Source organism: Rosa rugosa, chromosome 3 (genome assembly GCF_958449725.1).
Source record: "Rosa rugosa chromosome 3, drRosRugo1.1, whole genome shotgun sequence".
Taxonomy (NCBI): domain Eukaryota; kingdom Viridiplantae; phylum Streptophyta; class Magnoliopsida; order Rosales; family Rosaceae; genus Rosa; species Rosa rugosa.
This window is the reverse complement of record NC_084822.1, coordinates 14,524,250-14,595,962: the sequence shown is the minus strand read 5'-3', so window position 1 is coordinate 14,595,962 and position 71,713 is coordinate 14,524,250. Positions and strand designations below refer to the sequence as shown.

At 40.6% G+C, this 71,713-nt stretch overlaps 3 protein-coding genes and 5 long non-coding RNA genes across 12 annotated transcripts; 4 read left to right on the top strand and 4 right to left on the bottom strand.

Annotated features, from left to right (window-relative positions):
* Positions 1-2,035: 2,035 nt before the first annotated feature.
* On the top strand, positions 2,036-6,500 carry LOC133740685 (uncharacterized). Of its 2 annotated transcripts, none has more exons than XR_009861375.1 (5): positions 2,036-2,506; positions 2,737-2,812; positions 2,890-3,108; positions 3,219-4,000; positions 4,106-6,500. It is a non-coding gene; the product is annotated as an uncharacterized LOC133740685 (long non-coding RNA). The 2 variants fall into 2 exon arrangements; XR_009861374.1 differs by having other exon boundaries at positions 2,036-2,623.
* An 8,052-nt stretch (positions 6,501-14,552) lies between these two features.
* Positions 14,553-17,101, top strand: LOC133740684 (ammonium transporter 2 member 5-like). The gene is made up of 3 exons (XM_062168631.1): positions 14,553-15,206; positions 15,313-15,598; positions 16,233-17,101. Exons 1-3 carry the CDS (start codon positions 14,619-14,621, stop codon positions 16,763-16,765), a joined length of 1,407 nt encoding a protein of 468 aa, XP_062024615.1. The 5' UTR covers positions 14,553-14,618; the 3' UTR covers positions 16,766-17,101.
* Positions 17,102-22,166: 5,065 nt separating this feature from the next.
* Positions 22,167-23,045, bottom strand: LOC133737289 (UPF0496 protein At4g34330-like). The gene is made up of 3 exons (XM_062164883.1): positions 22,684-23,045; positions 22,281-22,583; positions 22,167-22,197 (listed from the first exon to the last, which is right to left on the bottom strand). The coding sequence occupies exons 1-3, from the start codon at positions 23,043-23,045 to the stop codon at positions 22,167-22,169; spliced, it is 696 nt and encodes a 231-aa protein (XP_062020867.1).
* A 5,190-nt stretch (positions 23,046-28,235) lies between these two features.
* On the top strand, positions 28,236-29,045 carry LOC133736742 (uncharacterized). Its single transcript, XR_009859692.1, has 3 exons — positions 28,236-28,446; positions 28,536-28,720; positions 28,821-29,045. It is a non-coding gene; the product is annotated as an uncharacterized LOC133736742 (long non-coding RNA).
* Positions 29,046-30,439: 1,394 nt separating this feature from the next.
* Positions 30,440-32,017, bottom strand: LOC133741419 (uncharacterized). The gene is made up of 2 exons (XR_009861907.1): positions 31,773-32,017; positions 30,440-30,769 (listed from the first exon to the last, which is right to left on the bottom strand). It is a non-coding gene; the product is annotated as an uncharacterized LOC133741419 (long non-coding RNA).
* A 3,216-nt stretch (positions 32,018-35,233) lies between these two features.
* On the bottom strand, positions 35,234-36,490 carry LOC133737288 (UPF0496 protein At4g34320-like). Its single transcript, XM_062164882.1, has one exon. The coding sequence runs from the start codon at positions 36,488-36,490 to the stop codon at positions 35,234-35,236; it is 1,257 nt and encodes a 418-aa protein (XP_062020866.1).
* An 11,150-nt stretch (positions 36,491-47,640) lies between these two features.
* On the top strand, positions 47,641-49,776 carry LOC133739042 (uncharacterized). The gene is made up of 2 exons (XR_009860420.1): positions 47,641-48,251; positions 49,450-49,776. It is a non-coding gene; the product is annotated as an uncharacterized LOC133739042 (long non-coding RNA).
* Positions 49,777-50,775: 999 nt separating this feature from the next.
* LOC133739260 (uncharacterized) lies at positions 50,776-53,161 on the bottom strand. 4 transcript variants are annotated; one of them, XR_009860506.1, is made up of 6 exons: positions 52,895-53,161; positions 52,678-52,767; positions 52,278-52,423; positions 52,024-52,191; positions 51,772-51,857; positions 50,776-51,308 (listed from the first exon to the last, which is right to left on the bottom strand). It is a non-coding gene; the product is annotated as an uncharacterized LOC133739260 (long non-coding RNA). The 4 variants fall into 4 exon arrangements; XR_009860504.1 differs by lacking the exon at positions 52,024-52,191 and having other exon boundaries at positions 50,776-51,303; positions 52,895-53,155; XR_009860503.1 differs by lacking the exon at positions 52,024-52,191 and having other exon boundaries at positions 52,895-53,154.
* Positions 53,162-71,713: the final 18,552 nt, after the last annotated feature.

Here is a 71,713-nt window from a genome sequence, read left to right as displayed (position 1 = left end):
TCTCTTAATGGTGCTCATTATTTTTTGACTATAGTGGATGATTTTTCTAGTTTTACATGGGTTTTTCTCATGCGTCACAAAAGTGAGACGCAGCATTTACTTCAACATTGTTTTGCCTATGTTAAAACTCAATTTAATACTCATGTTCAGCAATTTCGTTCTGATAATGGCATTGAATTTCTTTCTTTACGCAACTTCTTTCAAGATCAAGGAGTCATTTTTCAGCATTCTTGCGTTTACACACCTCAACAAAATGGTGTTGTTGAGCGCAAGCATCGACACCTCCTAGAAGTTGCTTGAGCTCTTCGTTTTCAATCTCATTTGCCTCTTGAATTTTGGGGTGAATGTCTTCTCACCGCTGCCTACACCATTAATAGGCTGCCCACTCTTTTATTCCACAAGAAAACTCCTTTTGAGGTACTTTATAATAAACCTCCTGATTATTCTCGAATGCGTGTTTTTGGATGTGTAGCTTTTGCCACTTCAGTCAATCCTTCATCAAAATTTTCTCCACGTGCTCATAAATGCATTTTCCTTGGATATCCGATTGGTCAGAAAGCATATAAGTTATATAATCTTAAAACCAAAAAGATTTTTACAAATCGTGATGTTATTTTTTTTGGAGGATACTTTCCATTTTCAGTCATCTTTTCAAGGGATTTCGTCATCTTCTCCTCCTTCCTTGCCGCTTCATGTTCCTATCCTTAATAGCAACATCTCACATCACCTAACTCCACCATCCCCCAGCTCCTCCCTCTTCATATCTAGAACCTGCGTCGCCCAGGATTGATACCTCGTTACAATCCTTTGACGAACCAACATCAGCGTCACCTCCTTCCTCTCCTCTTTTGTTCGAACAGGATACTGCTACCCTTAACCCTATCGACCAACCTGTTGCTCCCATCGAACAACTTGCCATTGAGCCTCCTCCTTTGGCCGACCAAGATCCCATCCTTGCTTCGCGACGCTCACAACGTACACATGTTCCTAATGTCCGTCTCAAGGACTACGTCTGCTCGCAAGTGATTTTGCTTCCACACACTTTGTCATCTCCTCCGCCGAATCCTCTTAAAGGTACACACTATCCCCTCTGCAATTTCATCTCCTATCAGCGTTATTCACCTCTGCACCTATCCTATGTTGCTGCTATTAGCAGGGATGTGGAGCCTACCTCTTATGCTCAAGCTGCCTGTGATCCTAAATGGCAAACCGTCGTGGATGCCGAGCTTGCCGCTCTTGTTGCCAATAATACTTGGACTCTTGTTCCTCTTCCTCCTGGCAAACGCCCAATTGCTTGTAAGTGGGTATACCGGATTAAACGTAAGGTAGATGGTTCTATTGAGCATTATAAAGCTCGTTTGGTTACCAAGGGTTTTACACAAGCTGCAAGCATCGATTACCATGATACTTTTTCCCCTATTGCAAAGATGATTACTGTCCGTTGTGTTCTTGCTCTTGTAGCCTGTCAAGCCTGGTCCCTTCACCAACTTGACATTAATAATGCCTTTCTTAATGGGGATCTCCATGAAGAGTTGTACATGTCCCCTCCTCCTGGTCTTCAGCGACAGGGGGAGAATTATGTTTGTCGCCTCAACAAGTCCTTGTATGATTTGAAACAGGCATCACGACAATGGTTTGCTAAATTTATTGAGGCTATACTTTCTGCTGGATTCACTCAATCAAACGCCGACTATTCTCTCTTCATTCAGAAGGTTGGTAATTCCCTTACAATATTGTTGATTTATGTTGATGATATTCTCATCACTGGGAATAATTTGGACTCTCACTACTAGAATTATGCTCATAGACATCATGACAATTAAATCGGTGAGAAATACACCCGATGTAAAACAATGTCGTTAACATCGATTCTTCAAAAACCGATTTCTATGCATATAACTGACATCGGTTTTGAAATTAGCCGGTGACAAAACTTTCATTTGAATTTTCAGAAAAACGCTGAGCGGCTAAGTTAAAATTTTTTAAAGAAGCGCGGGGGATGAAAAGCTCATTCCCACACTTAGACATATTTGGATTGACTTCAGATAGCCCTAACACTACTATTCGACCAAACCTCCCTTTCCTCTTCTTCGTTCTCCGCCTCCGACCAAAACCATCCTCTTCTTCGTTCTCCACCTCCGACCAATACCCTCCTCCTCTTCGTTTTCCGCCTCCGACCAATACCCTCCTCTTCGTTCTCTCTCTAAAACCCGCTCTGTCTCTCTCTGGAATTGACGAAGATGAAGTCTATGCAACCACACGACAATTTCTTACGGGAGACAATGAAGCCTCCCCAGTCGCCAAACCCTAGCTCCGGCAAGCCTCCAAGGAGAAAAGCGCCTCCGCCTTCAGATCTAACTATACGGCTATGGATTTGAAGCCTTTGCCGGGGGCCAAGTTAAAGAGTACATTGCCACCACGGCCGCCGCCGTGAAATCCTCTCAAACGGAAGCTTGGGATGATTCCTAAGAACTCCGTCCATGGAGCCTTTGATTCCAATGTCCAGGTACTACTCTATTTCTTGACCGACCTAAATCTCTTTGTTAGAAATCTTCCCTTCACTGTTGATAGTGCTCAGGTAGTTGAGCTCTTCGAAGGTGCTGGGAATGTTGAGATGGTCGAGGTATGGTTTTGCTTTTCGTTCAAAATTTCGCATCTTTTTGTGAATTGACTGAAGATAAATTGTGGGTTCATTGTTTCTTGGGATTAATGGAAACATTTTAATGGAATTTACAGGTTATGCATGACAAGACTACTGGGAGAAGCAGAGGATTTGGGTTTGTGTCTCACCATTTGGGATCACAAAATTTCGGTAACTAACTTTTTTGTGCAAGCTCAAGTAATGTTAGTCCTAACTGACTCAACAAAATTGCATTATGAAATTTGTAGAGGATTGCCGAATTGCTTAGTCTAAATGTTTGAACTGCATTGAACCTAGCGTTTGGTGGATTAAAAGATTTCAGTGGTGGTTTTGAAAGCGCGGAGCTTTCGGTGATTCTGTGCAATGATGAGTTAATGAGAAAACGTAACAAAGAATGGAGAGATGAGGACCGTGCTACTGGTGTTGTTTCCAAGTCTAAGCATGTGCCTGGTCTTAAGATTCCAATTGTAGGAAGTTGTATTTTTGTCTTTACTTTTTAAGATGGTTAGTAAGTAAAGGTGTAAAGATGTATTTTTTTGGAGATGAATGTGTGACGGGTATTGGTATTAATATGCAGGTTGTGTTCGGTGACATTGTGATTTCTGTTGAGATGGCGGCAAGGCAAGCAGAGCAAAGAGGCCACACACTTCTTGATGAGATGCGCCTTCTCATGGTAGGACTACTAGTGCTTATATTTCTCTTGCTATATGTGACATTTTGTTGAATGAATGTGATGCTTTCTGAGTCCCATTATAGTACATTTATCCATGATAATTGCTGATATGAAAGTCGCATGTTGATTCCATTATGGCAAAAATTGCTACTGGAAAGCTTAATGTATTGTACTTTTAATGTCATTGGGAGAAACACATGTCTTGGACTGCCCGATTCTAATGTGCAAGCCAGCTGTTGGGTTAAGGTTTTCAGTGAAGAGATAATTTCTCATGGAGGAATAGTTGTTGGCTATTATATATATATATATATATATATATGTGAACTCACAGCCATAACAAGTACAGAACTTTATGACTAAAAAGAGGCAGAAAAACTCTGGGTTTTAATGGGACATAAGTTTCCTAATGTTTTTTTCCGTGCTCCACCATGTAGAACCTCCGATTATCCTGGTGATGTTTGGTGAGTCTGTGAGTTGTTTTTGAGTTAATTGAATTGAAATGTATGCTTGGAGGTGATGGTTGTTTGTTAGTTAATTATTTGGACTATGAAAGGTCAGGAGAAGATTATTCTCTCTCAGGTCATATTAGCTGAAGCTTTGATTTGTGTTCTTCTACATGAGATAACATTCTTCATTGAGCTTTTTGGGCCTGCAACAAAGTTCGAAGCCTTATTGGTTAATAGCAGGTATTCCTCTGCCCTCTTTTTGTTGTTAATTCATAGTTTTAGTTTGTGTTTTTCCCTTCTCCATTGCTACAAAGCTTTTAACTTGTTTCTTATGTTTCATTTTAGTTGGAAATTGGAATTGAAAGGTGCAGTTCTCCTTGTTTTTTCCAATAAGTAGGTAAATGCTATCCTAAAACCCATTTGTTTGATTACCAACACTTCTATTGTTTCATTGCAGCAACTCTCTTCTCATCCAATTTCACGACCAATAACATTCAAGATTATTGTTACACTATAAATCAAACCGAGTTTTTCCCTTCTTCAATCTTTTCTTTCTCCTCGGTCTCTTTATGCTTGATCTTATCGTTTTTCTGGAATTCTCACCCTTTCGATCTACTCTGATCTGCTTGTTAAAAAGGGTATGCCTTATGACTTTCAATCTCAATTCTTTGATTACTTTCTATTGATTTGCAGCTCTTCATATTCAAATACACGTCTGGATATCTTTTAGCCTCTCTTTGATTAAACTCTGTTCTTATAGAAACCAATTGGAATATTTCGGTTCTCACTTTTCTTCAAAACTATATATGAGTTTGGATGTACTTATCAAATTGGACTTCACGTGTATAAATTATTTCAGAAACTACATACAGTTTCCAGACCCAGCGACCTGTTTCTGTAAAACTGTAATTTTCTGTTAAGAAATTGAAGTTATTTTCTTCTGAGAATTTGTAGTGGACTTGTTAAAGAGTATTTGAGACTTGGAATCTCCTAAAAAAGATTTTTCTATCATTAGTTATGATTTTTCAAAGTTACAGGTCTGTTGCAGGAATTTCTAAAAACAGTATCACTGTCATGTTCTTTCTGTTTCTTTTAGTATCTTTTTATGTACAATCTTGATTGAAGAAACCAGTACTTTAAAATTAGGCATTCCCACCTTTCATATGAAACCAGCCTGGCTCCATTTGGAGTTCGTATGAAAGATTTATACCACGACAAATTTGGCTTTGTGCATTAGCATTTCTGGTGCACAGTTTTACTTTACAAATCAGATCTCAAATAACCATTTCTAGATCGATGTTCAATCTGTGCTATAATCCATATATGAAGTTTCTTCTTCACCTGTAGCAGTTGTACTTTTCATTCTACAAGATCAACTTATGTCCTTGATAATTCCAGTATGAAAGAATGAGTAGCACAAACACTACTAGAATTTTGCTCAACAGATCCATGGTCCATTTCTCATTGTTGTACCATTATCTACTTTGTCAAATTGGGCAAAAGAATTTAGGAAATGGCTTCCTGATCTGAATGTTAGTGTATGTTGGTACCCGTGCAAGCCGAGAGGTAAACTGAGCTTTCTTGTAGATGTCACAAAGTTCATATATGGTTAGCGTTTGATAATATGATTTTACTTGCATTGTTAGTTCAAAAATAGTTAAAGCTCCCAAATTGTACTCATCATAGCTAGTTTCTTGTGCCTATTGAATAAATACTTCTATAGCTAGTATGCTGGTCAGCTCTCCGCTTTCAATGTGGAACTTTAATTACTGTACAAAGTTGAGTGATCTTAAAATGAACTCTCTGTCCTTCAGCCCTCCTTTTATTGAGTGCACTTTTTTGAGTTCCTTTTTTACCATATGGTAGGCTAAAGTGCCTCCTAAGGTACAAGTTTTTGCTTCGGGCTGTTGCTCACAGGAGAGTTATACTTGTGAGGTCAACAGCAAAGCCCTTCTGTTTGACTTTGGCCACTTGAAAGAAAGAGGCAGTTGAGGGTATTGGTAACATTTTCCTTCATTTTCTAGTGGTGTTGAGATTGGATAGAAGTGTCTGCTGCTATGGTGAATGTGATTCCCTCAGCTGGGGTATTTGGTGTGGAGTGATTGCATCATGTGTTTTAATGTTGCCATTGTGTATGGAGTAACTGTATTTTTATCTTCTGGTGTAGTGACCATGGTCAAATGAGTACTTGCTTTTAATTTTGTTAGGGTCAATACAGTTGCCCTGCATCTCACCATGAATATTCATCTTTGATCGCAAATTTATGTCTTTGGATTCAATGGTGCCAGTCTCTGTCTGTATTACAGCAAATATATTCATGCAATCTGTCTGTGCCTAGTTTTTTTTATAGTAACTTGTTCAGCATTGTTGACCTTTGACTCAATTAATCATAATTAAGGACTTAAATATCCCAGAAAGGTATAGTTAAGTTAACCAACAGATTGTGTTATGGATGCTAGGATAGGAATGTCTTGTAAGCTCAATGTCTTTTTGTCTTTCCCTTTTCCTTTCATTTCTTTCCTTCGGGATGGTTTTTCTTGTTATAGCTAATTGTTCATTTCATTTTATTTGCAGGTGAAAACAGAAGAACAAATGGGATATAAGTATGACGAGGCTTGCCTTCGTTTATGTTTCTAGTATTATGTACCATTTAGACTTAAATTTTTGTTTTATTTCTACATGTTATGCATAGAAATACTTGGGATGTTGTTATGTACTTTGAGCATCAATATTAATCAAAATTTATTTACTTACGATATGTATTCTCATTAGATTTCCTAGCAATAGTTACAAATCAGTTTATAACTATAAAAATGAAGTCATATAAGAACTAATACATCAGTTCTAAAAGAAAAAATTGATGTCCCATTAGCCAGTGGATGACAAAATATTAAGTAAGAAACGATGTAACACAACCCAATGAACATCGACTTATTAAGTAAGAAACGATGTAAAACAACCCAATGGACATTGAGTTATTAAGTAAAAAACGATGTAAAACAACGCAATGGACATCGACATTGTGTAAGAAACGATGTAAAACAAATCAATGGACATCGATTTATTAAATGAAAATCGATGTCTATTATAAGTATGAACATCGGTGCCAACCTCAAAAACTGATGTTTAATAGAAAAATGGACATCACTTCATAAAAGGAAACGATGTTTAATAGAATAATGAACATCGGTCGTGTAATACAAAAGAATGTAAATTCAATCTTAAATAGTGTGATATATGGCAAGTACCCATAAAGCTTATAAACAGCAGGCAAACTTAAAAAACACCGATGTATAAGAGAATATAACACATCGTTTCTAGAATGAGTAACGATGTTAAAATTAATACTAGTGCTGTTGGACCTATATTTTGTTAAGCATTAAATGCATAAATATGAAGGTTTAACAATATCTAAAAACACCAATTTGTGATCATAATAGCAGTTTAACATCGATTCTGGAACATAATCCGATGTTTATTATGATATGGGACATCGGTTTTTAACCGATGTCTATTTTTTTCCGATCTTTTACATCACCCACTAACACATGTGTACAAATTTTTTTTTACATCGGTTTCTGGCCGATGTATATGAGGAAAATTCTAGTAGTGTCTGTTAAGGCTCTTAAACAGTTTCTGCATACCCGCTTTAGAATTAAAGACTTGGGTGATCTTAAGTATTTCCATGGGATTGAAATTGCTCGTTCAGGAAAAGGTATATATTTGTCCCAAAGGAAGTATGCGTTGGAAATTATCAAGGATACCGATTTTTTGGGTGCCAAACATGTTGAGTTTCCAATGGAAAAACAAAATTGTCAAATAAGGGAGAATTGCTTAAGGATCCGGCAGCATATAGGCATTTGGTTGGCCGCCTCATATATCTCACCATCACCAGGCCTGACATTACCTATTCAGTTCATGTTTTAAGCAGATTTATGCATGAGCCATGTCTACATCATATGGCCGCAGCACTTTGGGTTGTCAAGTATTTAAAGTCATGTCCTGGTCAAGGTCTTCTTTTGCATACTGAAAACGATTTAAGTTTGAGAGCTTTTTGTGATTCTGATTGGGCGGGTTGTCCTATCACTCACCATTCTACCACTGGCTATTGCGTGTTCTTAGGAAAATCTCTTATTTCGTGACTCACCAAAAGGCATAAAACAGTCTCTTTATCAAGTGCTGAAGCTGAATACAGAGTTATGTCAGGTATATGTTGTGAACTTACTTGGTTGCAAAACTTGTTTGCTAATTTGCACATACCTATTGCCAAACCTGCCACGTTATATTGTGATAATCAACTAGCTTTACACATCGCTGCAAATCCAGTTTTTCATGAAAGAACTCGTCATATTGAGATGGACTGTCACTTCATTCGTGACAAGATAATTGATGGGTCCGTTCGCACTAGATTCGTTGGAACCTTGCAGCAATTGGCAGACATTTTTACAAAAGCGTTGGGCAATGAAAGGTTTAAGAATTTGTTGCACAAGTTGGGAGTTCTTGACATCCACTCTTCAACTTGAGGGGGAGTGTTGAGAATATTATGTAATTAGTTGAGAATATTATGTAATTAATAATAGATTTCTTGTATCTTTAGGAAAGAATAGATTATGGCATTATCTGTATCCCTAGATTATAGAGTTTCCTTGTTGATCAAGGTTGTATATCTGTATATATCGGTGATTATCAATAGAAAGAAAATTAATTCAGTCACAATTACAATTCTTTATAGTGTACCACAAAAATCATTCATTATTCATCAAATCCAATCTCATAATCTTACTAAACTAACTAATTAACTGAATTAACAAACTTACTAAACTAACTAAAGTTTCAAAGTTACCTAGCTACTAGTTATCACATACCCAAACTTTTAATTCAAAGTTCAAACAACAAACTTTCAATTCAAAGTTCAAACTAGCAAATTCAGAGTTCAAAGCATTGTTTTTTTTTTCTTTCTTAAAAATATATATTACATACCTAAATTACTAAAATAAGTTAAATAACAAACAAGTACAGAAGTGAGAGACCATATTCAGTTCTTCCATCTTCAATCTTAAACAAATTTGCTTCAATGCTTGCCTGCTTCAAACACATCTTCATTCCTCAGAGTCGGGCATTTGTGTAACCCTAGATTCTAATCCATCAAAGTCCAAAAACAGTAAACACAAAAAGTCAGAATCTGAAACAACCACAAGTACACAACAGTAACAAGATCAACAGATTCCATTAATTTAAAGTATCAATTTACTGGTGCCATAATATATAGGAAATCTAGCTCCTTCATTCCTTTCATCACATGACGTTTAGAATATGACAACAACATCAACTGGGAAGTTGATAATTTAAATTGATTTACAAATTGCATTTAAAGTATCAATTTACAAACTAAGGGGGGTGTATTGTATATGGAATTAGTGGAACTTTTAAAGAAATCTATGGAATTTAAAAGTCTGGGTGTATTCAATATAGACTTTTAACAGTCCATGAAAGTCTTGAGGTATTCAATTAGGATTTTTAAAGACTTCATGAATTCCACCAAAATCTAGGGGTATTCAATTAGGACTTTTAAAAATGAATAAAAGTACAGAGGTATTCAAAATATCATTCATACTTATGGAATTAGAAAATCATGGATAATCATGGACTTTGTAGTGTTAACTATACATATCAAACTCCAATAATTTTCCAGCCTCCAGACCAAAGATTTCAAAAAGTCTATCAAAGTTTCCTCTTCAAAAAAAAAAAAAAAAGTCTATCAAAGTTCTTCTCTCTACGCACGAAGAAGTTTGTCCTTCATCATCTCTCTTTCTTAATTTTTTTTCTTTTCTCTAATCTTTTATGATATCAACCTTTTTTGATACCCAACATGTTCATTGTAGTTGTTGAATGTGATTTTTTTTTTTTTTTGTTTCAATTGTGATACTTCAAACCCTAATAGCAATAAAAATGATTTATGAAACCCTAAAACTCAAATATTGTGGTCTAACCCTAAGACCTTGAACCATACTAAATTTTATCTTATTAATTAATTATTCTCATTAATTTGAATTTATATTATGGTTCAAAAAAAGGTTGAACAATTGAATTTAATTGATTGATTATAGATCAAGACATTGACCAATATTGCTACAATATATGTTAATCGGCGAAAACAAAATTGATGAGAATAATTAACCATAAACATCAAGTGATCTATATTGTATATTTATGTTGTTGAGAGATTAGGAATGAGAACAAACTCGCTAGACAGACTAACAATTATTTATTTGAGTCAATTTCTATTAGAAGATACTGGAGCATTGAAGAGACAACAAGTTATTATTTTGTTTTGTGTTTGGGCTGCATTTGTTTTATTTTATTTATTTTTATTTTTTTTTATATTTTGTACATTCTAGGAAATCTGTAGAAGTCATTCATAATAAAGTATATAGATTTTCATGAATCAATAAAAGTTTGTTGCTAAAATCAATGGTTTTAAGAAATCCATAACAGTCTATCAACTTTTTAAAGAGTCTGTGGACTTTTCAAAGAGTCTGTGGACTTTTCAAAAAGTCTGTCATTTAAAAAAAGTCTGCACAAATCCAAATACAATACACCCCCCTAAAAACCCAGTTTAAATTTCAAAACCCAAATTTGAATGATAGCCCCAAATTAATTTTAGAGCTAATTTCATTTTACCTCTCTAACCTTTACATGTTAAATCATATATCACCTTGCACTTTTAGTTTCATCACACGTACCCATCTGCTCTCCAATTTAATCAACCATGTTCAATCATTAGTTTTTTGTCAAGTATTTTGTAAATTTAAAATGTAGATCTAATGGGCTCTCACGTATATATAATGGTGATCCACTAATGTAGCATGCAAAATTATATCTAATGTGACTACAATTTCAAACTACATCACATAATAGTTGAGAAGAAAGCTACGGGTTAGACAACATTTATTAAAATTGATAAGTACAGGGACACTATGATGAAATTAAAAGTGCAGGGAACAAATGATTTAGGGAGTACAGATCAGAGAGGTACAATAAAATTTTTCCTTAATTTTAAAAACCTTAGTTTTGAATAAAAATTAAAAATCCCTGTTCAAACTTTCAAGTTACCAACCCAAAAACCCCAAAAACCTCAATGTTAATAAAAACCCAAAATTAATTCTCAAAACCCTAATTCAAGTTTGGAAGTGGAAAGCCTGAAACCATAATTTGAGAACAAAAGAAAGAAGATGCAAAGAGAGTTTGACATTTTAATAGATTGAGAATGAAAACTGAAAAACATAAACTCATCGATATGGTTTTGACAAAGTAGAAAAATGAAAATCTTATAGATCGAAAAGAGAAAACTTACACTCATAGGCTCACGTAGAGCTATCAATTTCGACATGACCCAATAGCACAACTCGAAACCTGCATGAAATAAAATAGGTTGAACTCGCACGACTAAAAAGTGGGTCATTTGCATGTCAACTCGCTAACTCGAATTAACCTATGTAACCCGTTTATCAAAAGGATCAAGTTCGGTTGGATGAAAGTCATATACAATACTAGTTAGAAGTATGTAATTATTTAAGTATTTAGGGGTTTAATGTCTTAAATGAGTTAAGTGGTGAAGTTATGTACTATTATTTTAAGATTTTTTGCATTTTTCTAATAAAATATTATTAAGACTGTTATGTGGAGTTGATAGTTGTGATGCTTTCAAGGGCATTCGTAAGTTGCTCGCAGCAGTGATTGTAAAAATCATGAATAGAGATTAACTGGATATATGTTGCAACAAGAAAGAAGCTAGCTGCTAGAGTCATGGCCTAGTGAAGTCGCCAAAATGTCGGGACACTTTTGATCGAAATTGTATAGCAGCGAAGTCATCATAGATGAGCCCAAAATATTATTCCCTTTGTCTGAGTTAGCAAAGACTAAGTCCAGCAAACATCGAAAGACAATAAGTCTTAGGAAATGTTCTATTGTATCTCTCCCAGCAACTCCTTCCATGTTCATGGTAGTAAAATCAAGTTCACAACTTATTAAAAGCTTGACAAGATGCATGTGGCGTGGGACCTAGAAAAGCATGAGTTTTAGAATAAGATATTTCAATAGTGATAATATGTTGGTTGAGAATGGAATAAGAGATTTGGACGAAAGGTGAGTAGGGAAGGATGTAAAACTATAGATGGTTTTGAGAGAGAGGAAGCTTGGCAGAAGAAAAGTGTTAGCTAGAGAGATTGCTAGCACACTCCATCATGCTCTCCTCGCCCCTCTCCTTGGTTAATAGTAGTAGCTATTTATATATAATTCTAGCAGCTAAAAGAATCTTGGTTGGATGTTTCTATTGCTGGGTAAAGAGTGGCTTGATTAAAAGCATGTACTACATTTTGTCAGGTTTTGTCTAAATCTGTGAGATTGTGGAACAGATGGGCTGAGTTGCTGTTATGACTCAGGCCTTGTTGTTACACATGTGAGAGGAAATTTACTACTGTGTAAAGAATGTTACATGTGAAATGGAAATCACACTTTTGTAAAGAGTTGCCAAGTTATCCGATTTGAGCTTATAGGATAGTTATTGGTACAGAGATTTGTTGTTATGATAGATAAATATGGTTTGACAATTTGGGTTATCTCTTCTTCACTTACCCATATTTAGAATTAGACTGTTGGACTTGAATTTTTGTCCCAGATCCAAAATTATCAACAAGCTAACATTAATAATGGGCCTCATGCATTTCCGTTACCTTCCACCCCACACTCGTTCTTGCAAGCCTCAAATGCTTGAATGTGGCTAAAGTCCATGTGTGTGATATAATGGTTGCGGGTATAATTCTCCTTGAAGTATGAATTGGACTTGTTGGTTGGATTTTTGGGTGTCAACAAATTTAAAAACATTTAAAAATGAGTCTGTTAGGATTTTTCCCTTGTTGTCTCTCTATTTCTTTCCCAAGAGATGATGACGATCTTAACCTACTTCTATTTGGTGGATTACACATCCTAATTTCATTGCTGGGCTTTATGGTCGTGATTGTCCTCAGGCATTACATATCGCTTTAGATAGAGAGTTTGTATTAGTTATTGCCTTTATTTTTTCTTTCTTTTTTGTATTTGCTTCTTTTAGTAGCAATTTTGATTGTCATGTACTTTTTTTGTTGACTTGTATCTTGTAGAAGTGGTTTTGGCCTAATTCCTCCTTCCTCTTGTATTTTTTTTTTTATCAATAAAATTTTGAATAAGAGTGATGAGTTAGCCCTTGTTCCGCTTCTTTAAAAAAGAAAACCTGCTTCCATCTCCACCATTTTGTCACCATTTCTTTGGTGTACCAATCCTCGTGTTGAGGTTTTCTCGGCGAGGTGTAGTCTTCCATGGTCTTTTGGCAGTGGTAGCAGTCTTCCATATTCTCATAATTTTAGCGGGTGATCGTACCTCGCTGAGAACATATATATCGACATGGTCATCAAGCAACATGGTCAACATAATCAGCTTGCCCCAACAATAAGAAACCCTATACAAGTCCCCAACCAAAATTTCTTGACTGGAGAATTGGGGCATTTCTAATGATAGGGTAATGTTACCCAAGGACCGAGCTGACCCTAAATACTAAAAAGCCCCACAAGTGCACAAGTGCTCCATAAGCGGAGGAGTGCTCCAATGCTCCAAGAGACTCAAATGTGACCCAGTGCTCCATGAGAGGTTATTAAATCCTATGTTCCAAAATGATTGATTTACAAGTATTAATGTGAGCTCCAAGAGTGGTCAAGTTGTCTATGGAGAGCACCTGACGAGTGCTCTGTGGAGAGCACAATTGCCTCATTTAAGGCCACGGGTCCTAATAATATTGGAATGTAGATGGACCATAACTGACTGATGTTCCATTTGTTTGATATTCTTTCTTGCAAGCTTTGATAGCCGATTAGGGAGGTCACATTGACCTAATTTGGAGGATTTGTAGGCCTCAGTCTCAACGAGGTCATCTTAATTGTTCGAACCAATTTTAGGCATCAACAGCGAGCTTACAAACAAATAACATCTATGTGTTTTTTAGGGAATAAATCATAGGCTTGTAATAAAAATTTACTTAGGCTTGTAATAAAAATTTATTAACTGACATCTTTCACTCAAAATAAAATACGAATACAAAGAATAAAATAAAACAAAAAAGAAATCGTCAACTCCCCATTATCACTATGTGATAAAATAAATAACATCTCCTCACCAACCCTCTTTTGTTTCCTTCCAGAAAAAACCCTCTTTTGTTTTCCAATAAGAACTTTTTGTTGCATGCTTGGCATGATTAAGTTAATACAGCTTGGATTGTGATTCTATATACTAACAAGCTAATTAATCATCTCTCCCTTATAGCAATGACTTGAAGATTCAAGAATATACTAATGCTCATTAATCAATTAGTTTTCTACACACACACACATATACATATATATAAACACACACTCACTGTTCCTTCGAATCCATCAATCATTGGCCAGGTACTATGAGAAATATGCTATTTCGGTGGGAATTTCTATGCCATAACCCATAGCCCTTTGGATTCTCCATCGATGAGAGTCAGCCACCAAATCTTTTGGACTTTCTCACAGTTCCTCTTACTGAAATTACAAACTTAACCATCAATTCCTAAGAAATAATCACACACACCATGATCATATCGGTCACTCGCCAGCTTATGATCTTCTTGTCATATTCATCAGTTACATCAAAAACACAAATAATCAAGATGATCCAAACGTTTACAGCTACAGAGGCATCTCCAAGGTCGCTAGCATCCATGAAGTATATAAAGCAACTATTGTTTGACATCCTATTGCATTTCTAACCCTCGCTTCACTTCAATCACTTAATCCAACCAACAATGGAGCTACCCCCGGGCCTTGCATCCGACGAAGCTAGCCCCGAATGGTTTAGCAAGGCTGACAATGCGTGGCAGCTCACTGCTGCTACACTTGTAGGCATGCAGAGTGTGCCCGGCCTTATCATCTTGTATGGAAGCATAGTCAAGAAGAAGTGGGCAGTCAACTCGGCCTTCATGGCCATGTACGCCTTTGCAACCGTGTTGGTTTGTTGGGTGGGTTGGGGCTACCAAATGTCATTCGGTACCGAATTGTTCACCTTCCTGGGACGCCCCAACGTGGCCTTGGATGAGAAGTACCTATTTACAAAAGCATTCTCCGGGAAATTGCCGAACGCGACCATGATTTATTTTCAGTTTGTGTTTGCAGCAATCACGTTAATTTTGATTGCTGGGGCGTTGTTGGGGAGGATGAATTTCCATGCGTGGATGTTGTTCGTACCGCTTTGGGTGACATTTTCGTATCCAATAACCGCTTATAGTATTTGGAATCCAAATGGATGGTTGGCAAAGATGGGTCTTATTGATTATTCTGGAGGGTATGTCATTCACCTTTCTTCAGGAGTTGCTGGTTTCACTGCTGCTTATTGGGTACGCAACAAAATTTACAATTTAAATTCATAATTTGATAACATAATATAATTGCAACATGAGCGTGTTGTTATCATTAATTTTAATTTTATTTATGAGTTTTTAGGTCGGACCTAGAGCAACTAGTGACAGGGAGAGATTCCCTCCAAACAACATCCTGCTTATGTTGGCAGGAGCTGGATTACTTTGGATGGGATGGACTGGATTCAATGGTGGAGATCCCTACAGTGTGAGCATGGACGCATCTCTGGCTGTCCTCAACACCCATGTATGTACTGCCTCTAGCTTGCTGACGTGGCTCGTCCTTGACATTATTTTCTTTGGGAAGCCTTCTGTGATTGGAGCCACACAGGGCATGATCACTGGTTTGGTTTGCATAACTCCTGCTGCGGGTAAGATAATAAATTGATAATCTTATTGTTAAATTTGAAATAGGATTTTGCCAGCTAAATTAAAAATGACCAAATTATGATATTGGTACTGGTAAGGTACACCTATAGTTTATTATTATTATTATTTTTTTTTATCTAAAAGTTGAATTTTCTTGATTTGTTCGACCTAATAAAAAGCGCCAACTTACCCTACAAATGCGATTTGTTTAAACGAAATTAAGTTATGAAAGCAAATAATAGATAAATTGGGCTTTTTAGATCAAACTGTTGGTCGTTAGATCTCTAAAGCTGACTTTCATCCTAACTCAATGAATGGGCCTTGCATTTTAGTTCCCTTTTACCGTTGCACTCGAGGCCAATCTTCATTTTTCCTCAAGAAAGCCTGATTTTACCTCTTACATGCCTCTATCTCATGTGCTCTTTCCAAAAAAAAAAAAAAAGATAAAAAAAAAAGCGAAAAATAAAATTAGAAACTTGAAACAATTGGGGTTTACCGAAAGAGAAAATTGATAGTACCGTACAAGACCTTAGTGAAACTTAGTCCAAATTAGTACATGTTACCAAAATTGTTTTGTGTCCGTTTATATAAATTGACACATGATAACTAATTGATCGAGTGCATAATGTTGAACAGGTGTGGTGCAAGGCTGGGCAGCAATCGTAATGGGAATCATGTCCGGAAGTATCCCATGGTACACAATGATGGTCCTCCACAAGCAAAGCAAGCTCCTGAAGCATGTAGACGACACCATGGCAGTGTTCCACACCCACGCTGTGGCAGGAAGCTTAGGTGGTCTCCTTACCGGCTTCTTTTCCAATCCCAAGCTATGTCGTCTTTTCTATCTAGTTGACAACTGGCAACACTACATCGGTCTTGCCTATGGCATCCACGACGGCCGATTTATGGATGGGATGAAACAAATGGGAATTCAACTTCTCGGAATTGTGTTTGTGGTTGTTGTGAACGTTATCATAACCAGCTTAATCTGTCTGTTGTTGAGGCTCATCGTTCCACTTAGGATGACAGAAGATGACTTGAAAATAGGGGATGATGCAATTCATGGGGAGGAGGCTTATGCATTGTGGGGAGATGGAGAGAAGTTTGATGGATCTAAGCACAACTCAGTTTATGGCATGGATGACTTTGGTGTGGCAAGTAAAGCTTAATGTTGTGGGATAAAACTCGTTAACAGATTTTGGTTATGCATTTTTATATGGAAATCTAATGCATTTAAATAAAATAACCGAACCATATAAGAACATCTTCAATAGAAGTTGATGACCTATGTGGCAATTTGCTATCTTGTAAAATTTTCATGAACATCTTCAATAGAAGTTGATGACCTATGTGGCAATTTGCTATCTTATAAAATTTTCATGAACATCTTCAATAGAAGTTGATGACCTATGTGGCAATTTGCTATCTTATAAAATTTTCATCCTCACGGACATGTAAAATAAAATTACTTATTATAGTTGTTGGTGCGGAATAATTTAGTAGAAGATCTCATTGCTTACTTTTTTAATTAGAGTGAGAGTGAAAGGTTCGCAGTCAATGTCTTCACACCCGTCTTCACTCCTTCCGAATTCCGATCGATGTAGGCAAGTCAAGTCAGAAGAAGAAATGGGGTATATGCAAAAGATATTATGATGTCTAAGCTAAGGAGTGTTTAAATTGTAGTAGGTGTAGATGAAATTCATTGCCCCCACAAATATTCTCTTTACTAAATGTTTATAGGTGAGCTTAAGTGAATATCTCGACTAGTACGCATAGTGGTGTGCTAGGTCCACAAGTTATGCATTAGAGAATCCACTACGCTAATCTCAGTACAATTTAGGGGAATGCTTCCCAATTCCTACAAATCGGCTGAGCTAATTTATTTCACTGACTAGTTCCGCCTTATCTAGATTCACCTCGAGAGAATTTCCTCGAGGGGATATGAACTTCTCAGTGATCCTTAAATAGATTGAATTGTCTCTTAACTAGAACATGATTTGACCTCACTTTGGTCAGGATCGAGGGGATTTCACTTGACTTTGGTCGGCTTCGAGAGGATTCTTCCTTATTTGGATTGGCTTCAAGGTGGATCCACCTTGAGGGGATTTACCTCATTTGTTTCTGTCCCGAGGGCATTTCACCTCACCTACATTCGCTTTGAGAAAATCTTACCTCAGTTGGATCTGCCCAAGGGAATTGCACCTCAGTTGGATCTGCCCTGAGTGAATTACACCTCACTTGAATTTACCTCGAGGTGATTTCACCTCAAGAGTTTTTCTCAAACAAATTGGGTTGCCTCTCTATCAGTCTATTCCATGACTAAAATTGTTATCAAAATTTTTTCACCCTTATAATGTCCCATTTTCCTTTCTGCACCAGCTTCATTAGAAAGTGCTCAATCTGATTGGTTGAAATTTTTGGATTTTTCTAAATAGCAATGGGTATTTACTCTTCTGCTTTTGACTTGTTGATGTGTCATTCCTTCTTTATACAAACCAGGAATTGATCTCAAAAGTAGAGGTATATAAATAAAGTGTTTCTATTCATACCTCCAAATTTTATATTTGGACTTTCGGCACTTAGTAGACTTCTAATTTACTTTTTCAATATTCTATATGCTAACTAGACCTCTTTAACATCTCCAAGATATCCTTATCTCATAAACTTAACCAGACCAAGGGTTTCACTTAGGGAACTCAACAGGAGCAGTGACCACAAAGAGACTGCTGCATCGCTAATCATTTTTTGTGTTGGACATAAGCCTCTTCGTATCAGACCCAGTGTTCCTTCCCTTCTCATTATCAAATCTCACTAAACCATCATTTTTGTAGGCTATGCTTTATGTAATTTGATGGTACCTTTTGATCTTCATAAGTGGAGAATTCAATATGAAGGTTAATAAGTTTAAATCTCTCAAGGTTGAATGACAACATGAAGTTCCTGACCAAAAAGAAAACGACAACATTTTATGTATACTTTGAGTAGTCATAGATACATCATAGATGGAGTATACAATTTGCTGCTGATACTCCAAAACCAGAAGAAGAAAATAGAAAATTTAAATAGAGTCGTCGTCTTCCATTGATCAAAACCCTTAGTCTTCTTCTCCTTTTCTACATTTTTTTTTGGGCTAATTACTGTTTAGTACCCTGTGGTTTTGGTCTAACATCAATTCAGTCCCTCGACTTCCAATTTCATCAAAAACACCCCCACACTATTATTTCTCCATCCAATAGCTCCATTCGCTCAGATTCAGTCAATTTCAGCCGTTTAGGTGCTTACGTGGCGATCCAACTCAGCCCAGGTGGGGCCCACATGGAGGCGAATTTCCCAAACTGACCCTCGCTCTTTAATATCATATTTTGACTCCCTCGGGATCTTCTCTTCTTCTTCGTTTCTGCTCAAGCCTGCTCAGGCTCGGAGACGGCCTCAAATCCTATGCTCGTGAAGGTCGCCTTCCGAATCTCGGCTCCGATCTCAGACAATTGGATTGCAAGAAACTCGAAGCTCTCCTTTTTTTTTTGGTGGTTCTTGGCGGCGAGTGGTGGAGAGAAATGAGCATTTGGGGCGATGACGACGATGTCAACCAACCCCAACACCGGTCCCAGTTCCAATCCCAAAGAACAAACCAATTCCCGATCACCCAAAAGCCGGCGATGGCGGCAGAGCCAGGTGGCAACGACCGTGATAGCCATCGCGGCGCTCTTGATCTCCACCGCCGCGTGGCTCTCTCTGTTGTTCTCCATCGCTCATCGTCGCCCAAAGTCCGGTGGTTCGTGCTCCGAATCTCCCGGATAATTTCCGAGTGCTTTCGCCTCCGCCTGCCCAAAGTCCGGTGGTTCGTGCTCGCGGACGACAACACCATCATCAACGCCGATAACCTCGTCCTTCAAGAGAGAGGTTGAGAGGTGGAGGAGGAGGGAAAAGATCAAGGCGCAAATGTTGTAATGGGGACGGTGGGGCCGCTGCGACAGGATGATTCTCAGCATTTAGGGTCGGGTTTTCGGTTGCGGGAATCAGATTTCATCAGTTGCGGTGGTAGTGTTGTCTGTCATCATATCTTCTTTTGGTTTTGCTCTCATGTTGGGTTCTTGCCATTTGCTCAGAGGAACACAATCTGGGCTCACTCTCTAGTACCTGTAAATGCAATTCAACAGCTACCGAATTAACAAAATCGAAATTGGTTAGAGAGAGCTCAGAATTGATATTGGATTGAATGTTGGGTGGGTCAACTAGACCATTTTGAAATTTCAACGCCATTTCTGCTGCTACCAATAAACAACTGAATCTGGCGAATTCATACCCCATTTTCATCAAAATAGTGAGAGCTCTGCTTCCATGGCAGCTGAGGCGCTTGTACTCCCCCAAACAAATCCCATTGGAAACAGAAGTTGATTTTAGAAACCCAAGTTGAAAAATCGAACAAAGAAGAAGATCTCATCCAACAACTAATTGAGTATTGAAAACAAAACACAGATTAAACTTACGAAAACCATATGGAAATTTGATCCCAAGAATCAAACAATCACTGGATCAAGGTCGAGAATCAAAACAAAACAAAGAGTGAAGAGAGTGAGCCAGGGTTAATATGGGAATTTTCCCTGTCAAGTGGGCCCCACAGGAGCTGAGTTGCATGCCACATCAGCAATTTAATGTCTCCATTTCACGGAGGAATGACGGAAGGAGCTATTGGATGGAGAAATAATAGTGTGGGGGTGTTTTTGATGAAATTGGAAGTCGAGGGACTGAATTGATGTTGGACCAAAACCACAGGGTACTAAACAGTAATTAGCCCTTTTTTTTTCTTCCAGAAACTATCAAATGGATTTGGATCTCCCAGGTTGAGCGATAGAACGTTGATGCTTACTTTGTTTGTTTGTCTTTTTTTTTTCCTTCTATGCCCTTGTCGGTCATTTTATATAAGTAGACAAAGTCAATATTAACAGTCAGCGAGCTGTGACATGTTGGTAAGTTATAATTCCAACATTGTAAAGGTCATGAGTTTGATACTCATCACTAACATATGTAAAAGGCTGGTTTTTTTTTTCTTTTAAAAAAACAAAGTCAATATTAACTTCAAAAAAGAATGAGGTACAAATATTAAATTTAGAGATATTAATATAATCATCCATATAATATAGTAAATTATTTTCACAATAAAAATTAAAGGGAAAAATTCTGTTTAATCCCTATACTAAAATTGGACAAACTTCGGAAACCTAACCCACCTTCTTCCTTAGGATTACATAACGCGTTCCAAGTTTTCCAATGAATCTTTCTCTTATCAAGAGAGCTTCCCCACCAAAACCAAACACACATCTTTTCTAAGTCATCACAAAAATTCTTAGTTAATTGAAAAACACTCATTGCATGAGTAGGCAGCGCTAGCTTGAGCCACAACCTTGATGAGTATATCCTTTCCAGCTCCACTCAACAATTTACCTTGCCAATTACCTTATACTTTTATTCCTCTTCTCTTAGCTATATCTTTTTCTTTCTTCTCGAGGTTGTCAAGCGCTCATTCAATTTCACTTACTTTTTTTCTTTTTCTTTTTATTTTTATTACTTCTTACTTATTATACTCAGTAATATAGTTTTTGTTTTGGCTATGCATCAAATTTTGGAATTAATTTAGTTTTCAAATTTATTTACTACCATGTAATTTTAGTGTTTTTCTTTATTAAGTTTTGATCATTCTAGATGAAATTTTTGGCTACGCCACTAGTAACTAACTCAATTGTCTATATAAAGAAGACCTTGGTCCCTGTTCTAGCTATCGAGAAGCATAAATTATTCTTTACCCATTGAACTATGCATAAAGGATAGCTCAGAGGAGAAACACCAAGAACGAATATCAAGATCAACCATGTTTGCACCAGGTTACTTTGTGTTCTTAACTTGAGTACAATATACATATACATGTTAGATTTAAATTTATATAAATGACATCTTGAATTATAGTCAAATTCTTGATCTAATTATAGTTTATTATTTTAGTGTCAAATCCATTTGTAACGCCCTAATTTTCACCTTATCAAATTGGTTGTGTTACAGTACCACAAACCTTTAGAATCACAAGTTAAGAAGGCTCAACTCATGTTCTAAAAAAAATATAAGGCAATTTATTTAAACAGTAAGGATTTAAAATGATAAAATTTGGCGGAAAGCATAGGAGTTCAACGTGAAGTGATATTGACCATGTTTATCACGGTTGATTAAAATGACAACTAAAAAAAATACTAAGAGCGCTGGAGTTGGTTCAAGCAAAACAACTTCAGATTTAAAAGACATGAGCTAACAACAATCTCATTGATCATGCAGAAGTTCAAAACTAGATGAATAAAGCTAGAATACAAAGTATGTGAAACAAAATCAAAATCGAAAGCAATTAAAGTACAATAGAACTTGTCCAATTGTTTGTACTAACACGTAATTTATATTTAACATTGCTATTACAAGTAGCTTCCATTTCAGAATTATTCGTTAAAAGCTACAAAAGAAAAAAAAAAAAAAACATAAGACTGGCCCAACGCCAACCTGGACAACAAGCGAAAACGAACAGCGCCTTTTTCAAATGTCAGATCGAGCTAAGCCTTCAAGACTGCAGATCAACAAGCAGATGGCCATGGGAGCTAATGACAAGTTCATGCTAGTTTTGAAAACAAAATGCTCTTTTTTTTTTACCTGCGTGACCTGGGTGCATGCAGGTCCATGATATGAACATCATCCCGTGCCTTCCTTATCTCCTTTTTGGTCTTTTCTACGTCCTTCTCCAAATCCTCAACCTTATTCAGAAACGCTCCCAGCTTGCTCTTGATTTCCTTCATTCTGAAATCTAATTGTTCCCGATCCATTTCAGAGCTTGGATTGTACATGACTGAATTAATCTGTTTAATAACACCATCAATCGAAGACTTAATGTTACCCAATTCTTTAATGGCAACTCTAGTTTCCTTACGCCTCGCCTCATTTACTTCCCGTTGGACTCTTCAAACCAAGAGATAGTCCAGTGTCCAGCCATTGCTATCGGGACAATGCCAGCAGCAATTGCTTCTGCAACAGGTGGAGCACCTATAACTGCAGTCACAATTCCGCAATAGCCAAACCAACCACAGCGCCTACAAATATCATAAACGCGACGTTCTTCCATGACTTCGCGCGTTTCTCCTTCTTACTAAGTTTATTGATTTCGACTTGCAAATTATGAATCATTTCTTCATGCTGGCTCTTCAAACTCACTGCCTTTTTGAGCAAGTTTTCAGCAGAATGGTCAAAGGTATTATCAGAGTCCTTGAGCTTTTTTAATTTATCCGTAATCATCCCGTAGAACTCAGCTCCACTCATGCCATTGTGGATCTCAAAGTACTTTTGAATCACTGTTGCAATATATGAATGGCTATTACGAGCAAGCATGAGGAAGTTTTCCATTTCAGAAAGAAAATCCAGCATGTTTGAGCTATTCTTAATACTCGTCAGCCAGGATGTTCACTCTTTCTTCATTTGTCTTCTTCTTAATATTCCCCTTCCCTTTAGTTATATCTTCCTTGAATTCCAAGATTGCTTGCACAATCTTCTTGTTTGAATACCATGCATAGAGTGTGAATGGTTTCCAAGAATCAATCGAGAGACCTCCTTCACCCTTCTCTTCTGCATGGATTTTGAGGTCTGTGTCCCATCACCCATGATTGCAAGTCTGCATTTTCCTCGCAAACTTCCTGAAATGAATTCCATTCAGCTGTGGGAACGGTGTCAGGAGTCAAACATATAGGCTTTTTGGGGCTTTCAAGGTCCAAACTGCCCAAATATGTCAAACTCTTGGGCCCCCAAGCCCAAATACAAGTCAACCTAGCAGAAGCCCAGTTTCCCTCCTGCCAAAATTTCTCCACTGCCGGCAAGGTTTTCGGCGGACGTCCTTGCCACAACATGACCGCTAAACCCTCAGCGACTACTAACTTCTAAAAGCTAGGTCAAACCAGACCACCACGCCGAATGCCGATATGCCTCATTTGACCTTGAAGCCGATTAACACCTTGCTCCCTGCCAATGCCAAATCGAATCAACACCTAGCAATAAACAATCTTAGCCCAGCCACCAAACAACCAAGCAAGCTCACTCCCCGACAAACATCATTGCTGTGCTCTACACTAGCCGACAAAACAACTGAATTCAAATCAAAGAACAGAGTCTTCAACAGTTCAACTTCCTCAACCTTTCTCTACGCCCCGATGAGGGTGCCCAGAGAATAGCCTTGCTCGGCCTACACTGGTGTCACCCCCCAAATTTTAAATAAAGAAAATAAAATCCGAAATGCGATGCTCGACAAAATCCCCCAAAAATACTTAGATTTTTTTTTTTCAATTTAATCTAAGCAATAACAACTTCGAGCCGACAAATGTAAGTATCGACTCGTCCCTTAGAGTCACATATTACACTTAACGAGAGTTTACAAATTAATTTAAAACATCAAAGTAATAATGTAAACGCTCACAAGGAGCATGCTATATACACAAGTAAGTATGCAAAAATAGGTTCCACAATCTAACACTGCCACAGAAAACAACACCTCTGCCTCGACCGTGATTGCCCTGACCTGCAATGCTAACCCTACACCATCGAATAATGTACCGAGTTGCAACAACAACAAATCTGGTAAGCTTTTTTAAGTTTGTATGAGTAAATTCAATTAACATCAATCAAACATCACAAGTAAAGTAATTCACACTTTGGTTCTTTTTCAAAAAGGACAAGTCACGTCACCGCAGTGACAAAATTATATTTTTGTTAACTTAACAATATAAATATGAAACCACGTCCTTCAAGGACTTAATAGAAACAATACACTCGAGACACTCTTTTAAAACATGTAATTACCCCCACGAGATACATTGACAGACAGACTAGAGCTCTAACTGATCGTAACCATAAACTTGGCCAAAAGCATGGTTCCCGATAAACTTGCCATCGGTCACAACTATGATCCCCGATCTCCACAGACCAAAACATTTAAATAGATCACGCAAGACCTAAGAAAATGTTACACAAATCTCAATAAAGGATTTCACACTCTTGATCACCATAGTGACCCTCGACCTCCACAAACCAAAACATTTAAATAGATCATGCAAGACCTAAGAAAATGTTGCACAAATTTCAATCGGTCACAACCTGCAGCCCTCGGCCTCCACAAGCCAAAACATTTAAATAGATCACACAAGACTCAAAAATGTTTTTACACAACTCAAAGCACTTTTAGAAACAATATAAACCACATTTTCACAATATATTGCCCTTCTGAAAAATCAAGTCACAAAACAATAAAATGAACACAGTCACTAATATTGTTTTCCATCACACAATAAATCCATCGATATATATATATATATATTTCACTTAAATTCAAACACACACACACACACACATACATACACATGTGGTCATCTATTCACTTATCTAGGATTGCCATTAATACCAACTATAGTTCACGACTTCAATAAATAAATCCGACAATCAAGAAATTCCGTTCATAAATGTACCTCGTGAGATTTACTCACCTCAGTATCCCATTGCATCTTCACACAACACGAGATAATGTATAGAACACACTCTATCAAGCACCTAAGGAAAATATAGTCTCAACTTAATTAGTAGACGAAATACAAAGCGATTAAAGTTCGAATCTCGCATTTGAACTAAAACCCGAAGTTAAGCCAATCGAGACGAAACTTCATCCGAGAACATCCAAGGTCTCCGGAACCCTTCTAGAATTAATATGTCAAAACGACAAGTCGATCCAACGGTTAGATCCTCACGGATCGAAAATCAAACTAATCAAAACTACGAAAAACCTAACAAGTTTCAAACGATCGAAATAGGATTCAACCCATATATCAAAACGCTCGTATCGACGAGTAGATGATAACAGAGAGAACAGAAAATAAAAAAGTGGCCGAACGCTCTGTCACGCGCTGCCACTTCAACATTAAAACCAACAAGATCCAACCGTCCAGAATGAAGATCTTCGTGAGAGGAACAACTTTCATACCTGGGCTAGGGCCAATTCGGCTTGAATCAGCTTAAATCACTACCGAAAGCCAAAAAATTTAAATCAAAAATCGGAACTCCATGGGTTGAATCGAGTTGAAAGGCTGGTATTGATTTGACAAGCAAGTGGAAAACTTCAAAATCGGTAAGTTTCGAGCTTAGCTGCTGCCAGAATCAGAAGTTACGAACAGGGTAGTGTTGCCATGGAGATCAGCCTTCGATCAGTAGCGTGTGGCCTGATTCGGTGAGAAAAAGTTTGATGGGGAGGAAGGCGAGGTGGTGGCAAAGTGTTCTAGGTTGGTGGCGTCATCGGTGGATGACGGACGACGGCTAAAAATTCAAGTCGGGTCAGGTGTTTCTAGGTCCAGTCAGCCAGATTTAGAGAGAGAATTAGGGTTTGATATTTTTGGAAAGTTTTCCAAAACAGAAATTATGAAAAAAAAATCTGTAAAATTTTCTATTTATAAGAAAATTTCCGAAAATAGAAATCTTCCGCTGAACATAACTTCTTCATACAATCTCCGATTTTCGCTTGGTGCATGTTCACAAACTCGTATCGATGCGCTGTACGATTCTATTAAAAAAGTTTTCTTAAAATCGTAACGTATAAAAAGTTGACTCTTAAGCTCTCGAAAACAAAGTATTTTCAGGTATTTATTCTTCCGAAATAATTATATTTCCCAAATAACACTAAAATAAAGCACAAGAAAAAGAAATTGTACAAACCGGTCCCTTATTAATTTTGGAAAATTAATAACGAAAATCCAGGTTATCACAACAAGCGTGAAATCACGGTCTGTCGTTGCCGACTTGTAAAAAACCCTAAGCTAAGGTTTCAACTCTTCATGCATAAAAATTATAGTAATCCATTTTTAAGTAATAGATATTTAGATCGGAGATAAATTCTATTGAATAATATGTAATGATCAATAAATTCAGTTTAATTCATTCTATCTACAAGTATAAAAATTCTAGTAATCCATTTTATAAATAATAGATATTTAGATTGGAGATGACAAATAACTCCTACCAATATTAGTGTTTCTTAATGTCGAATAGAAACAAAAGGAGCGTGGCCAAGTGGTAAGGCAACGGGTTTTAGTTTCTTTGTTTTTAAGTAAGTATGTAACTCAACAAGAAATTTTCTTAACTGTCCAATTTCTGATGAAACAATAAGAGCTAAAAGAGATGAGATGTTAACGGTCTCATACCAAATAACGAGAGATATGTAAAAAGCAAGTCTGATTATGCATATTCCTAATTCTAAATGAAATGTAACGTCGTAGGGGTCCATAAGTAAACATGGTGCCTATTTAGATTAGCTCGAATGACCCTTTCTCATAATTAGACCTAGAAATGATACAACGGAAGAATCTTTTGCGTCTTCCAATATCAATAGGTTGATTGTTTCACTTCTGTATCTTCCAAAATGAAAAATAGATCTCTGGGAGCTGTTTCCTATATCCAAAAGAGAGTACTTGGGTCCTCCTAATGCTTGAATTTAACTGGGGTTCACAGTTGTAGAGAAACTGGCTCAGAAAAAAGAGCGATTCTAGTTGTTCGAGAGTGCAGATTAGCTTTTAATGGAAGAAAAAGATCGTGCAGTAGATACTAGATAGGAGGGAGACACAGGAAGAGAAAGACCACTTGACAGAAAGGTACTGGGCGAAAGAAGTTAATTATATTACTATTCCCTAAAAGGAGAGATAAATTATATATTTTGTTTTAGTTAAATAACTTTCATTTCATACTTAGTTTACGCCATAAAAATTTTGAAATAGTGTTTAGATTTTTTTTTTTTTTTTCCAGGAGCTATAAATGGGTCTTTGTCAAACCATTAAGGGCACGTTTACTTACTTGGAAGGAAAGGGAATGATTACGGGGTAAAAACATTCATGCGTTTACTAATACATAAAGGAATCGGAATGATTCCGGGTAAAAGAAATCCTGCGTTTACTAATACATGAAGGAATCAGAATGGATGTAGGTCCCACCTCCTTATCAGGAATCGATTCCTGAATACTCAGGAATCGATTCCTGAATACTCAGGAATTCGATTACGAAGGGGGGAGATGGGTTTAGGAATCATTCCTCCGGAATCAATACCGATTCCTTTCTTCTCCCATTCCACTTGTCTCCGATTCATGATTATTTTCCATTCCAAGTAAGTAAACGTGCCATAAATGTGAGACCCCGTAAAATTTAAAGGAGTTAAGACGGAATTATTTGTGATTACTTTTGTTATTTCAGCAACTACTAAGATGTTCCAACTTCCAAGCAACATTTTTCAGAAATTTATTGAAAGGGAATCTCCAATTTGAGATCTCAATGATAAATATGTGTCACGAAGAGTCCATCTTAATTTTTGTGGAATTTTTCAGACTTTGGAACTATTTATTACTAATTTTGGAAGTTTGGAGAATTAAAAAAATTTGTCTTTAAATAAAAAAGGAAAAGAAAATTGGCCGTACGATCTGGACCGTAGATTCTAATTATCGTCTAATGGTGACCGTTGTATTTGTATATATATATAACCCGCGAAGAGTCCATCTTAATTTTTGTGGAATTTTTCAGACTCTGGACCCATTTCTTCGACCCGATAACCCGCGAAGGCGATCCGGCAATATCTCCACCTTCCGGTCGATTCACGGCGACGAGCAGGCGGAATTCTCTTTACCTCAACGGCGCAAAGCTGAAAATGGACTCGGATTGCTCAACCAAACCTCCAAGATAGCAAAACGAGGTCCGAAAGCTACGGAGGTTTCGATGAATTTTCCGGCGACTCCAGTCACCGACGAAAGCAACTGGGGTACGAAACTTTATCTTCTTGTCGAGCTCTACAAGAATATGTAATTTCATTTCGATTTCGGTTAAAATTTGGAAGAATTGGTGTTTTAGGTGTACACGGCCACCGCCGGAGTTACTGTGCTCAACTGTTGTTTTGGGATGTCTTGGTTCGATTTCGATACTGATTTTAGTTCTACAACGAGAATATAGACTTGGTTGTGTTGAATTTCAGAACTTGTGAAGTGGAACGCCATCGGGGAAAATGTAACTCTATTTGCTGAAATTGGGAAACAGAGGTAAATTCGTTCTTCCCTGTTGAGTTGAGTTTCTGCTGTTAATACGAATTCCATAATCCATAGCGCAAAACTTGAACATTTAAATTTGCTTGTTGTGAAGATTGGAAAGCTCAGAACTTGGTGCTTGAGATCAGTTTCAATACAACAGCAAAATTTGATAAGGATTTGTCCTCGTGATTCTTAAAAGGAGAGGTAGTGTTCTGGAATTTCATTTGGATTTGCGCAAGTAGTAGGATTGTATGGGACTGTGACCATGGAATTATGTCCTAGGATTATAATTGATAATCATTCAGAGTGGCATGTTACCTTGAACTTTGACTTAAAATGTGTATGGAATTGTGGAGTTGTTTAAGAAATACTGATTTAGATGTTAAGAATCTGATTATGGTTTCAGTGAATGATGGAAATTGTTAAGGTTTACTCTAAATTACATCAGTCAATTAGTCAATTGTCGTAAGCTTTGTTTTGTAAAGAAGGGTATTGATGTTGGAAATCCTTAATTATGCCAACATATGAATATCATGCATCTTATAATGGTGTTAAGGCCATTGCTCTCTTGTGGAGCCAAAGTATCCTTACTGGACATGTATAAAGTTCCTTCAAGTTGAATGACATATGAATGGGTGTCCATAGTGAATTGGGAAAGACTACACCAAAGAAGCAAAATAAAGTACTTATCAATTGTTCATTCGGCAATATTTGTTCCTAGTGGATTAGTGCATTACATACATTTGAGTCATCCTTGATATCGATATTGGAATCACCGTGAAAAGCTAAGGCTTTGATAACTTTAGTCGACTTGAGAATCCGTTACCAATTAAATTTCAAATGATATTAATAATTGGATTACTTGTTGGACTAGGACTACACGTACTTGTAAAGTAAGTAGTGGTAGTGTTAGTCTAAGGGGGGTGTATTCAATCCTGATTTTAAATGATTCTGTCAGATTTTTTATAATCCGTGGATTCTCATGGATTCCACAGAATCCACGGATTGTTTTAATTCCATATGGATTTAAAGAGATTCTAATGTATTGTATTAGCAAGATTTGTTTGGATTTTAATAAGTGTATGAATTGTCCTAATAACAATAATAGTAAAGACCAAAATAAAATAATACAAGGTTGTGGAGGAAGGGATGAGAAAATCACAAGACTGTTACAAGGTTGCATTGCAGGAGTTGGATGGGATATTGAACAAGCTTTGCATTAACGAAGATTGTGCCTTCGTAGTTATAAAATTATGTAGAAAATGAATAGTGTGTCATATAAAACTGTGTCTATCTGTGTAGGTGAAAATATGTGTGCCATACAAAGCTTTTTTCTCCACTGTCATTTGGTGTTGTATTGGTTTTTGTTAGATAAGGGCCTTGAACTTTGTACAGCATACAAAACAGACCTGAGAAAACTAACAGCCACAAGACATGACGGTGCATTGATCCACCTCCCAGAAAAGATTTTTGTAAATAGTTAGAATCCTTTTGCTCCCACAGTTCTCATGGGTGTAAATTGTGAAAGAAACTTCAAGCACGGTAAAACACCATATATCAAAATGGTATTGCATATAGCTCTGTAAGAGATCACTGTCTCCAACTTCAGTTTGAACACATGGTTAGGAAAACATACATCCACTCTTTATGTATTCATGTTAATTAACAACTAGTCACTTTCTTGTTGCTACCAGGTACCACTAGCAGAAAGATGAGCGAACAAGGACAAAAGGATAAAGCCAACTCCACTTTTATGAATCACAATGTACCATCATAAGAGAGCTTATGAACATTATATATGGTCTACAACATGATTGGTAATTACAGGAAGTTTGCACTGCATACTGATTGACTTATCAAGTTGATGGGTACCAGGAATGATAAGTGTGATTAGTGTACTTGATCTATGACCAAAAGCTTCTGAAATTCATCACCCAGTGTGATCAGTGTAGTTGAAATCTGAATGTGTAAATCCCCATACTTGCTTATGGAAATATTAAGCAGATCACCAACATGCCTCATCCGATCCACAAAGTTTTGCAACTGATTCAAATCTGGAACCTGAACCAGAGTTTGGGGAAAATCTTGAGCCATATCAAGGGCAATTTGAAGTTCAAGAAAACACGGTCTCTGTTGAGGAAGAGATGGCATATCTTTCCCATCTTGTCTAGTGCTGGTAAGAACCTCTTTTCTAAAAGATTCACACCATTCTCTGGGCCTTGAACTTCATATATATCTCTATCTGTGTTTGTTTCTGTCTCACTTGTCGGCAAAATAATTGGAGGCAAAACAAGGAGGGGTTGGTGTATGTGTTTGTAGTGAAATGAGACTGTTTTGAAATCTTAAAATGGTTCCTTTTAGCATCATTTTGGGACATACTGCTAACATGTCTTATTGACTACAGAAATCATTATATGTTCAATTATCCTCAAAGATGGTATACCTTTTCAACTTAGTTGGGAATCTTTGAATATGAGAACCATTCACTGTCAATGCCGCTATTTCCTCAGTAATCAACATGACTATAATAATAGGATAAACATTTATGCAGATTCCATTAAGCATAGTCCTCTTGAACTTCAATGAATTTATGTATCCGGTATTATTCATATCCGTCATTATGTCCAAGAAGACCCCTACCGTTTCTCTCCAACAAATTTCCTCTTTCTATGTTGTTTTCCTGAGTTTTAGGTTTTCTGTAGGCAAGCATACTTCTTTACTTTCTATATTCAACCATTTATATAATGTACTAGGATTTATCTTCTTAAAAAAAAGGATCAGTGTATTGATGCGAGCCAAAACCAGATTCATACGCTAAAACCATACTTAAACCAAATCCATAAATCTAATGGTGCATTGTATTAAACTATTTGTAATTTGATGAATAATCTATCAACAATATAGCATATGCTTCCATAACCATGACCAGGAAAATTTAAAGGTCACTTGAATCGAACAATTCAGCTAAATAAACAAGGTACTACAGCTTTTAAATTGGGGAAATCCATAGCTTCAAATTTCGACAAAAGTAAAAAGGGGGCGATTTAGGGTTTCTGAATCTAACCTTTGATGAGTTGTGCTCCTTGGAGATTTGAAACTGAGAAACCACCTCTGCCATTGGACTCCGAGACTGGCCTCGAGTGGCACCAATCCTTAGCTTATTTTTGTTTCTTTGTATTCCAAACCCTAAGAGAACGGCAGCAAAGACCTTGGTAGAGAATAAAGAAAGGAAAGTTTGAGGTCAGTTCGACCTTCGATGTGAGAGGCAGTCTTCTTTTCATCTTCAGAATGAGAGAAAACAAAGGTCGTCAAAATCTCATATCCAGAGAGCGGATTTCTAATAGAGTTTGATATTTATACCAAGCACTCTAGAATCCTACACAATCAACTATCTAATAGAATCCTTGAAAATCGATGGACTTTTGAATACCACCAGATTTGAAATGACTTTTTAAAATCTTAATTGAATACCACAAGATTTTAAAGGATTTTTTAAAATCTTAATTGAATACCACAAGATTTTAATGGACTTTTAAAATACAAAACAATTCAATAGACTCCTAATTGAATACACCCCCCTAAGAAATCGAACGGAGCCAAAGTTGCGATTTACCAGGTAGGGTGACTCGGGATTGTCTCGGTTAAGATTTTTCTTCTATATAAATAATATGGCATGACTATGTTAATTTCTTTATGAATTTAAAGGATTTGATATTTTATTCGCCATGCTTGTTTTCAAATGTTTTCGATATTGTGTGATAACCTGAGAGTGAGCGGAGCATAGCGACTACCTTGAGTTTTGATCCCCTAAACCTCCGGAGGGTTTGTATGGACGGGATAATGGTTTACATCCTGTGAGGTGTGACACTACTTCTAGGTGATACGGTGTAAATAGACACTCTCACTACTCATTGCCGGTTATGATATTAATCTTGGTGAAGGGGTAGTTAGCATAGTGACCGGTCATCAAGTTTGTGTTTTTTGGGCCCACATAAATGTTTTCAAAATAAAATCTATAGTTTATTATTTGATCTTTCTTTTTACCTATATATGTAGTTTTCAAATGCTGGCCAAAAATGTATATACCCGTTTACGTGTTTTTAAACCTAGCCGGGGTGAATGTCCTACTGAGTAGCGAGGACGAAAACTCACCCCTACAATAGTCTTAGATGCGGGTACTGTGCACGTGAACGAGACAACACTATAGTGAGCTGCGTGTGCTGATGAAATAATTTATAATGATTTTCGGATCTTGGTTTCTTATTTCCTTCAAAAGTAATTCAAATCTAGTTTACTTTAATTTTGTTTGATTTAAGGTAGTGCCTAATCTAATCTTTCTTAAAACTTAAACTTGTTTTCGTTGAAAGATTTTTGACTTATTTAGAGTAATGGTCTTAAAAATCACCTCATAATTTTATTTAACGCTTCCGTTTCTACCCAAATTTCATAAGTTTAGAAAAGGTACTATTCATTTATTTTACCTGTTATTTTAAATGCCTTGCATATCTCTAGGAGCATACCTAGCTTATGATCCTAAGGTCCGAGGCACTGTAACGTGGTCGATTTGGTGAGGTGAAAATCGGGGCGTTATATTAAAGTATCAAAGAAAAATGTTATCTACATACCTCTCTCTATATATCTCTAATGGAGTAGTTAAATTCGACGTTTAACTATCTACAACTATTTTGTGAAGTGTAGCTAGTTAAATTTAACTTTTGGTAAAATGACTAGTTAGTTTAGCTAGAGAATCATGAATAGTCAAAGCAAATGTAATATTTCTTTCTCCTTTTTTTGTCCATATGTCGTTTATGATTCAATAAAACATATCATATCACTTACAGATAACTACTATTGTTAGAGTAAAATTATTAAATTAATATTTATATTTCACAATTTTAATTAATTTAACTAAAAAGGTTACTTCTACGATTAAAGATGTCCTTTTCATTTTCAACCTTTCCTATTCCTGTGTGCCATGTGAATGATGTGACCAAGATTCCATGTGTCAATATATCATTACTCGAACCCAATCTTATTGATAAATGTGTCGAAACATTCAAACTCAAATCTAACCCGAGTATCAATCAAAAAATTATTTTGGTGAGTTGGGATTGTTTGGTCTATTTGGGCTTAAGAGGCTTAATTGATTTACAGCTGGATTTGCGCTAGGATACATTGGCGGCTTCTGTACTTTTTACGTTGTAGCATCTCAAAATTTTGATATGTTTAAATTTGAAATTCTATAAATTTTTAAGTTTTTTTTATCATGTCTATTGAATAGGTCACTATCTTGATTTAACTCTTGTTATGAAACTAATAATTAACTTATTTTATTCAGAGTTAAAGTCGTAATTCAAAAAAAGAACTCCAATAGATATGTATTTACTTGCATTTGTAATATTCACTGAAAAAAGTAAAGCATGAAATTACAAAGTTTGCACCCAAGAAAAGAAAAGAAGTCACACCAAGGACTGAAAAATCGAAACTTTCGGCGAAATTTCGTCGAAAATTTCGGTTTTTTAAGGGGTCGATATATCCGTAACATACCAAGCATATTTCGACCGAAATTTTGGAAATTTCCCGATATATTCGATATATCGCCGAAATTATGGATATTTCCGAAACATACCCAGTTTCTCAGAGAAACTTTCTCACGCCAACCCTCATTCTTGCAAGGTCAACTTTGACCTACCATTCTGCCATGCACGTCCACCACTCTGTCCACCACTCTTCCTTCAAAGTTCAATCAAGTGACAACTCATGGACACAATCTGAAGGACAATCTTCAAATGATTATGGTTATGGCCAAAGTCGAGCAATGCATGATCCCTACTATAACTACCAGCACCAAAACCCACAGCCAATCCCCCCGGACCCATATGGTTGACATGTAAGTCAATACATGCAAAACTACAGAGGGGAGGTATCATTTAATGACTATTCTTCACAATACACTCAAGACTCTACATATAGAGATGATGAAGATAGTGAAGATTTTGTACCTCATAGGTCTTCTACGTGGTTCTAAGTTACTCATGTAATTCAAGATGTAATGTATGATATGTATAAAGAATGTATATAAGGCGTGATGGCCTAGCCTCCCATTGGGTTTCCAGCTATCAAAAAAAAATTAGACGTTTATTTCAAAAAATTTCAGAGTTGTCGGCGATTCAGCATTTACCATTTTATGTTAAATTATAACAAATTACTATATAACAATGTTTATTCAAGGTTTTATTTTCATATATAGTAGACAACTGATAAAACAAACATATCCAAAAGTTTCACTTAAAATTTCCATATTTTTCTTCAAATTTCCATCATTTTTCTTGATTTTATATCGAAATCGTAATATCGAGGATATTTTCGTCGAAATTTCCGTTTCCGGGACCATCGAAATTTTCTCGAAACTCGATATTTTGGTCCTTGAGTCACACCATAAATGAAACAATCTACATGACAAAAAATAATAATGAAACAATTTAAATGGACAGAAAATAATATTGAATTAATCAATCTCTAATACTACTTCTTGATCTTCGTGTTCAACACTGGGCTGATCTTCAATTCGTGATATTCCCTTTGAACCTTATCCCTTGCCATCTCTGTAACCTCGAGGCACTGCTTTATTTTCTTGTCCAATTCCTCTATTGCTTTGTGAAACTCTGTCCGCCATTTTTCAATAATCTCTTTCTCATCAATTTCCACATCTACTCTTCCCTCATCATTTGCAGAGCTTAAATTGGACAACACTGGATTCCCCTTTGCAATGACCTTTTTAACATGACACATGATATCATCCAACACTTTAATGGCGTCTCCGGTTCCGGCTTCCATCGACTGAATTACACCCTTATGTGCCTCCAGAGTTGATTCACAATCTTGAATCAAAGTGAGAATCCAGTGTCGTCCCTCTTTTAATACTGACGAACAAGCATAACCAACGGCACCACCAGCAATAACTCCGGCAATACATGGATGAGAGGTCAAGGCTGACGCAACTGGCGGAGCAGCCATAGCCGCCGCCATGATGGTGCAAACAAACAGACCAGACAACATACCTATGAACACCACATTTACGACCTTCTTTAAAGTACGAGTAAGCTCCAGCTTCTTATCAAATTCCTGAATTCGATCTTTCAACTTGTCAAGCATGTTTTCATGTTGGTCGCGCAGAGATTTCACCTTTGCAACAACTGCTTCCACAGAACGGTGATACTTCTTCTCAGTCTCGTTGAGCTTCTTCGACACTTCCCTCTCAAGTACCACACCTGCAATGCATGAATGGACATCACGAGCCGAGTCGATGAAGTGTTGCAATTCCAATTTGCAGAGTTCAAGCGTCAGCAAGCTATTGTCGAAGTACTCCTTGATCAAGAATTGATCTAAGAGATTCTCATTCGCCGTCATCACCATCCTCGCCTGCAGTCCCTGCACACCCTCTGGCGCCTTAAGTATCTGTTCTTTGCGTGACAAGATTACCCTCACCATCTTCTCGTTGGAATGCGTCAGATACTTTAGGCATTGCTTAAACCGATCAAGACCGGTACTGCAGATGACTTCTTTGGCGCTGGAGCTGAGTTCGGCGTCGAAGTCTTGCAAGTCTTTGTCATCTTTGCAATCCGCCTGATACGATCTCATCATGTCTTCAAAATGCTTGCAGAGGTCGTCAGTTGGCCTTGGTTCGGCATTGAAGGGAGCAACCCTACGATTCTTAGCAAAGGATGTCTTTCGCTCCAAAACAGGTCGTCGTCTCTCTGGCTTTGCTTGAACACCCCCCATTTCTGAAATACACCGCCTGCGAAAACCCGAATTCTAATTCTCTTTGTTTGTGTATCGCACTGCTGTTTGCCTCAAAAATTTAGGTCCAAACAACTGCTTCATTTGTATATATATATAGCTGGGCTAATAGAAAAGAAGGCAATTAAACGCGTTGCAAGTTGCTAGTGCCCCAACCGCGTGGAGCTTCTCTATCCAATTAACCAGAAATTTCCTTCCTCCCCACCTGACTTGCAAGTTGCTAGTACGTGCCCCAACCGTGTGGAGATTCTCTATCCAATGTCCCAGGAAATGTCCTTGCTCCATCATAAAGCTCGACTACTTTTATGGTCAATTAGGGGTGCTCTTATTTTTGTTCTTTTTGTTACTGGGAATTTCTACTGATCAGTTTGCTGTTGTTTTCCTACTTTTCCTCCACGTTATCTCATTTCAGCCTCAAATAAAAAATAATAACATTTTTTTAGAGTGATTTTTGAATTTATCGGAATCTTGAAAAACAAAACCACTTTGTTTTTCAAGCTTCTCTATCCAATTTCCTAGAAATTCCCTTCCTCCCCACCTGACTTGCAAGTTGCTAGTGCCCCAACCGTGTGGATTCTCTAACCAATTTCCCAGGAAATGTCCTTGCTCCATCATAAAGCTCGACTACTTTTATGGTCAATGAGCTCTTTTTGTACTCTTATTTTTGTTCTTTTTGTAACTGGGAATTTCTACTGATCAGTTTGCTGTTGTTTTCCTACTTTTCCTCCACGTTATCTCATTTCAGCCTCAAATAAAAAATAATCACATTTTTTAGAGTGATTTTTGAATTTATCGGAATCTTGAAAAACAAAGTGGTTTTGTAATCATTCAATTGTGAACAATTTTGTATAACCAACATTATATATACATGGAGGCGTGTGTGATATTGGTTACGGGGAGTGAGGAGGGAGCGCTAGCTAGGGCTTGGTGGGTGGTATACTAGTAGAGTCACAAAGTGAAAGCAAACAAAAAGAAAGGAATTCAAAACATATTTCTCATTTCATACCCAGAAATGGGTGCAGGCGTGCAGCTTACGATTTAAAGTTCAAAGAAAAGATTCCTAAATCATGGATTGGTGACAAGTGTGCAAATCCTATAAATTCTTATCCTGAAATTGTACTATATGGCTAGCTAGCAATTTGTAACCGTTGCTCAAATGTTAAGTTGCCAGATACTGTTGTGGGCTTCATAATCTGGGTCAAGAGAGGAAAATGCTAGGTAAAAAATTTAACATTCTCACGCCCTTGAGAGAAAGCCTGTCCTTAGGCTTTAAAGTCGGAGAATCTGATCATGATGGAATGAGCCTCTTCCACGCTGCATCATCAGCCGGAAGCCCGTTATGTTTTTCTTCTTCGCAACAGCCGTATCGAGAACCTTGTAACGAGTCCAAGTGATTGATCCATTGCCATCGAAAAAGGGTAGTGTCACTGTAGGAGAGATATTAATATGATCACCCAATTTCCTTCTAGAGAAGCGAGACATGAAAGGTGGGGTGGAGTTTCGATTCAGCCGGCAGGTCCAATATGTAAACTACTTGTCCGAATTTGGCTAAGATCTGAAAGAGGTCATAAAATCGAGGGGCTATTTTGTGTGGTGGTCTCTTGATGAGTGACTTCTGCCTGTAAGGATGCAATTTGATGTGAATCTATTTCCCTATTTTGAAATATCTCTCTATCTTGCCTTATCAGCCTGTTGTTTCATATTGTTCTAAGCAGTGACCATGTGTTGCTTCAATAGGTCCTGGAGCTCCTCTGTTCTATAAAGCCTGGTCCACAGCGTGAACTAATGTAGTGCATGGAAGTAGGGGTCATCAAGGGCCGGACTAGGGCCGGCTCTACCCTAAATTTTAGGACTTAGGGTCGGGCCGGGCCGGGCCTAATCAAAGTCAACAAAATTTAGGGTCGGGCCGGGGCTATTTAACCCTTACCCGCCCCAAAAGTCCGATCCGCTAGGGCCGAAAGAGCCGGGTCGGGCCGACCTTCCGAATATGGCCGAAATGGGCTGAAATGGCCTTATTTTGTTTAACAAAAAAAAAAACATTATTTTTTTTCTTCTCAAAATGTGGCTCAATGGTTATATAGGTAATACAAGACTCATTGTTTTTGGTTGATCATATAATATATATATATATATATATATATATATATATATTAAGTTATAACATTTTTTTTTTTTGATAGAGTAATAGAGATTTCATTTAATCCCAAAGCCAAAACGACACATACAAATAAACCCTATATGCTTGTACCCTAACTCAGTGGTCCAGCAGCTAAGGGAATACGGGTACCATCCACTAGTACATTGTCGCTCAAATATTCAAGAGCCTACAAAACTACTGTACATACATGTACATTTACAAGCATAATTAGCTATATTGGGCTACGCTCATGGTACCGCCAGAGGTACTGATTCCCGCCAAGGGAGTAGCCTACGGACACATAGTCAGGCGAGCTACCGCCTGAGCCTCGGATCACCCTCAGATCACCGCCGACGCGCCGCCACGCGCCGTGTCAAGATAGCATCAGAAGCTCCTGATACTGGGAACTGAAGCACATCAGTCCCACATCGAAAACAAGGAGAAGATCAGCCTCCTCCTCACTTATAAAATGTTCTCTCCTCTCTCCTCATTAAATACGCATTTACTACTCATTTATTGTTATGCTGCCTATATGCATTGACTGACTTAGGCATCGGAGAAGTGAAGACCGCCCAACGCGGTCTCCCTCTGACGCCCTGTCTTTCATTTGACAGCTAGCGAAGATCACCGAGTCTACAGAGTAGCGGTCCGCCCACCAGACCCGCGTTAAACGAAGGTTCGGCTACCGCCGGACTTTGAGCATTAACATTGGTGCCGTCTGTTGGAAACCTTGAACAAAAGGTCATCCCACCACAATTACCATGACTAACGGTAGCGGGGGAAACGCTGAAGAGCAGGCGGACCAATCCGCCATTCCCCAACCCTCCAACCCAGCGGTAGGCGTTAACCGCGCACTATTCAACACCCCAGCCAACCCCGGCGGTGAGGCAAATCCAAGCAGCAGCCGCCCACCGGGCCAGGATCTTGCTGCTATGTACGAGCTGGCGCTAGCGGACCTCCACAAGGCAAACAGAGAGCGTGAAGAGGAGCGCAGAGAGAAGGCCGAGGCCCAAAAACAAGTGGCTACGCTGATGACACGTTTTGATGAACTAAAAAGGACGCTGGAGAGAACCGCCAATCCAGCGCAGAGCGAGCAATCACGTAGCACCAGGCGTAGTCGGCCCAACACTGGCACATTGGTACCAGGACCAGTCATACAGATGCAGGTACCGCTGGACCCACCTAAACTATTGGGGATGGGACCACCGCCCATCCCCCAACTAATGTTGGAGCAGGAGGCGGAATCAATGCCGCACATCAACCGCTCGGAAGCTAGGGCGAGAACTGAAGCCTGAAGGCAATCCGCCTGCGCCAAGGCGCAGACAGGTCCAACGGAATATCCAGGCAGGTTCCGCCTGCAATGCAACAGCCCAAATACTGGAAAGGATGCAACAATTGGAGCAGAGATTAATCCGGGCGGAGTCGGGCGCCCCAGCGCCAACTCAAAATCCGCTTTTCGCGTCCAGACCAGGGCCCTTCACCGTTGCGATTCTGCAGGCTATCAGACCAGCGTACGCAAAAACCCCAAAGATGTCACACTACAGCGGCATGTCTGACCCCTTCGTCCATATGGACACCTTCAAGAAAGTCACCAACAACAAGGGATTTGACGACGCCACCCTGTGCCACTTGTTCAGCGAAACGTTGGATGGTGAGGCAATGAATTGGTTCTTCGAGTGTCCGCCGGGATCCATTGACTCATTCCATGCACTATCACACGCCTTCCTCTCTCGGTTCATCTTATTGTCCGCCGGACATCACAACACAAGTCAGCTGTTCAGCGTCAAGCAAGGGGCAGACGAATCACTGAAGGCATTCGTCACAAGATGGCGGGCGGCAGCATCTCAGTGCCGCGATCTAGACAAAACAATGGCATCGGCGGCCTTCAAGCAGGGACTCCTCAAGGGGCCATTCCTCTATCACCTCAACTACAATCATCCAAATGCGGCATATGACCACGTCATGAGTGAGGCGGTCATTCACGCCCAGGCGGAATTCATCACATATGGAGAAACCCCACCGCCACCAGCAACACCAACAAAGACAACACAACCCTCCTCCAGTCATCAGGAGACCGCTAACAAGACCCCCGCTGCGCCGCTAACTGACAAGAAGAGGGAGTGGCAACAGGGCCACCACCAGAACAAGCGGCAGAAGGACCAACACTACAACAAGGGCAACCGCCCATCCCATGGGGATAACCGCAACAAACAAACGGAATCTTCTCAGCGGTATGCAGTGTTTACAGTCCTCACAGCCTCGTATGAGGAAATATACAATCAGTGCAAGGATCAGATCCCACCGCCACCCCCAGCAAGGTACCCAAAAACGGGAAAACCAAGAAACACCGGCAAGTGGTGTAAATATCACGAGGACAGCGGTCACAATACCAACAGCTGCAACGCTCTAAAAACGGCCATTGAGACCTTGTACCGTGACGGCAAGATGGAGCAGTTCAAGGTGCGCCAACCGCCACCTGTGATCGCCAACATTGAGACCTTGGGCCGCATCAACACCATCGACGGCGGTGCTCCAATCACTAGCATGTCTCACAGAGCAAGGAAGCGCTATGCACGCGCTAATCACCCAAAAGAAGTCTGCAACATCCGCTACGAGAGATCCGCCAAACTCCGGAAGTCAGGTTGGGAACCTATTACCTTCTCAGAGGAGGAGGAACGAGGAGTGCATCTACCCCATGACGACCCATTCTTGGTCGACGCCATTCTTGGCAGATTTTCAGTGGGGAGAATCCTGGTGGATAGCGGGTCCGCTGTTAACGTCATCTTCAGCGGTTGCTACAACCACCTCAAGCGGAACAGGAAGTTACTCCAGGATCATGAGCCACTACTCAGCTTCTCCGGTGACGTCACGCAACCGCTGGGTTCTGACTACATGCGATTGACCATTGGCACTAGTCCATGTATGGCGGAGATACATACTGAGTTCATAGTCGTCGATTGTTTCAGCTCGTATAACACCATCATCGGACGGCTGACACTCAACAAGCTCAAATGCATCATCGCCGGATACATGCTTCTCATGAAGTTCCCCACACCCAACGGTACGGGCTGTGTGAGGGGAAGTCAGCAGTTGGCACGAGAATGCTATTCAACGACTATAGCGCGGTCAACGCGCCGCCATGAAATCCTGACAGTGGGAAACCAGGCACCGCTACCAAATATCTTCGAGGACCCTAGGGATGAGGAGAAGAAGTACGTAAAGAAGGAGCCAGTCAACCCAGAAACGTCGTTGAAGGTTGTCTGCATCTCGGACGAGCACCCTAAGCGGACAGTCTGCATAGGCGCCCAATTGGACCCAGAGGTAGCGGCGGAACTCACTCAATTCCTACGTGACAACGCTGCCGTCTTTGCATGGTCATGCGCAGACATGCCAGGTATCTCCCCTGAAATCATCACACACAAGCTGACCATTAAACCATCCTTCTATCCCATCAAACAGAAGCGGCGGACCTTTGATGAAGAGAAGTACCGGGTAATAGGAGAGGAGGTTGCCAAGCTCCAGGGCATTGGGTTCATCCGCCAAGTCATCTATCCCCAGTGGATTTCCAACTTGGTTATGGTCAAGAAGCCCAGCGGAAAGTGGCGGATGTGTGTCGACTTCAAAAATCTCAACAAGGCATGCCCAAAGGATAGTTTCCCGCTACCCCGCATTGATCAACTAGTTGATGCAACCGCTGGACATGAGCTCCTTAGCATGATGAACGCTTTCTCCGGCTATAATCAGATCAAGATGCATCCCGACGACCAGGAGTACACCACTTTCACCACCGACAAGGGCCTATACTGCTACAACGTTATGCCTTTCGGTCTGAAGAACGCCGGCGCAACTTATCAACGACTGATGAACGCCATGTTCGCGGAACATCTCGGAAAAATAATCGAGGTCTACGTGGACGACATGCTGGTCAAGAGCATAAAAGCCAGCAGACATGTGGCAAACCTCAAGATCATAGTAACCATTCTCCTGGCCTATGGTATGCGCCTCAACCCAGAAAAGTGTTTCTTTGGCGTCACCGCCAGCAAGTTTCTGGGTTATATCGTCAGCGAACGAGGCATCGAGGCTAACCCGGACAAGGTACAAGCCATCCTCGACCTGGAGGACCTTGAGTATAAAGTACACGTCCAATGCCTCCAGGGCAAGTTAACCGCCCTTTCTCGATTCATCTCCAGACTCACTGATAGGTGTGCCCCATTTTTCAAAGTCCTCAAAATGACTCACAAGAAAGTCATCAACTGGAACCCAGAGTGTCAGGCGGCGTTCCAGGGCTTGAAAGAATACCTGGCGGCAGTCCCACTTCTTTCCATTCCTGTGCAAGGAGAAACACTGTACATATACCTAGTGGTATCAGTGTCAGCGGTAAGCTGCGCCATTGTACGGCGTGAAGGCCAGGAGGAACTCCCAGTGTTCTACGCCGGCAGGGGCATGAACGGAGTAGAAACAAGATATCCTCCCTTAGAACAACTCGCTCTCGCACTCATCGTTGCCGCCAGACGCCTCCGCCAATACTTTCAGGCCCACACAATCCATGTATTAACCAATCAACCGCTGAAGCAGGTAACGCAGAACCCTGAACACTCAGGACGCCTCAGCAAGTGGGCCATTGAGCTCAGCGAGTTCGACATTGAGTACAAACCAAGAACCGCCATGAAGGGCCAGGCAGTGGCAGACTTCATTGCTGAACTCACCGAGTGTCAACTCGAACCAGGTAGGGAGACAGAGCCCGGAACGGAAATGGTGACCGCTGAAGGGCCGGCTCCCCAGCAGTCAGACTGGAACCTGCATGTGGACGGCTCAGCTAGTACCAAGGCCAGCGGCTCCGGAGTCATCCTAACAGGACCAGGGGGGCTGAACGCGGAGTACGCGTTGAAATTCAACTTCAAAGCTTCAAACAACATGGCGGAATATGAAGCACTCATCGCCGGCCTACTCCTCGCCATCGACTCAGGGGCTGACAGCGTCAACATCTTCAGCGACTCTCAATTAGTCGTTAACCAGGTCAACGACAGCTTCCAAGCCAAGGACCAACAGTTAGCGGCATATTTGGGGTACGTCAAGACACTGCTCAAAAAATTCAAATTTCACACCATCACACAAATCCCCAGGGAAAAGAACGCCAAGGCTGATTCACTGGCGAGACTGGCAACCGCCCAGCCACATCAGAGTCCAGCGGACACAAGAGTGGAATGTCTTGACAAGCCAAGTATCACAAAAACCCTGGCGGAGATCTTCAACATTGAGGTCAATCCCAGCTGGATGGACGAGATTATCGAATACAAGCGCAACGGGACATTGCCAGAGGACAAAGTCAAAGCACGACAGCTTCAGCGGAGAGCAACCCGCTACAACATCCAGAATGGCAAGCTTTACCGCCAGGGATTTACCCACCCCAACCTCCGCTGTTTAACCCCAGAAGAGGGAAAGGTCGTGCTGGCAAGGATACACGGCGGAGAATGCGGAAACCACTCGGGCGCCAGATCCTTGGCCAATCGCACAATGCGACAAGGCTACTTTTGGCCCACACTCGGTGATGACGCCTGGCGGATATCGAGATCTTGCCACAAGTGCCAACAATATGCTGATCTCCCACATGCACCGGCAGAGCCGCTGTCAATCATCATCGGCCCATGGGTTCACTCTACGTGGGGCCTCGACTTAATGGGAAAATTCCAAACCGCCAAGGGCCAATTCAAGTACATCATTGTTGCTATCGACTACAACAGCAAGTGGATAGAGGCAGAGCCACTGACGGCAATAACTACCGCCAAGGTAATTCACTTCCTCTGGAAGAACATCTACTGCCGCTATGGTGTCCCACATACAATCATTACAGACAACGGCACACAGTTCAACAACAGGGAACTCATCTCTTTCACCGCCAATCTTGGCACCAAAATGAGTTTTGCATCTGTCGCTCACCCCCAAACCAACGGCCAGGTCGAAGCAGCAAACAAGATAATCAAGAAGCTGCTAAAAAAGAAACTCGACACCGCCAAGGGTTTGTGGGCGGAGAAGCTTCCAGAAGTTCTATGGGCTATCAGGACAACCCCAACTTCCGCCACTGGCGAAACTCCCTTTTGTTTGATGTTCGGAACTGAGGCTGTACTACCTGTCGAGGTAACTCAACCTACCGCTAGGGTCGAAGGCTACTGCCCCGAGACCAACAGCGACGGCGTCAACCTCGACAAGGACCTCGTAGAGGAAAAACGACACAAGGCCCATTTGCACAATCTGCAAAACAAGCAGCGGATATCACGTTTCTACAACACCAGGGTCAAGGCCCGGAACCTCCAACTGGGGGACTGGGTAATGAAGGAAGTAATTCCACCGCCAACAAAACTCCGCCCAACTTGGGAAGGTCCATACAAAATGTGGAAAACGTTAGCCCAGGAACCTTCTACTTAATGGACAAGGATGGCGTCACAACGACCCACCCTTGGAATACTGAACACCTTCGGTATTACTACAAATAGTCATTCCGCTACCCAGGAGCATCTTGACTTAGCTAAATTTTTGTTCAATATTTAGCTAAGGGAAGCTACCCAACGGGTACTACCCCGCTTTTGTAAACGCTGATCAGTCAGCTATCAATGAAACGAGGAATTATTCAAACCATTGTTACCAAGTCTAGCACTGAGGGCAACTGGCAACGCCAGTAATCGTCAGCGGACCACGTCCGCTACATTGTGCACTTGGACCAATCTTAATTCCTTTAATGTTTAATTGATTGGCAAAAGAAAACTCTAAGTCAAAACCCTAGCGGTACAAGCAGATCATGACAAACACCAAATTTCAAAGTTTCATTCCATATAAAGGGCTGGGACTCCCCACCCAAAAGTGTTCATTACAAAGATAAAATTTTTTTACGCCTCAGCGGCTACAAAAAGAGTTCAACATCTCTCAGGGGTTGGCCTCAGCATCTTCACCTTCGGCATGCGGCGGCGGGTGTGCGCGGCTCGTTTGGTCAGACCCTCGGGCAGTGGGACTTGGAGTCTCTATTGTACCATCCGCCCTAGTATGGGCCGCCAAAAAACCATCACGGGACACCTCCGACTGGGTAGGAGGAGGAGTCCGCTGGGAACCATCCGCCGGGCGTGCGCCACTCTCTCCGCTTCCCGAGCGAGCGCCTTCAGCTTGGGCGGGGACCACACCCTTCGTCGGCGGGGCATTCTGAGCTGGCGGAACGCTGGGCTGGGACGCCTTCACCCAATCGATAGCGCCCTTCTGTTTCAGCATCTCCACATTGGCTAGGGCCCCAGCCTTCGCCGACTCAGTCATCGCATTTTTATAATCCGCCGACTGTTTGAATGCCTCAACAGCGGCGGCCGCAGCGCGGCTCCCTTCAGCTCTCAGGCGGGCGATCTCACCCTCTAGCTTCTTCACCTCGGCTAGTCTGGCGGCGGACTCCCGCTGCATGATATCCATATTCTTATCCTTAGCGGCCACCTGTTGCTGCAGCAGGGACATGTCTTGCTCCAGCTTGGAGACATGATCATTCCGCTCCAAGTCCCGCTTGACAGCCACCGCCAGCTTGCCGCGGGCATCTGCGGCGTCACAATCCGCCTTTGTCAGGCGCCGTTCCACCTCCGCCAGCCTGTCCCTGGCATCCGCCAGCTCTCTCTGAAGACCCTCCATCTCCTCCCTGAGCTCCCGCTCAACCCGGGGCTGCTTCGACGCCACCAGGAACATTTCGTGCAGCCCAACCGACAGGTGACCAAAGGCCGAGCTAAAGGGCGACTGGTCAATGGCCGTTGGGCGCGAAATCCCCGCCAGGCCGCCAAACCCCAGCCGCTCGCAGAGGTGGTAAAGAAATTCCCGCTCACCGTCGGTCATGAACTCTGCGTATGCGGCAAATGAGTCCAAGTCACTCGCAGGCACCTCTGTCTCAGCAACCACTGGCGCCTTGGGCGGCGCTTGGCGAGCCTTCTTCTGCTGGCGGGCCCCGATGGTCTCCACATTGTCCCCCTCTTCCTCATCAGCGGAGTCATTTTGCCGACGCCTTCGCTGAAGCACCCTTGTGTTTCCAGCAACAGGCCTCAACCCCCTCGGCGGCTACTCCAGCCCGGCGGCGGTGACAGTCCCCGCCGGCTGCACCACTTTCTCCTTCTGTAACCCACGCCGATTGGCAGGCTCTCTCTCTTTCTGCGGCGCGGTGGTTGCAGACCCCTTTTTCCCGCCGGCCACATTGGCCCCCGCCTGAACGACGGGCAGGCCGTCACCACCAAGGTGGGAGTGATGCGGCATAGGTAGCACCACTGGAACCTCGGACGGGCTCAGTGCCAGCGTTTCCGGGTTCACGACCGTTTGCTGAGCCGCCAGCCCGGAGGCATACATGGTCTCCAAGAAGTTATCGATCTCAGCACGGTCCATAGCTTTGTCAAAAGCGTCGCGGCTCGCTTTGTTACCTGGCGGAGTTTCTAAAAAAAAAAAAAAAAACAAACCAGTCAGCCTGAGACAGTCTGATCGAAGGTACAATGTGGCGGAGATTTCTTACCAACGGCATGAGTCAGTCGTTGATCGACCAACAACTCCCAACCGGTAAGAAGGCGAAAGTCCAGTAAGTTGCGATTCCGCCAACAGCCTCTGATACGTGCCACGCGACACTCTTCTTCACGAGTCAGGTTATAGCGCAAGCCTGCTACACAAGCAAAAACAGTATCGTTAGTAGAGTACAAGGCTATACATAAGAGAAACCGCCAGCTATGTTCAGCGGAGACCGGCAAACAACCTCGGATAGGCTGAAACTCCGACTTAATCCTAAACGTCGGCTCCCCCTCGTTGGACCCAGCTTGGTATTCCCACCCCGCCGTGGCAACACAGAAGGTCCCCCGCCAGTAGGACATGGAATCCCTCAGGTTCTCGATCAGCTTGGGCGCCCCCTGGCGGCGGCTCAAATTCACCTGCTTTCTGCAACCTTGGCGCTTCACGTACACCAGCTCGTAGAAGTGCAGCACTTCCACCACAGTTGGGCTTAGTTTGGGATTGATTTTGGAGCTGCTTTTGAACCTGCTTCTGCTTTTGGGCTTATGCTATGCTGTTTGGTAAATTGTCTAGAAGCAGCTTTTGGTCCGAATTGATTCTCCTAGAAGCTGAAATTGAGAAGCAGCCAAGTACCAGCTTTGGGAAGCTGCTTCTGTGGAAACACGGAGTGAATAGGGATTCATTAAATGAAATTTACTCTTTTTTCCTATTATGTCCTCATCTTTTCTATGACTTACCTTTGACCCAGATAAGTTTTTGTTATGCATTCGGGTTCTCTCTTCCCAGCCTCCTCTGCCGTCAAAGCTCATTGCATTTGCTTCTCTCTTCCCATCGATCGATCTCTCATGTGTCTTCAAAACCCGATTCCGTCGCTTCTCTCTTCCCATCGATCGATCTCTCCTGTGTCTTCAAAACCCGATTCCGTCGCTTCTCTCTTCCCATCGATCGATCTCTCCTCTGCCGTCAAAGCTCAAAACTGAAGCTTCTCTCTTCCCATCGATCGATCTCTCCTGTGTCTTCAAAACCCGATTCCGTCGCTCCTCCCCCACACGCCCCAAACCCAAAGCATTCCCGGACCCCAGCTTCTTCAACCTCCTTTCGTACCTGGTAAGCTCCTCATCAGAACACTCTCCACATCTTCCTTGTTTTTCCTCCTCCCAGCATCTGGTCGAAGAGGTTTGATGAATTTCCTAATCTTAATTTTTTTTTTTTGTATCCTAGAACAAGAATTTCTAAAACAAATACTACTTGGTATAGAATGATGCTGACTACATATATCATTTACAATTTACGTACGGGAATGTTATAGCCTTTGCCGTTTTCTGTGTGTTAATATTGTGGTTAATTTATTAGTACATAATTAAGTTCTTGACCATGAATTAATGGAAGGCAATTCTAAGTTGCAATTAATTAATTTCAGGTCTCTAGTCTGGTTGTGTTCCTTCAGTTGTGAATTCATGTTGTTTGGAAATTCGTGTTTAGTTTGTATGTTTGGTATCCTTGCTTGTTCACCCAAAACTGAAAACTAGATGACTGATGTGCAATCTTATGGCAGGGGAAGTGAATATGTAGAAATTAATGTAGCCATAGATAGCCTTCATTCAACAATGATAAACATGTGATGCTTGTTAGCAATGAAGCAAAAAACTTGCCTTTGTCCCAATCCGTTATCAGGATGATAGCTGTCGGCTTACATCTGTTGGTATTTTCTGTTCTACTACTGTTTTTCATCAAACTGTAAATCATGACTTGATTTTAGAAATACAGCATGAAAGTTAAGAATTTGGAAAACTGGGCAGTTGAGGGAGGTATCAAACAAGGTTCATAATGCAGAACTGAAGTTGTTCTTTTTTAATGTGATTTGGGGTGTTCAATGGATGTCATGATCAGATTAAACCATTTTGGATCAGTTCAACAATTTGGAATAACTATTATTGAAGATTTATTAGAGTTGAAAGTCAGGGATTTGTTCTCAAAGTATGAAACCTGAAAAGTAGTCATTACCAATCAACTTTCTTTATTGTTTACCTCATAAACCAACACCCTACATTTTTTTGGTCTTGAAATGGAAGTGAGAATTGAAATGTTACTAAATTGACCTGCAAATAATGCTTCAGTTTCTCTGCATAGTTTGGGTCAATTTGGTTTTTGGTGATTCTTATTGGTTTACCTTACTGAGTGTATGAGTATGGACCTTTTTGTTTGCTTCTGTAGATAAAAAAGGAAATGGACTTAACAAACATAATAGTATCCCTGTTAAAGCTCTGTATTAATCCAGCCTTTTCTCTTGTTTGTATTAATCCAGCCTAGTCATACAATCCTGCGAAAACCCCACTGACATGAGCGGCGCAGGGAACCGAGTAGTGAAGAGATGGAGGATAATGAACATGATGGAGATGGTCCGGGAAGACAAGAAATGGAGGTGTTAAGAAATGCAATTGCACAAAGTCTAATGAATGCATCTACTTAGCATTTAGTTGCAAATTTCAAGTGACTTTAATTTATTTTGTGTAATGGTTCCGGTTGAACTATGGTCGGGAAATTAATCCAAATATTCTTGACTTATTTTGTGTAATAGTAAAACATAATATGCATATTGAAGAGTTTAAAGTAAATCTTTTATTCGGTCCAACCAAGGGTACAAGAATAATACATGAGAAAATTTTTTATTTGGTATAGTTACATAATCAAAAAACAAAATTATGTATTTTAATAGCATATCTTAGCATGTATGCCCATTTTGGTAATTATACTCAGTCAAAGCACTTTTGCCTTGCAACTTACCAAACACCTATAAATTGCTTTTCGTTCTCACAGCACTTTTAAAAACAGTTTACCAAACACCTCAGCTGCTTCCTCTCACAGCAAGTTCGGAAGTGCTTCCTCTCACAGCAAGTCCGGAAGTGCTTCCTCTCACAGCACAGCAATCCCAAACTAAGCCTTGGTCCCTCACAACCGGACAGCCGCCATAGTGAGTTCAGCGCCAGCATTAACCGCCACATGTTGGGACAAATTTGCCCAAAAGCAAGGCCAAACACTATGCCAAAAAATGAATCAGACGACAGTTTTTCACTGTCGTCTGATAGTGAAAATTGCTGTTGTTAATACTCCTGCCATCTGATGCAGGTATCAGACGACAGCGCGAAACTGTTGTCTGAATCCAATTTGGACAAGCGCTAGTATTAATATGCATGTTGTCTGAATACCAGAAAGGACGACATACGACTGTGTAGAGTCCGTTGTGCAAGTCATATTAAGTCAACAGCAATCTCATGAAAAGTAACTTTTGAAGCAAAGTTTGACAAGATCAGTTGTGTATAAACTGTTGTCCCTTTAAATGTTCTACATCATTTTTTTGAGATAACGCTGTTGTCTGAATTGAGACAAAACAACAGAAGTTTGTAGAAAGCATTGTGTGTTTGGGTGTGATACTACAGAACATGGTACTTTATTGTTGTGTTTTTTCTAGTTGGGCAATTAAAATTGTTTGAAAAGTATTGTAGTTAGATTGTTCATACAACAGTTTTTGAATACCATTTTATAATGTTCCATTGTCAGACAATTGTTAGACAATAGTTTTCATTTGGAATGAAATGGTACGAGAGAGTCACAAGACATTATGCACATAGCATTTAACCAAAACCAATTGACCAACAGTCAAAAACATATCCATTGATTAAACATTCAAAACCAATTCATTCCATCATCACCCCAACATTAACATACTAACCCTACCTAAACATAAAGCCCAAAAACATCAAGGCCAGAAACATATTGTACTAGTCCACTTCCTTGTACGTCTTCATCAACTTCCGAACTCTATACCTTTCCTTCCTCTTCCTTCTCAGCAACAAGATATCCAAAGTAGAACCCGACACCAAACTGACCAGTCATGCTAACATCAGCTCCAGCAGCCTAGACTTCCATGAATTCCTTGGTGCTAGACCTTGCAATGGCACCAAGGTTATTGACCAAATCTGAAAACACAAATAGAGCAAACTCATTAAGTACCATATATAACATCGATTTCAATATTGCAATACAGAAAAAGGGCAACTAAATGGTACATCATTTTGCTTCCCTGTACTCTTTCTTTTAAGTGTCATTTGTCTTTGATTGTACACTGAAGAAGGCTCTAAAACCTCATAAAAGCTGGTATCTAACCTGACAAAACACAGAATTAACTCACTAAGCTCTGAAACAATATTGAATGGTGTATCAAGTTTAAAATTTGAACAAAGGCAACAATATATCAAGTGAAGTGTTCTGAACAAGCAAGTTTAAGAACTATACAGATCTAATGCCCACCACCTCTTCTCTTTCACTTTTACTTTCGAGTTTGAATCAAAGGGTTATAAGGCTCTGCCTTTTGGCTAAAGTTGGAAGCTGATATCAGAAATTTCTGAGACTGACTTCTGACTTCGGAAATTCATAACTAATTGCAGAAAATTCCGTTTTGGGTGATTCCAGTTCTAAATGACTCTTTAAGATGTCTACTAAAACACTTTAGAAGAAGCCAACCTCAAATTCCCAGTAGATCAGTACAGTTTGACAAAAGAAAGTGACTGGGTCGAAATTCCAGAAATATGAATCAGAAAATCATAGGTGTGTTAACTGTGTATGTTACCTTTATTACGAACCTTCAGCATGAGTGCTCCTTGTCAGGGACTGGCTATAGATTAGTTCCTTTACGAACATGTTGATCTATGATATCTGAAAAAAGGAAGGCAATATTCATGTTAAATTTGAAACATGGTCCCATGAAACTGCTATGGAAAACAATCATTTTTCATATATGATAGAGTAGCTTTATGCAGCTTTATTACATGTACAATAGAGGGTGAGAGAATACATGATATTGGACTTTATTACAACGTACTTTCTTCTGAAGTTCCTCCAAATAGCTATCAAAATAATCCTGCGGTCTCTATCTCTTTCAACTACTTTGAAACGTTCATCATACTCAAATATGCTCTCTAATTTGCTGAATGATATATATATATATATATAGGCCCCAATCTACCTCTTTGAATAAGTTGCGATGAACCTGAAGCCAACTCCAAGTTCAACATCAAACAACTTTGTAATTGGCTCTATCAAAATACCAGCAAAGTAGAACAAAACAAAGCTCACCTGAAGCTCTTGGAGAATAGAAGACTGGAAGAGACCGACACTGGTGAGAGGACCACTCAGACTGATCTCAATGTAGACGGGCCCACCTCTTGAACCCGAGAGCTCCTCCTCCTCACCACTAAAGCCATTAACGTCTTCAACATAGTCTTTCATCAATCAAATCGAACAAAGATTTGATCTTTAGTTACACGAGTCGAAACAGTCCACAATTTTGAACAAAGCAGAAGAAATACAAGTATACCAATCAACAAATTGATATATCAGACACCCAAAAGCAGAAAGAAATCCATTGTTTCACACATCAAATCAACCGAATGAATCATGACAGATCGAATCAATCGAATAAAAAAAAACAAAAGAAATTTCAAGGACAGATCGAGTTTTTGAGAGAGGGACATACGAGGATTAAAAGGACTATACTGGTAGTCGGAGAGCTCCTTCTTGCGAACTAGTTGGAGGGAGCCGCTTCACGAACCCATCTCAATTTAAACTGATCATGAGAGACAGTTTGGGTTTGAGAGACAGATCGATCAAAAAATGAAAACCCAGAAAGTAAAACGAAGAAAGTTTTTGGGTTTGAGAGACAATCAGACAGATTGATCAACTATTCGACTTACCGTCACCGGAGTCACCGTTGAGGAGAGCGAGGGCCATCGACGGCCGAGGAGAGAGGCTGAGAGGGAGAGGGCCCGTGCCGGAGAGACTAGAGAGAGAGAGAGAGGAGAGATGGCGACTGCAGTTTAGGTTTTGCCGTTTTGACAAGCTGAGGCGGGCAAAGTCGAGAGAAGAGAGAGGTGAAGAGCACAGGAGCTGTGGAGCTGGGCCTCTGAGAGAAGAGAGAGGTGGAATCTGAACCATTTATTTCTTTCTCCAAGATAAAATCAGGAGTTTTGTGAAAAGGGGGAAATTTAAGTTTTGGCCAAAAAATAGGCGGGTAAAAGTCGATGGAGTGAACCAGAAAATTGAGTTATCTTTCTCCAAGATAAAGACTCATTGTATTTTATTGAACATATTTAATACACACACTGAAGGTGGAAGTCACTGAAATTTTTACCACTACCATATATTCATATACGGACGACATCCAACGGTGCATTTTAAAAAATTTCATTTCGTCCCCCAATTTGCTCATGGAGGATAACAAGCCTAATAAACGAGTTATACTACATTAATAGGCATATAAGGATTATGTGCGATCCAAAAATTTTGAAATGGAAATCGACCAATCTGAAAATTCTCATATGTTTATACAACATTGATAGGTATTGTGTAAAAAAATTAGGTCGATCTGCCATGAATAAGGCGCCCAACGTAGCGGTCAACGCTTTGCACAAGCAAACTTCCCTAAGGGGAGCGGCACCATGCGCGGACAAACGTTGCAGAATTTTGACATCCGTAAGTAGACCCCTTACTCATGAGAGCGTGGGAGCTGAAAGATCGAAAAAAGTGAATTGCCAAGGACCGGTTAAGAGCATATTTGTTTTATGTTCTATTTAGGGTATTGAGTTGACCGGGTAGATCGAGGTCCAACCGAATGCGGAAATTGTTGAAATTTCTACCACTAACATATATTCATATGCAAACAACATCCAGCGGTTCATTTTAAAAAATTCCATTTCGTCCCCCATTTTGCTCATGGAGGGTAACAAGCCTAATAAACTAGTTATACTACATTACAAGACATATAAGGATTATGTGCGATCCAAAAATTTTGAAATGAAAATCGATCAATCAAAAAATTCTCATATGTTTATACAGTAGTGATAGGTATTGTGTAAAGAAATTAGGCCGATCCGCCGTGAATAAGGCACCTAACGGAGCGGTCAACGCTTTGCACAAGCAAACTTCCCTAAGGGGAGCGGCACCATGCGCGGACAAACGTTGCGGAATTTTAACATCCATAAGTAGACCCCCTACCCATGAGAGTGTGGGATATGAAAGATCGAAAAAAGTGAATTGCCAAGGACTGGTTAAGAGCATATTTGTCTTATGTTCTATTTAGGGTATTGAGTTGACCGGGTAGATCGAGGTCCAACCGAATGTGAAAATTGTTGAAATTTCTACCACTAACATATATTCATATGAAAACAACATCCAGCGGTTCATTTTAAAAAATTCCATTTCGTCCCCCATTTTGCTCATGGAGGGTAACAAGCCTAATAAACTAGTTATACTACATTAATAGGCATATAAGGATTATGTGCGATCCAAAAATTTTGAAATGAAAATCGATCAATCGGAAAATTCTTATATGTTTATACAATAGTGATAGGTATTGTGTAAAGAAATTAGGCCGATCCGCCGTGAATAAGGCACCTAACGGAGCGGTCAACGCTTTGCACAAGCAAACTTCCCTAAGGGGAGCGGCACCATGCGCGGACAAACGTTGCGGAATTTTGACATCCATAAGTAGACCCCCTACCCATGAGAGTGTGGGAGCTGAAAGATCGAAAAAAGTGAATTGCCAAGGACTGGTTAAGAGCATATTTGTTTTATGTTCTATTTAGGGTATTGAGTTGACCGGGTAGATCGAGGTCCAAACGAAGGCGGAAATTGCTGAAATTTCTACCACTAACATATATTCATATGAAAATAACATCCAGCGGTGCATTTTAAAAAATTCCATTTCGTCCCCCATTTTGCTCATTAAGAAGTTAACATTACATTGGTAAAATGGTTTCAACTCGACCAATTGATTATTTTTAGTTATGTTGATTACTTGATTTATTTCAAAATTGGTATTACATGAATATATTGTCCAATTTGAAATAATAGCTTTGTAATTATTACAGTTAATTAGTTAACAATAATTATTGGTAAATATTAAAATACCCATAAGATTATATTAAAACGGCGGCGTTTTTGTCGAATTAACGGTTAATTCTTAAAAAAAAATTATTTTTTTCTTCTCAAAATATGGCTCAATTTAAAAGACTCATTTCCTAATATGGCAGATTGAAATAATTTTCTACACTTCCATAGTTTTATACATATAACACATGTAATAGAAAATAACAAAAATAAAATATAAATTTTAGGGCCGGGCCGTGGGGTAGGGCCGGGTTTTATTTGTGTGACCCATACCCTACCCTAAATAAAAAAGGGTCGGGCCGGCCCGCCCTAATGGAAGGGCCGGGCTTAGGGCCCAAGGGCCATATGATGAGGCCTAGTTATGGCTAAGTGTGGAACTCAGACAACATAAATTCATACCCATTGTCTCAATCAAAGTTGCACAACAGATTGAGGCATCAATAAATAACTATTGTTGGATGCCATTGTCTGAAGGAAGTTGCACAACAGAATAAAGTAGCAGTAAATAATTGTCGTCTGAATAAAATCAGTCAGACAACATTAAAACTCAACCATTGTCTAAATAGTAATTACACAACAGTAAAGTATCAATAGATAACTGTTGTCTGAAGCCAATGTCTGAAAGATAGTTATACAACATAATAAAGCAGCAAAAAACAACTGTTGTCTGAATTAAATCGATCAGACAACATCAAAGTACCACAATTGTCTGAATAGCAATTACACAACAGCTAACATAATAACTGTTGTCTGAAAAAACTCACTCAGACAACATCAAAATATAACCATTGTCTGAATAACAATTGCACAACAGCAATGTAATAACTGTTGACTGAATCAAAAATTTGGACAACAGAATAATTCTTGCTGTCGTCTGATTGTATCAGACAACAGTTAAAAAATTTGCTGTTGTTGGAATTGTGTTGTCTGATTCATTTTTTGGCATAGTGAAACTCGCACACCAAGATTTGAAGATTGGGCACCAGCGGGAGTGTCACTCCTTGGCGGAATATCACCTCGTGCACGGCGGCAAACCCCTCTGGAAGAATTGATGCCTTCTCGTCCACCGTCGGGGGACACAGTTTCACCACACCTGGCAACCGGTACGTCCGTTTCAACCGGTTGACGGCGGCAACAGTCATCCGCCCTCCTGCCTCGTCAACGTAGGTGCCATCGGGAAAGACCCACGCTGACTCGGTATCCTCCCCCGCCACCTTTCCCCCGTCAGCGGAACCACTGGCAGCACTATTACTTGCTAATCGCTCATCACGCCTATTTTTGGCAGCGGCAGCCTCCCCTGCCCTAGAGCTCTCTGGACGCGAGGCACGACCCATAGCTACTTCCCAGGGTATGGTTTGTAGCGGCTCAACCTCTAGCGGTTCTGGCAGTGAGGTTCCTGCATGGGCAGACGGACGCAACGAGTCAATAAACATTCTATCCGCCACGCCGAACGACACGTCAGACCCAGAATCCTCACTGCTCAAAATCTCTACGACGTTAGCCATCACAAACCCTAAAACCCAAATCAGTTAGCTCAAACAAGATCTAGCCTATGCCTATATCAGTTATAGCCAAGAACATCAAGAACAGTTACCCAGAAAATGCCAAAACAAGAACAAACACACTCAACCCAGATTCGACCATCTAGCAAATCCCTAAACGTCAACTCTCTGCCAAACACCATAACCCACCCCCCAAATCTCACTTTACACCCTCAGAGCACACCAGAGAAGAATAGATAACACCCCAAAAACAGAAACAACAAAACCCAGAAACCAACAGACCCAATGAAACAGGGAAGAGAATCAAGATACCAACCTCAAAGGCGAAAACTCCGGTATGATGGTGAACAACAGCCTTCGATGAGGGAAATCTTTGTTGTTCCGGGTACGATAACTCCACGAAATCCCAGCAGCCTCTTTCTTGAGTCTCGGACGAACAAAGCTTGAAGACGACGAGTAGAGTTTGAAGCTTTAGCAAAGTGTCAAATCTCGCTAGGTTCCCCCCCTTTTATGTAAACGTCAAAGAATTCTAAGCCGTCCACTGAAAAACGACATCGCGCACCAGCCGTACACGTGTCCCACGTCTCAACTTACTCTTCGGATTAACCGAGGCGTCGCCTCGGTTACAAAATCCATAATTACTCGCATTAATGGCGAGAAGACGGCCAGGCTTAGGAGACACGCCTCCAGACGCTAACCCTCTGGGAGTTGGTCATGTGTCGACCACCATCAGACGAAGCGTCTAATGGAAGTAACCAATTGGGAAGAAATCGCCAACCGTCGGAAGCCTCCGCTGAGCGCAACTCCGCTAGCGGAACTTCTCCCTTGTCACCTTCCATGCGACGAAGTCTCCGCTGAGCGAAACCCCGCCAGTGGAACTTCCCCCTTGTTACCTTCCAAGTGACGAAGTCTCCGCTGAGCGAAACCCCACCAGCGGAACTTCTCCCTTGTCACCTTCCAAGCGACGAAGTCTCCGCTGAGCGAAACCCCGCCAGCGGAACTTCTCCCTTGTCACCTTCCAAGCGACGAAGTCTCCGCTGAGCGAAACCCCGCCAGCGGAACTTCTCCCTTGTCACCGTTACATGACGAAGTCTCCGCTGAGCGAAACCCCGCCAGCGGAACTTCTCCCTTGTCACCTTCCAAGCGACGAAGTCTCCGCTGGGCAAAACCCCGCCAGCGGAACTTCTCCCTTGTCACCGTTAAGTGACGAAGTCTCCTTGTCACCTTCCAAGTGACGAAGTCTCCGCTGAGCGAAACCCCGCCAGCGGAACTTCTCCCTTGTCACCTTCCCAGTGACGAAGTCTCCGCTGAGCGAAACCCCGCCAGGGGAACTTCTCCCTTGTCACCTTCCAAGCGACGAAGTCTCCGCTGGGCGAAACCCCGCCAGCAGAACTTCTCCCTTGTCACCGTTAAGTGACGAAGTCTCCGCTGAGCGAAACCCCGCCAGCGGAACTTCTCCCTTGTCACCTTCCAAGCGACGAAGTCTCCGCTGAGCGAAACCCCGCCAGCGGAACTTCTCCCTTGTCACCTTCCAGGTGACGAAGTCTCCGCCATCGAAACTTCTCCCTTGTCATCCTGCAAGTGGGGCGTCTTCCGCTACACGACACACCGCTAGCGGAACCCCCTTTTTCATCTTACAAGCTGCGTACTTTGTTTAGCGCAAAACCGCTCAATAAAATACCGCCAAGCACGTCTACTGGACGCTGCTGCCTGCTACAACCAGCGGGGGGATATCCGCCAGCGACGGATCCCGAGGCCACGCCTCACTCTGACAACGACCGCCACGCGGCGTTACGGTCAGACCGTCCCTACGGGACACGGGGACTTGTCAACAGTCTACGACGACCCTGATCAGGCACGTTGACCCCCGTCACTTGGGTACTAAAGATTGGGCTCGCTACCCAACACCCTCTGCTCCGTGCAGCTCCCCCTCAACAAACAATTTACCGACCATCCGGAGGTCCATCTTAGCCGGGGAGTGGGGGACTCCCTGGGGGGCCTAGCAGGGGCCCACCCGAAAGGGTATAAAGCGTTTGCTCAGTAAATCCATGGTTGACAACGCACTGACGCTAATTATGCTGTTGCAAGTCTAGCGGAAGATAACGCTTCAAACCGCTGAACAACTCCCCAACCAAGATTGCCCTCCTTGACTGGGGACTTGGGGGACTTGTACATACATGTACATTTACAAGCATAATTAGCTATATTGGGCTACGCTCATGGTACCGCCAGAGGTACTGATTCCCGCCAAGGGAGTAGCCTACGGACACATAGCCAGGCGAGCTACCGCCTGAGCCTCGGATCACCCCTAGATCACCGCCGACGCGCCGCCACGCGCTGTGTCAAGATAGCATCAGAAGCTCCTGATACTGGGAACTGAAGCACATCAGTCCCACATCGAAAACAAGGAGAAGATCAGCCTCCTCCTCACCTATAAAAGGTTCTCTCCTCTCTCCTCATTAAATACGCATTTACTACTCATTTATTGTTATGCTGCCTATATGCATTGACTGACTTAGGCATCGGAGAAGTGAAGACCGCCCAACGCGGTCTCCCTCTGACGCCCTGTCTTTCATTTGACAGCTAGCGAAGATCACCGAGTTTACAGAGTAGCGGTCCGCCCACCGGATCCGCGTTAAACGAAGGTTCGGCTACCGCCAGACTTTGAGCATTAACAACTACAAATCTCAGCTTACACTAAGAAAACTATCTTGAATCTCCCTTCGTCAATGCACTCAATTGTGGTACTCCAGGACATTCATTAACTTGGTGTAAAAAAGAAACCATAGCAATGCAGACTTAAGCTAACTAAACCTAGCCAGCCTAACTTGGGCCAAAGCCTACTATCTTCCCCAAAAATAGGGAGTTTTTGGAAAAGTAAAAACATAAACCATAAAGCAATCATTGAGCCCAAAAGAAAAGCCAGCCAAAGGTCCAAAAGGAATAACCCATCTTAGGCCCAGACACCACCTCCTTTGCTAGGGCGGACGCTGCACAGCTGCAAAACGTGACCACCACCCCTGTCATAACCGCCAGCGTTTCGCCACCTCGACGACGCTACAAGAGGTCCAAGCGAGACCCGGCGTACCGAAACACAAACCCAAATCCCACCAAATGTGGATCCGCAGCACCCCAAGCCGTTGATCTCCCCCTTCATGCCGTCGCCGTACGGGACCTGTGCCTGCGACCTCCATAGCTTCAGAGCTGCAATCTAGAACCCGACACCAACCTCCAACCGGAAACCCCAATCCCGACGATCCCAGAGAAACTCAAGCTTGCAAGAGCCACCCAGCTCCGTTGAAAGAATACTCCTCGCCCGGCTGCACTCACCGCATTCCGACGAGACCAAAGGTGAAGGGAACGAAACCCTAGGTTGAAGGAAGACGGCAGTCTCTAGAGAGAATTTTTTTTTAACTTATAACATTTATTAATATTAGTTAAGGTGGTTATATTCAATTAACTATCTCTCTAAATCTCCCAATATTAATTGTTGAGTAATAAAGAAGATAAAAATTAAAGAAAACAAAGCTTATGAAATCAATTACAAAGAAAGAGATAAATTCCATATTGTAGAAAAAAGAGAAACATAATTAAAAAATATAAAAAATATAAAATTATTAGGGCTTATTCGGCCAGGCTTCATTTTCATGGCCATACCCTACCCTATTTTAGAAAGGGTCGGGCCGGCCAGTGCCAGGTCGGGCTTCGGCCCTACGGGCCGGGCGGGCTTAGGGCCGAAAGGCCAAATGATGACCCCTACATGGAAGGTACCTGATAACAGTGGGTGGTGGCGAACCATAAATAGCTTGAAAATGAGTCATCTTTATCGTTGAATTGTATGTTGTGTTATGTTACAACCCATATCTAGATTTACTAATCTACTGGTCATTTAGACAGTAAACGATTGAAATCTTTACTTTCATTTCAAGCATTTATGAGGAAGTTCAAAGCTGACTTTTTCTTCAGTTCATTTTATGAGAAAACTTTCTTCAAAAAAAATGTAGAGCACGTTAAACAGAATTCGTAGACATGCGGAGTGCTAAAATCAAAATTCGTATGAATAAAATACAATCTACAGAAGTTTAATTATTTTATTGCAATTTTTCAGAGATTTTTGTAAGGGCAATAGTGTCGTTTCTCATTGTTACTATAAAATAACAGAACCCTAGTGTTGGGGGGAGGTTGTATACACAAAGTGAGGGGGAGAAACAACTGGCCGAGTCGACCCGACCTAAAAACGAAACCCGAAGGTTTATTTGTTGTCCGGCCATCTCCGATGTCGCCGCTGGTCGAAAAAAAAAGCGCCTCTCATTCTTCTATCAATCCATGGCCTCTGTTTGGATCGATTTGCAGTGTGCAGCAAGAATAGAAGTCGAGAACCCCGTTCAGACTCGTGAGACTTGACCAAGCCGGAACTCCCTTATCTGACAACCATTGAAACCGCGATTCCACTTGGGCTTTGTAGCCCTTTAGCCTATGATCAAAACCTCCCAAGCCTCTTACATCAAATCATCGTGAGGAAAGAGTTGGACCGATGTGGGTTTCAGATTTTGGAGCTTTCGATGAGCTTTATGACCAATCGACACCGAGTTGAGCTTCGGTGCAGTAATGAAAGTTGTTCCTTGGGTTGTGATGTTCATTTTGGTATAAGCCTTGCAACCTAATTTGGTGGTCGGACTGGTGGCGCATGGGGGTGCATGCTGCCGCTTCTGCCACTCTCCCTTGGCTCGTCAGGTAGAGCTTGGCGATGTAAATGTGTCAATTTATTATTTGTCAAAACTAGTGAACTTTTGATAATCGATTAGAAATTTCGTATTTCAGACTATTACGTTCCGTATCTTAATTTACCAGTTTACTAGTCATTTGGACGGTAAACGACAACTACTTTCACCTTTTACTTTGCTAGATACTTTTAGTGGCCCTAAAAGTTGACTTTTTTTTTTGGGCTAAATACAAATTACTACCCTGTGGTTTCGGTCCAAAATCAATTCAGTCCCTGAACTTCCAATTTCATCAAAAACACCCCTGCACTTTCAATTTTGATTTAATAGGTCCAATTTGTTAGTTTTCCGACAATTGAGTTATTTAACTTGTTAATGTGGCTCATATAAGGCCTATGTTTTATGATGTGGTGTCGAGGTGGTCTACATAGTCAATTTAGGAGTGAGTCCTACTATTAAAAATAAATAGTTTTTCAACAAATAATCCAACTATAACTTGAACCCATAACAGAATATTAACGAATTGGACCTATTAGATCAAAATTGAAAGTGCAGGGGTGTTTTTGATGAAATTAGAAGTCCAGGGACTGAATTGATTTTGGACCTAAACCACAGGGTACTAACTAGTATTTAGCCCTTTTTTTTTCGGGTCAGTTTTTGAAAGGAAGTTGTAGAGGACGGTAAACCGAGTTCGTGGACATGTGGTACGCTAAAATCGGAGTTCATATGTGGAAGTTATAGGCGAAAAACTAAAGTTACTGTTTATGGTAACTTTTTATATAAAGGGAAAGTTACTGTGGTAGTTGCTATTTTCATAAACCTACACCCCCCGTTACTTTCTCTCTCCTCCCCCTTTCTCTCTCCCTGACCCCGTTGGCTTTGGTCAACGGTTTCTCCTCCGTCCAGCGACGGATTTGAACGCCGCGGGTGGTAGTCGAACCCTCTATCTTCTTCCTCTTCAAGTCTGGTGTACTTCGGTGCTCGATTTGGGCCGGAGGAGTCGCAGCAAGGTGGTGAACGCGGTACCTATTTCGGGTCTTCGGCGATTTCCCATTTTCCGGTCATTTCTGGCCTCGCCGCCACCCATTTCTTGGAGTCCTCTTCATCGTGGTTCGACCCATGCCAGTGGGTAGCTGCAATTTTGCTGGATTACGACAAATCGATGACGAGAAGTATCTCACAGTTTTGAGGTAATTTCGGGTACTTAGACTTGGAATTGAGCTTTGTCACAGTTATGAAAGATGCTTAGAATGTTGAGATGATGTTGGTGAAATTTGGTGACCAAAATAGGAGTTGGCCGGCGGCAAGTGGGGCTTGGCGGCGCGTGGAGGCACGTAGGGCCGGTTTGGAGTCTCTATTTTTGGCTAGATAATCAATTGTGAATTATACAACTTGTACAGGGCGACGTACCGAGCTACTGCTCAATGAAGAAACCCGTATGCGTGGTCGCCAAAATAGTATTGTGAGTGGACACTTTATTTTTAAAGAATATGCATGCAATATTGTTATGTAATTAATTATTACGTTTATTTATTTGAAAATATAAATTGGTTTATTGATTTGGATTTCGGATTTTTAATTTGATTATGATTTATCTCAGTTATAATTTTGGAATGATTTTGGCTCTACGTTTTAAAAGGATATTGCGAATTTCGAAATAAAGTATGATTTACGATTTATTAATGATTTTCGACGAATTATTTTCCAAGGTAGTTTCCGGAATTAAATATATTTCTATTTGTCGATTTTTGATTTCTGAAAGATTTTCAAAATGGGATTTCGATGGAGTTATATTTCTTATTTATTTATCGACCTTCGGTTTTGGCATTGGGAATGCCTTAATGATGATTTTGGATTTGGTTTTGTTTCTAATTTACGATTTATAATTTGATCTCGCCTATTTGCTATTGATTTGAGATTATCTTGACGTGTGGGACACGTCGTCGGTTTTAGTGAAATTATCACGAGATTTGCCGAGTATGGTTGTGAATCATACTTGTGCTTTCTTTGGCGAGATTTCGGGGATGCTTTATGGATTTATGGATTCACTGGTTTTCGAATGTTTTTCTTTCACTATAATTGGGTTGCTTTATTTTTAGTTCTCCTCCTCACGTGAGTGGCAGTTAAGGTTCCTCCTCACTTACTTTGTGTTTATGAGTTGAAGTTGAGGATAGAGCCTGGGAGGCTCCGACCCGAGTCTGGGAGACTCCTTCGTTGTATGGTGATATTCATCTTCCCCTTATTTTATGTTTATTCTTAACCAGCAGGGCTGATATGCTTTCACGAGATTTCGAGAATAAGGAAATATGTTTTTCTAAATGTTGCATGCATCGAGATTTTATAAGTTTAACTACGTGGGAAAGTATTAAAGCTTTGCTTCATTTAAATTATCTTGATAATTTATTTTTATCCACTCACACTTACATGGAGTCGAGGCATAGTCAACAGCATAGCTTCCACGTATTCATTTTATTTCTGTTTTCCTTGTTTACCTAGTGAATTAGAATTGCTCTGATAACCTGTGGGATTAATGTTATCAAGTTGATACTTGTACTTGTGAAATGGGAGATGTTGTGACTTGGGGAGCAGGGTGGCTTCAGGAGTTGAGGATGGTATTTAATATTAGAAGTGTAAATGTTTTTCTATAGGTTTTGGGTAGTCCACTTTTAGAGCGAAGTTCCTCCAAATTTTTGGTAGAATTTCTTCTAAGGTGGGCCCCTCAGGGCTACTTCAGATTTCAGGTTGATATCCGGGGCGGGTCCTGTCACAGACTTTCGGGTTATGAATGGAGAAAATCTTACCTTTGGATCATCATGATTTTCTATTAAATTGTTAGACTTATCGAGTTGGTGATCCTAGAGATTTGATCCAATTCTGACATCAATTCGTGAGTCTTTTGGGGACTATGAAAGAATTTCTTCCCTGCTTGTGGATTATGTCGTTGCTTCAATATCTCTTTTTCTTGATTTGCAAGTCAATTTTCCTTTTTTGCGGTATTTGGGGTTCCTTACGCTCACGTAACCGACTTCAATTTACTCTTGAGCCTTTTACTTTCGAAATTTTTTCAATGTGTTTCTGGTCTCACATTCTAGACAACTGCAGGCTGCCTCGAGCATAAGACTTTTACGATTTTCCTCTTCACTCGATAAGGATTTTCAGTCACGATTGGAAGTAAGCCTTTCTGTTGGGACAATTGAGTTCAGCGGAGACGCTGTGGGAATCGATTAGATTATAGTGACTGGCTGAGTTTCAACTTGAGGACCATTCCTTTCAAGTGTTGATCTTTCTTTTCTAGTTGGCCAACTCTTGGACCAGTTTTAAAGTAAATTTTTGTGTGTACTTAGTATACTTGCACATCTTTTCCGTACTCTATCATCACCACTTTTCTATGATTGACATGCTATCTTCTTCGTGAATGCGCACTTCGGATTGATGTGTATGCATCCCACCTCTATTTTGATTATACGAAATTTCGAGGATGAAATTTTTATAAGGAGGGGAGATTGTTACGTCCCGTATCTTAATTTACCGGTTTACTAGTCACTTGGACGGTAAACGGCAATTACTTTCACCTTTTACTTTGTTAGATACATTTAGTGACCCTAAAAGTTGACTTTTTGTTTGGGTCAGTTTTTGAGAAAATTTTCTTCACGAAAGTTGTAGAGGACGTTAAACCGAGTTCGTGGACATGTGGTACGCTAAAATCGGAGTTCGTATGTGGAAGTACGCTAAGGTTACTGTTCATGATAACTTTCTATTTAAAGGGAAAGTTACTGTGGTAGTCGCTATTTTCAGAAACCTACCCCCCCCCCCGGTTACTTTCTCTCTCCCTGACCCCGTCGGCTTTGTTCGGCGGTTTCTTCTCCGTCTGGCGACGGATTTGGACGCCGCCGGTGGTAGTCGAACCCTCTCTTCTTCCTCTTCACGTCTGGTGGTGGCTCGATTTGGGCTGGAGTAGTCACCGCAAGGCGGGGAAAGTGGTACCTATTTCAGGTCTCCAGCGATTTCCCATTTTCCGGTCATTTTCGGCCGCGCCACCACCCATTTCTTGGAGTCCTCTTCATCGTGGTTCGACCCATGCCAGTGGGTAGCTGCAATTTTGCCGAATTACGGCAAATCATCAATGAGAAGTATCTCACAGTTTTGAGGTAATTTCGGGTACTTAGACTTGAAATTGAGCTTTGTCATATTTATGAAAGATGCTTAGAATGTTGAGGTGATGATGTTGGTGAAATTTGGTGACCGGAATCGGAGTTGGCCGGCGGCAAGTGGGGCCCTTGGGCCGCTACTGTTGGTGGCGCGTAGGGCCGGTTCTGAGTCTCTATTTTTGGCTAGATAATCAATTGTGAATTATAGAACTTGTAGATATGATTTTGGTGGAAATCGGAGAGGTTTGATATTGATTTTGAATTTCCGAAGCTCAATAGTTTGGTTATCGATTTACGAGAATCTGACCGTCAGATTTCTCTTGGTTCTGCCCTAGAACCTTTAAATTAATGAATTGGAGTTAGTGGTGAAGTTTGGGTTAAATCGGAGAAGAAATGGAAAGATTGATTTATGAGGATATGATATTGGAATCGTATTTAATTGCCGAATTGTTATTCACGAATTATAATTATGTACAGGGCGACGTATCGAGCTACTGCTCGACGAAGAAACCCATATGCCTGGTTGCCAAAATAGTACTGTGAGTGATCACTTTATTTTTAAAGAATATGCATGCAATATTGTTTCGTAATTAATTCTTACGTTTATTTATTTGATCAGATAAATTGGTTTATTGATTTGGATTTCGGATTTTGAATTTGATTATGATTTATCTCAGTTATAATTTTAGAATGAGGTCGCCTGCTGGACGTGAGGGGGGGGGCGGCGAGGACGGGATCTGTATTGTTCAGATCGGATTGGAAAGTTCTGATCTGGTTTGGATGGGATGATGTCGTCCAGTGGAGGGAGGCTGGATGGCGCGGCGACGATTGCTGGCGTGATGGGAAGGTTGATGGAATGGAGGGACAGCCGGCGTGTGCTCGGTGTGGTGGGTATGCCGCCGACGGTGGAAGACTGCAGGCTACGCGTGCGAGATGGCAGCGCGGTGACTCTGAAAGTCAACGCTCTTGGCTTGGGCTGGATGATGTGTGGGCCTGGGCTTCGGCTCGAGCTTGGGCTTGGGTGTGGGCTCAGGTCACACACTGTTTTTATTTTATATTTTATAGTTTTTTTTTTCAATTAAATGTGGCTCTATGCCGGCAATAAGTCCCTACCACTTTTGGGTAGGGCGACGTGGGCTCTGTCCCGGACTGCACACCTTGTGTGCCTTGTCTGCTCTGGTTAGGCGGCGAGTTCCTCAATTGTTTTGTCAAATGGTCGCAGCCTCCCAGTGGCAGGATGAAACTTAGTGTCATCGAAATTGTTTTTCGGTGGCAACATAGTGGGAAAGCTGATAGTAATAGTAAATTATGGCTCTGCGTGAGCAAAATCTTTCCGGTATGTCACCACCTTTGTAAAGCGAATAGAGTAGCCAATGATGCACTCTTCGCTAATTGGTGCTTGTTAGAATACATATTTTTTGTAGAGACTCTCGTTATGATCTCGAGCTGTTCTTTTTATGCTTATTGTGATTTGGGGTTTAGGTATCATGTCCCCCCCATGTATTCTGAGATTTCATTAATGGTCAAGGCTTGAGGGCAGCCGTACTGGCCCTATTTCAAAAAAAAAAAAAAATTTTAGAATGATTTTAATTGGCTCTACGTTTTAAAAGGATATTGCGAATTTCGAAATAAAGTATGATTTTCGACGAATTATTTTCCGAGGTGGTTTCCAGAATTAAATATATTTCTATTCGTTGATTTGTGATTTCTAAAAGATTTTCAAAATGGGATTTGATGGAGTTATATTTCTTATTTATTTATCGACCTTTGGTTTTGGCATTGGGAATGCCTTAATGATGATTTTGGATTTGGTTTTGTTTCTGATTTACGATTTATAATTTGATCTCGCCTATTTGCTATTGATTTGAGATGATCTTGACGTGTGGGACACTTCGTCGATTTTAGTGGAATTATCACGAGATTTACCGAGTACGGTTGGGTATCATACTCGTGCTTTCTTTGGCGAGATTTTGGGGAAGCTTTATGGATTTATGGATTTACTGGTTTTCAAATGTTTTTCTTTCACTATACTTGGGTTGCTTTATTTTTAGTTCTCCTCCTCACGTGAGTGGCAGTTGAGGCTCCTCCTCACTTACTTTGTGTTCGTGAGTCGAAGTCGAGGATAGAGCCTGGGAGGCTCCGACCCGAGCCTGGGAGACTCCTTTGTTGTATGGTGATATTCATCTTCCCCTTATTTTATGTTTATTCTTAACCAGCTGGGCTGGTATGCTTTCATGAGATTTTGAGAATAAGGAAATATGTTTTTCTAAACGTTGCATGCATCGAGATTTTATAAGTTTAATTACGTGGGAAAGTATTAAAGCTTTGCTTCATTTAAATTATCTATATTATTTATTTTTGTCCACTCACACTAACGTGTTTTTCAATTACTTTCCCCTGGGCCCTTCGGTTTCAAATGCCCAGTTTGCAGTCTAGATTAGTTGAGGTCGAGCGTACATGGAGTCGAGGCATAGTCAACAACATAGCTTCCACGTATTCATTTTATTTCTGTTTTCCTTGTTTACCTTGTGAATTAGAATTTCTCTGATAACCTGTGGGATTAATGTTATCAAGTTGATACTTATACTTGTGAAATGGGAGATGTTGTGACTTGGGGATCAGGGTGGCTCTAGGAGTTGAGGTTGGTATTTGATATTAGAAGTGTAAATGTTTTTCTACAGGTTTTGGGTAGTCTACTTTTAGGGTGAAGTTCTGCCAAATTTTTGGTAGAATTTCTTCTAAGGTGGGCCCCGCAGGGCCACTTCGGATTTCAGGGTGAAATTCGGGGCGGGTCCTGTCGCAGACTTTCGGGTTATGAATGGAGAAAATCTTACCTTTGGATCATCATGATTTTCTATTAGATTGTTAGAGTTATCGAGTTGGTTATCCTAGAGATTTGATTCAATTCTGACATCAATTCGTATCTTTAAAATTTTTAACGAATTACTAAATTTTTCGTAGTTTCAGTTCAAACTCGATTTAATTAAACATTAGTCTATTTCCGACGGGGGTGTTGGATTTGATTATTAATCAATGAGTTGAGATTATTTAATATTATTTTGATCGTTGAAGGTTTTTGTTACTTGATTTATGCATGTGTCAAATGTTTGATTTTTCTGAGAAATATTTAGTTGTTCGTGACTATTGTCATGATATCCATTTAGAGTTTTGGATTTTATTTGGGATTTGGATATTAATTATATTTGTGATTCATGATTTCTGTTGAATATTTCGGATTGTATGTCATTCAAGGAATTAAGTTTCTTGGGTTGAGTTTTTTATTAAGATTTATGAATGTTAAGAATAATTAGTTGAGTTTATCTTAATGCATGTGACTTTATTAAATATCTTGGTTTGATGTGTTATATGATTGGAAACACTAAGAGAGAGGGGATGGACTAGTGGTCTCAACTTATGAGACCAGAAGAGAGGGGATGTAGTGGTAGTCATAGCCGAATATGAGGCACAAGAAGAGAGAGGATGCACTGGTGGCAAATGTTGTTGTTGTGGCACCACGAGAGATGGGATGGATTGGTGGCCGATGTTGTTGCTGTGCTACCAAGAGAGAGGGGATGGACTAGTTGCCATTATGTGTGATGACCTAGATTTTCTGTTATTTAATTTTAGTAGTTAATAATGGACCAATTGTATGAATATTTGGTATTGTGCTTTATTCGTAAGTTGTATGTGAGGTGAAATGGTTTTCGTACGTATAAATATTCGAATTTCACAGTTTAGGGGGTCGTGTGAAGTTTGACTTTTTATATGTTGGGATTCTCGGAAAACTTCCTTCATGAAAGTTGTAGGGCGTGTCGATACGAGTTCGTGGACATGTGGAACGCGAGAATCGGAGTTCGTATGAGAAAGTTATGGCTAGCGGAAGAAGTTTCCGTTTTAGTATAAATAGGGAAAAATCAGAAATATTTTCATAATTCACATTTCCATTTCCGGAAACTCCCTTTTTCTCTCTCTTTTCTCTCTCGGTCGACTCCTTCAGAATCAAATTTTTCCGTCTGACCCGACCCGAACCCGGCGACCCGACCCGGCTTTTCCGGCGAACTGCGGCGGTCTCTGGCCGTGAAACTTGGTCAGCAGGTTCGCCTCCTCCTTCTGGTCGTCTCTGTGGTGTTCTCTAGCGGCGATATCCACCGTGTACGGCGCAGCAAGGCGGTGCAGCTTGAGGTTTTTTGACCCGACCGGAAAACGCAGCTCCGGCGACGGCACGGCTTCAAGCTTCCTTCCTTGGCTTCGTGGGGGTCGTCTGACTCGATCTATGGTGTTTGTTTGGATCTATTTATGTGGAAATCGGTTCAACTCAGTTTGAGCAAAAATCCAAAGCTTGTGAGGTAGTTTTCGACCCTTTATGCTTGTTTTCTGACTTCGAGCTGTTCTTGAAGATTCACAAGCATGCTTAGATGAAACTTTTTCATGTTGGGAGTTTTGTGAAATAATGAGTTTTGGCCGGCGGCGGTGCGCCACCGCCTGTGGCGGCGTTCCGGCGGTGTTCCGGCCATGTATGGGACTGTTTATGGTATTATATGTCTTCTACTCGTCGATACGAGCGTTTTGATATATAATATGCATATTTTGGAGTTCGTATGAAATTGTTATGATTTTTACGGTTTCATACCGGTTGATTTATTCGATCTGTGAGGATTCGAGCGTCCGATAGACTTGTGGTTTGGTCATATCGATCATGGACGTATTCCGGAGACTTTGGGAGGTCTCGGATGTGGTTTTGCCTCGATTTGGTGCCACTTTGGGGATTTTAGTTCAAAACAGGGGTTTCGGACTTAAATCGTTTGTGAATTGTTACTAAGTGGAAACCGTATGTGATTAGGTACTTGACGAAGTATTTTGGACGGTTGTTTTGTGAATTGGTTGCTTTGTTCGTGGTTGAAGACGCAACGGGAGTTTCGAGGTGAGTAATCTCACAAGGTTCAATTACGAACAGAATACCTTTATTTTGAGAGTTATTTAGTAACTGCAAACTATAGTTGGTATTAGTAGGCATTCCTGAGCGGATGACTACGTATATATATATTTACGTGAAATATATATGTTTTGGTGGTTTGTGGATTGTGGAAAACAATAGGCATGAATGATGCGTTTTATTGTTTGGATTGTGGCTTTTGGAAAACAAATGATTTAGAATTGTTGATTTGATTTGTTTTGAAAAGCGTTGAGATTTGTGTATGAAAACAATATGCATGAAATGATGCTTTTTATTGTTTTGTGGCTTTTCGGAAAACAATGATTATGGAAATGTTGATTTCGATTGTTTTCAAAAGCGTTGAGATTTGTGTAATGATTTTGAGTCCAGCGCGACTGCATAATGATTTGCTCCAAGGGACTGTGCGACCCGAGGAACGAAGGTCTATGACCTTGGGCAGAATATCAGGTAATCACGTTTTTGGCCGGACGAGTGGTTACGTTTCAGTTAGAGCTCTAGTCTGTCTGCCATATAGGTAATTCATGGGGTAACGAGAACTGGTTATTGATAACTCATGACATTACGTGGTTTTAGGGAACAAGGTGTGAGTTGCTTCCTTATTAACGATTTGGTACGCTATGGTACGATTTGGTATGATTGATAGAAATCAAGGTGTGAGTTGCTTTCTATGTTATATTGATTGAATTCAAGTATGAGTTATTTTTCTATGGTACGTTTTCGTACGATTGATAGAAATCAAAGAGTGAGTTTTTTCTATGTTTCGATTTGAAAGGAACCAAGGTTTAAGTTACTTTCTTTTATTTCGATTTTGAAGGAAATTAAAGTGTGAGTTATTCCCCTTTATTTCTTATTTTATGAGATCGAAACATGTTTGGTTTCTCAATTGAAAAGTGCGGGGTTCATCCCGTGATTTTGGTGTGAGTTGTTTTGAGTTACTCATACGGGCTTGCAAAAGCTTACCGGATTTGTTGTGTGATAACCCGGTGCACCATTCAAACGGTGTAGGGGTTAATCCTGCAGGTCAGGATAATCGTGGCTGAAGTTGGGGTTGCATACTTGCAGCTAAACGGTAGGAAGCCAATTTTGTGACTTTACCGTTATTTGGACTTCCGTTGTAGTAAGCTCTGAAGAGCCTTTACGTTTTACTTTGTTGTTGACAATTTAATTCGTAAGCTTATGTAATATATATGACTCTGAGGAGCGGGTCAATATTGACATAATAGGCTCAGGGCATCAATATGTGGGTATTTAAAGGAAAAAAGTTTCCAGGTTTTTGATATTGATGACTGAACGATCACGC

Excerpts from the sequence above, each read along its gene's own strand:
- LOC133737289 (XM_062164883.1), bottom strand. The coding sequence starts at position 23,045 with ATGCTGGATTTTCTTTCTGAAATGGAAAACTTCCTCATGCTTGCTCGT. Across the intron at positions 22,584-22,683 it reads GGTTTGGCTATTGCGGAATT|AGTCCAACGGGAAGTAAATG; the intron begins GTGACTGCAGTT and ends CTTGGTTTGAAG. Across the intron at positions 22,198-22,280 it reads CATGCACCCAGGTCACGCAG|TCTTGAAGGCTTAGCTCGAT; the intron begins GTAAAAAAAAAA and ends GTTGATCTGCAG.
- LOC133740684 (XM_062168631.1), top strand. The coding sequence starts at position 14,619 with ATGGAGCTACCCCCGGGCCTTGCATCCGACGAAGCTAGCCCCGAATGG. Across the intron at positions 15,207-15,312 it reads GTTTCACTGCTGCTTATTGG|GTCGGACCTAGAGCAACTAG; the intron begins GTACGCAACAAA and ends ATGAGTTTTTAG. Across the intron at positions 15,599-16,232 it reads TTGCATAACTCCTGCTGCGG|GTGTGGTGCAAGGCTGGGCA; the intron begins GTAAGATAATAA and ends AATGTTGAACAG.
- LOC133737288 (XM_062164882.1), bottom strand. The coding sequence starts at position 36,490 with ATGGGGGGTGTTCAAGCAAAGCCAGAGAGACGACGACCTGTTTTGGAG.